General features: G+C 37.8%; 2 protein-coding genes across 2 annotated transcripts; one reads left to right on the top strand and one right to left on the bottom strand.

Moving 5' to 3' along the window:
• Window positions 1-485: 485 nt before the first annotated feature.
• On the top strand, window positions 486-14846 carry LOC147233498 (carboxy-terminal domain RNA polymerase II polypeptide A small phosphatase 1-like). Its single transcript, XM_086148352.1, has 7 exons — window positions 486-1359; window positions 8064-8212; window positions 8355-8450; window positions 8921-8977; window positions 9517-9609; window positions 10851-11036; window positions 12050-14846. The coding sequence occupies exons 1-7, from the start codon at window positions 1287-1289 to the stop codon at window positions 12176-12178; spliced, it is 783 nt and encodes a 260-aa protein (XP_086004478.1). The 5' UTR covers window positions 486-1286; the 3' UTR covers window positions 12179-14846.
• Window positions 12773-31181, bottom strand: obsl1a (obscurin like cytoskeletal adaptor 1a). The gene is made up of 25 exons (XM_086148351.1): window positions 30758-31181; window positions 28697-29932; window positions 28194-28463; window positions 27787-28047; window positions 27117-27422; window positions 25642-25908; window positions 25286-25561; window positions 25040-25154; window positions 24736-24896; window positions 24321-24593; window positions 23939-24214; window positions 23568-23843; window positions 23180-23455; window positions 22822-23097; window positions 22449-22718; window positions 22096-22362; window positions 21752-22021; window positions 21357-21623; window positions 20363-20629; window positions 19688-19800; window positions 19362-19515; window positions 19015-19176; window positions 17758-17862; window positions 17406-17672; window positions 12773-15945 (listed from the first exon to the last, which is right to left on the bottom strand). The coding sequence occupies exons 2-25, from the start codon at window positions 29871-29873 to the stop codon at window positions 15668-15670; spliced, it is 6630 nt and encodes a 2209-aa protein (XP_086004477.1). The 5' UTR covers window positions 29874-29932; window positions 30758-31181; the 3' UTR covers window positions 12773-15667.
• Between the last annotated feature and the right edge of the window lie 29767 nt (window positions 31182-60948).

Below are 60948 nucleotides of genomic sequence, written 5' to 3'. Positions count from 1 at the left end.
TGAGTAAACAGATTCACTTGTATCACTTGTATTCACTTTTATAGCACAACAGATGAATGAAGCATTTCACTGTCACAATTTTTCAAGCTGATGTGAGTAATTTTACATCCCAACATGCACAGCTGTTACACGTAACTTGTTTTTGTCCAGTCACTTTTGGTATGTAGAACCTTTAAACTCAGAAATAAATATTAAGAGTACACTACTGAATAAAAACCAGAATATGCCTCACAGGTGATGTTGTTATTTTTGCTGTATGTAGCAGAAGAATATTGAAATCGGTGTCCAAGTGCTGTATATGCAGATTTTTTTTTAAACTTGTGCAAATACTCAACCACTGTGTGCCAGTATTTGGGAATAAAGAGCTGCAACACAGCACAGCGCACAGAATCCCGTCCACTGCTCTAGAGCGGGCACTTTTGCGACGCTCCCCGGCCCCAAGCAGTTTCAAGGGAACCCGAACTGGGCGTTTCTTTGCGGCAACTCCCACGAAAAGTTTTACAAACGGCGCTCCTCGCCAAAACCCGCTCTCATAACTTGATTCAAAGACTCCGGCAAATAAGTATAAAACAACTCGCAAGGTCGTTCTTGTTGCGGTTCAGTTTTTTCTTTTTTTACTCCCGACAACGCAGTATTTATTCGTCGGTAAATATTAGGCTCTGCCATTAAGTTTCTGCGATAGCAAGCAAGCGAGCGTTACTTCTTGTTTATCGAAGCAGTACGGAAACTTCGGTTTAAAACTAAATTGCTATTTGTTGTAAGCGTTGAGCGCGCCGTAATTTGTATTGGAACTGTATATTAGTGCGATTTTGACGAAAGTCACGTCCGTTGAAGTTCGGTTTGCTAGTTCGGCTAACTACGTTTAGCTTTGAGTAACTTTATTTCAAGTCACCTCAAGGGATCGTCGTGAAACTTGCAGACGCTGGGAGAGGGAACGCTGCGCACTACCATTCCCTCACTGCGCCACTTTAAGTGAAATGGGAAGCCTTGAAACCTCCATGTTTGTATCTTGAAATTGCGAGTGGAGTCGAGCACCATATTGAATCAAAGTTGCCAGCTCCTTGTCAAATGGTTTGCAAGTTTCAGACGTCTAACTTTAGAAAGTATCTCAGCCTACGACACCGACCGACGTGTAATGGGCGAGCTTTAGGCCAATTGTTGCAAGTTTTCCTGGTGCGCCTCCGTTGCGGTCCTGCATGTTAAGTTGGTTTAATGCAGCGCAGAGTCGGCGGACAATCTCTAACTTTAAAGTGTGAGGTCAGCACTCTGGACCAGACCTGGATGTGATGGACAGTCCGTCCTCAATAATCACTCAAGTCAGCCGGGATGAAGAGGGAAATAAAGCCGCGGGAGAGAGGGGTGAGTTTTCTTTTTATTTCGGTGCCGCATCGATTCTGTACTCATATACAAAGAAGCGGGGGAAGTTTCGTGTCACAATTCTCTTGACTTCGATTTCCCAATCTTCAACTGTAGGGGTTTTATCTTCTCATCTTAACCCGGACAAAACTTAACAATCCACCCGGGTACTTTTCTTCAGCGTGAAAATGGAGCAGAAACAAGTTTTCAGCACTAAAGTAAACTGTCACCGTTCGACCGCTCTGTAGAAAGATTGTGGCTGCGGGCCTTTGGTCTGTGATGAAAGTCAAGGAAATGACGCACCAGGCCGCATCAACACTGCCCGCACATTTCACACTGTATTTATGCTGCAAAGTAATAGTCCAGATCTGAAAGTATTTTTAGTAATATTATACATGCATTACCGTGGAAATGCACTCATGATATTAAAAGCAATAATATGAAACGTGTTTTTTTATGTTGGAGTTAATCAATGTGGGCCATCTTTGTGATGATTGGGGTTCTAAATTATAGTATCACATAAGTGTACCTTAACTGTAAACAGTAAATTTCAGAGAAAATCAAATCATGCCAATCGATGTAGTGTAAAATCTGAAAAGTAAACAGATGAATGGAGTGCAGCAGAGGGTCTACTATATATTGTATATCTTGATTCAAGTAGTGCTAAATTGAAAAATTGCAGTACTAGTACTTCAGAAAATACTATTTGAGTTCATATACTTGATATCGTCCATCACCGCAAAAGTAACTTAAAAATGAAATATAGATATACAATGCTGACAGGACGTCAAATAGAAGCTTTATTTTAGTAATAAAAGCATAGGAGAACAACATCGTAATTCCTTTCGACCGTTATAATCCTGATCATTGTATATATTTTACTGAGGGACAGAGAGCCTTTCACTGACAGGACCATGAATCTCTGGGACTGTGACAAATACAGGAGATAACAGCATGTAGTGTAAATGCAGGTTACTGAATAATCAGGTGACCTATCAGTCATCATCCCAGAGAAAAATTCTGCCAGTTGCCCTGAGCAAGGCCAAACCCCACATTCTGTCCTGTTGATATATATATATATATATATATATATACATAGATTTTTATATCTATAAATATGTTAACATATTACTTGAAAAGCAACTGTACACACATTCACACAGTTTACAATTTATGTAGCAGTGATTTGGTTTGAACTGTATTTGCTCTTGTATTTTTTAGTAGTCTAATTTGACATAACAGTGTCAAATCCTTTATTTACTTTATTTGCCTCAAGAAATATATCTGAATATGGTAACATAACTTTAATTTCATATAGCAATTACCTAACTTTTTGTGCGTCTACTTTTTATGTTTCCATGATTATTTTTCACTCTATGCTATCCCCGCAAGCGATGAAAGTTTGAATGTCGGGCTCTCAATGAATCACAGTTTGGAATAGTCTCAGTCTTAAGTACTTTGATAGCATTCAGGTTTTATTTTACTATCGTAGGTTTAGGATAAGATAGGTTCCTTATTCAAGTCTACATCATTGGTTGCATTCACATCAGATTTATGACTTATAATCTAATGCATAAGTTTACATTGTTTCCAAATTAAGGAGTATTCTTTAGTCTTTGATGTCAGGACAAAAGGTCACTTGGCAGAAATGTTTGTATCTGTGGGTCTGAAGTTTGTATCACAATGAGACTTGAGAGCAAACAGATATCTGCAGTATATCTGATATTTGTTTCAATTTTGCCATTCATACTGTAACATTAAAGAAATCAGGAATCAATAAGACGTGGATTGAAATTCCAACTACCTAATTTGTAATCAATGATTTTTCAGGGAACAATTCCGGCTACTCTTTTTGAAGTTTTGATACTCTAACTTTTGTATTTATAGAATGTTCTGTGCTTTAAACTAGATCATCTTTAGAGTTAAATTTCAGAGAGCCATAGTTCACAATGTAAGTTTCAGAGGCTGAGAAAACTGACCAACATAGTTCTTCACATTGTTATGACTGCAGTGTAATGTTGAGAACCTTGATCAAAACGAATGTTCCATGTTGAACTTAAAAAAAAAAGAAATAAACAAGATAGATTGCACAAATGCAAGTTGATGTTTATCATTAGACTGCTAGAGTCAAATCAAACAGCCTGTGCAAATAGCCATACTTTGCTACCACATCACTTTTAGAACGAACAAAGTTTTAATTGTAAGTAATGTGTTTGTTTTTTAATGATGTAACATGTCTCTCTGTGATCAGCCATGACAATTGTCTTGGAGGAATGTGAAGGTCAGATTTCAGTGGACGACGGAAGTAGGAATATACGTAGGGAGCACATTGTGAGGTCACAAGAGACTACTTGGTCAATTTAGTTTCTGTTTATGCGTCTTTGATTGGCACACCAGCTCTTGGTGGCATTTCAGGCATCTTCGTTCTACTTTTTTTTTGGTCTTAAGCCAGCTGCTTTCTTTCCACAAGTGTTTTTTTTAAACTGAGAGATTCAAGCAAACTAGCCATCCAGTGTTGTTCTATCTAAGATAATTTTACTGGGAGTTGTGAAAGCTAAATGAATATGTCATTGTCTCAAACCATTTTTAAGCTGCATATGTCATTTACCCGGAGGTCTTTGAATAGGTCAGCATATCGCAGTTTGCTTGCAGTTCATTTCCAAAATTATCACAGAATTTTGCCCATTAGTCTGTAAAAAAATGTCAGCGATGTTACAAAGGCTCAACTGCCAATGCGTGATGTCATGAAAAGCATACCAGTCCTCTGCAAAAGGCTAAACCTTTGGCAAGTATACAGTGTTTGCTGAATATAAGACATCATTGCTGTTGATTTCAATTATTTAACGAGTGACATCACTAGAAAATTGTTGTATTATTAATTGTTTCCAAACTCATGGGGATTTAAAAATAAATGTCAAGAAATGGTCAGCTATTTGGCATGAAGTAACTTGAACACAGGCAATGCATTAGTAATTAATTGCTAGAAAATGAGCATTTATTCAAATTGTGCATTCTAACATCAGATTGGTGATGCTGTGTCAATTTTTTTTCATTTTTCAAAATGTTTTCAAAATAAATTGTGAATTCTGCTTTAAGAAAAAAATAACCACTAACCTCACTCTTAAATTATCACTAACTTGGAATTTTTGGCATAACTATCATGCTGTTCATTTGACTCAATGTCACCCAGCGCAAAAAGTGACCAAAAATGTTTACTTTCGTTGAGTACAATGTTGGAATTGATTCTTGCATACTTAAGAATTTGACCATGTAATTAAGATAGCTTGATTGAAACCTGCAAGAAAGAGTTCAGAATTTTGGATTTTCTTTCTTATTTTTAAATTTGTATTTTATTTCTTTGTTCATTCACACTGGCTATATTTGCTATATTAGAACTATAGTCCATTTCATTCAAGGGTTTTAATGTCCTATTGCTTTCTCAAGCTTTTTAACAAAGAATTGCTGAAGATGACCCATTGATCGGGGTAAATTTTGTCATTGCCAACAGCAGGCACTGGGGATTCAGCTACTTCCCACATTGATAAAAGTGTGATGTTTTAAGATATTTGGATCAAAATCTGTCCTAGCTGACTTCATAGTATCATCATACTCCCTGTTTTTAAGGCAGGAATGTTGAAAAACATTCAAAGAATAATTACTAGTGAGTACTTCAGTCAGAGCGAATTGTGGACCTGACAATGCCTTGCACGGATAATATTTGAATCAGGAAATCACGTGTCCCAGTAATGTGAAATTAATGGCAACGAAAACATTTGGAGCCGTAAAGCTGTATTTGATAGTTCAGGTTGTTTTCGCAGTTATATTTTCTATTGCTAATGGGCAAGTATTTGCTTAGAGTGTCAGTAGTGATAAACAGGGCATCAAAAATTGATACGCTTTTGAACTTTCCACACCATTTAAAATGTGATGGCATGCAAACTCCTGAGAAGAAATTAAATCCTGACAAAACTGAGTGTGAGGAGAAACTGCGTGGATAATCATATGGCAGGCATTCTCCTACCACACTAAAACAAGCAGCTTCCTCCATTGATACCCGCCTGTTTCCTCTTCCTGTTTTGGCCCTTGCTGAGCAGAGGCCAAAACAGCAGAGGCCACTGGAGGGTCAGACGGGGTCTGAATCCACAAATTGGAGTAGGAGGGAAAAGGGAGAAAATGAAAGAGGCAACAACAGAAGTTTGTGTGTTGGTAATGCGATCACGTCCAGACAGAAAGAGAATGTTGCAGAGAAAGACAGAAACAAAGACAAAAAAGTGAGGAGGAGGGTTCATTTATGATTAGTGGGACTCTTGAGTAGTTCTGACATCACAACGTGGGACGGGCAGGAACGACAGAGGTTAAAATCATAAAGGTCAGCTTATTAAGCTGCTGACCTTCCAAGAGGAAACAGTTTTGATTCACTGGGAATAACTGTGAAAAATATTCATGAAACATTTCACATTTTTTGCCTCTCACCACTTGCATTCTTCCAAACTGTCCACCCACTTTACTTTAGCCTCTGAGGTTTATTATTTTTCGATTATCATCTAAGTAAGTCAATTAGCAAAATCGTTTTCATTATTTAGTTCACAACAGGGGCTAAAAAAAGCTAGAATGAGCACATTTGAAGACATTTTTTGTTAATTTTGTCTTAAAAGTAGTCATCTTATGCTAATAGTGAATGGTGGGGTAAACAGGGTTAACATGTATTTCAAGTAAGAAAATGGATTTTGTAACTTTGCTTGTTTTTTTTTTTTCTGGTGCAGCTGTGACAAGGCCTCATTAGACATGCTTGGTGTCTTTCCCAAGTGAGACAATGGCCATGATGTAACTTGCTATACTTACCAAACAATGACTTACATGCGATTGTTGCCCTGTGACACATGTTGCATTTTAGTTCCCCCTGGTTTTCTTTGACTGCCATCAGAATCCCAGCTAGCTCTCACTTTGATTGGATGTGTAGGCGCATTGTCTGAGGCACTGGTTCGTGATATGGCAGACGTGCTCACAGAGTTAAGACACTAAACATACATCTTTCTTCAGTTTTAAAAATTGATAAGCATACTTATTCCCATTTCAATGTAATTTTTTTCTTGAGTCACAATTGGGATATGCTTGGGAGTGTTATAGGTTCAGCTTTGTTATCTAGACAAATCTAAAATCTTAATGCATGATGTCACTTTGGCTGTTTTTTGCAGTTAAATACAATGTAACACAAAGGAGTTGCGATATTAAGGGGTTTTTAGAAAGATCTGAAATAAACTTTAAGGGGGACCCTCTGCTGGGCCCTTTCTACATTAAATCTAAATGCTTATCCTGTCAGATGGCACCTGGATTAGATCAGTTGGCATGCTCTAACATTAAATGGATAGTTTGGTTCTTGTCCAAACTGAGGTGGAAAATGAATCATGTTTTCTTTTCAATTTTTTCCTTCCAATGATGTATCTTTCACAATGTAAACTAAAACAAGATAAAATGATTATAGTGTCACCTTCTGTGTTGCAACAATCTTGTGACAGAAACAGAACCTTTGTTCAGTGTGAGTGAATGTTTGAAACACTTGAAGATGGAGTTGCAAGACTGCAGTCACTCTCCAGAACCAATGAATAATGCAAATACATAAATTGTAATGTTAGTGTACCTGAAAATATGTGTGAAATCAGGATTACGCTGGCCATTTTCAGTTTTCAAATTGCTTCCATACCGCAAATATATGCATTATAATTATTTCAGCAGTAGTATGTTTATGGAAATCAGTCCAACATGAGGTTCGTTTCCATCGTGAGGTTTTCTAGTTGCTACGTACAATTTTTCCCCCCAGATTGCTAAAATGAAAGAAGTGACATCTAAGGAACTGCTTAAAAATGAAATTCTTGAATGTGTGAAACATTACACAATAAATCTGCATAATTCTGATCCAGGTCTCTAAAAAACAGTGTTTGAACAAATCGCTTGGCAGTGAAAGGTTATACAAAGTGTATTTAAAGTCAAAATGTTCATTGGTGGCGATATAGTCTGTTTCTTATTGACATCAGTGGGAAGGTTATGCAAGCGCCCCGGGCAGACACGTGGGCCTCCAGGATTGTGCATATGACAGAAGTATGAAGAGTGTTCCAAGATATCTTTTTACAGTTTTCATACACTTAATGACAAGATCAGTTTCTTTATACTCAACATGAATTAAGAGTGCAATACAGTCGTGGCTGCTTTCTTATTTTGTTCTGTTTGTTTTTTTTCCCTCAAATCTTTTAAATATTTTAACTCCTCAAAGTAGCTGCTCAAAGTACAGGTTCTAAGTATCTAGCTGTTTGTCACCAAACTGTTGAAAGGCTCAAGTGTATTAACTTTTAAATTGGAAAAAAACAAAAACAAAAAAAAGGCAGGACCTGGACAGAAAAGGGCTGTTTTGTGATCAGTGTCGTTTGCTTTGCTCATTCTGGGATTTACATGTTCATTCACATCAAACATGTATTTCCATGGTAAACATGTACACTTGCTTTTCCATGTTGAGTTTATTGTCAGCTTTTAGCAGACAAAGTTCTATTTTAGCAGATACAAGGAGTTTTATTCATTGTAATAGATAAGGCATTTCAGCAGTGGAATAAGCTCATTAGATGCTCTCCTAGAATACTAAGAGTTGTGATCTGTCATACATAGATGGAATCACAAACATGGACATTCATGACTAACTTTGTTTTTCTTTTGCTTAGGATCTTCACCCTCTCTGTCCTCTAAGAAGCCACGGAGTGGGGGCATCTTCTCCATTTTCTCCTGCTGCCTGTGTAGGGACCAGCCTGAACCTCCACCAGTCAACAATAATGCCCCACTGCTGGTTGAAGAGAATGGAACAGTCTGTAAGGTGTGTTGACCCATGAATAGATTTGCTTCACTTTTTGGTCTTGTTTTAGCAACGATGTCACAATAAGGACCTTTTTTTTTTTTAAATCTATTTTTCTTTAAATCTTATAAAATGGCTGGTAATGTTTATTTGTTGTTTCCAGGTAAAACCACTGCTTCCCCCAGTGAAGTCGAAAGACTCGGGAAAAGTCTGTGTTGTTATAGATCTGGATGAGACGTTAGTTCACAGCTCTTTTAAGGTAAGCAGTATCTCTCTCGAGCACAAGCGGCTGTGTAATGTTGTCTTTATCTACTGTTACAAGTGTTCTCTTTCATTTCCAAAATTTACTATGGATCTTAAAGAAATCCTTACGGCAATGTAGCACATAGTTGTCCTTTGTGATCACATCACATCATAAGATAGTTCTGTGTAATAGTAAGACTGTAAAGTCTGTTTTTCTGTTTTTCTCTTCCATCTAGTTGTTGTTGGCTCTGAGTGACATTTCTGTCAGTGCTGGCAAGTGCCAAACCCAAACTAGCTGGTGCCTAAAGCCCAAATAAACTGCTGTTCCTTCTTGTACACACACTGGAGACTGTTTTTCTCTACCTGTGCCTGTCTGTCCTGCAGTAACCCTGAATGTAAATGTTTTATTACACAAGTGTTGTATTTGATTATGACTGTTTGGTTTTGTTAATTTCTTTTTAAATTCTCTACCCCTTCTTTCAACAGCCTGTGAACAATGCAGATTTCATCATTCCTGTGGAAATAGATGGAACAGTACACCAGGTACTGCTATGTTATTGATCACATGTTATGTGCTTTACTCTAATGTGACTGCACTTCATCGTCCTTTCAGCTGAGTGCTAGCAAGACACTCAAGTTAAAATTGCGATGTGCACACAGCATTGCCAGGATTAAAGGAATCTGAAGCTTCGTGGAGATGACATACCAGGGGTCTGGGCCTGATTCAAGTAATCCAGGATAGGTTTGTTCAGACAAACACAGCCTGTTCCGGATGACTTGTTTCAGGAACGTTGCCCTAAGCAACATCCAGCACATAAAGAAGAAAGTAACTCCTAGATACACTTGGAGCTAAATGTTTATAGCATAAGGTGACCTTAAGTTTTGCAGGGAAATGGCAATTGTTTTGTCTTGTCTAATTATTTAATTCAGATGTAAATGTAAAACCACGAAGACTAAGAAAGTACAGAAAACCTGCGCTGTAGTTTGTAATTTGAAGCAAGAGAAAATGTCATTGGGCCTCGAAAAACATGACTTTTAGAATCTACAAAATACTGTGGTTAAAATGTTTGTGTGTATTACAGGTGTATGTGCTGAAGCGTCCCCATGTGGATGAGTTCCTGAAGAGGATGGGAGAGCTGTTTGAATGCGTACTGTTCACTGCCAGTTTAGCCAAGGTGAAATCTCTTTACTGAGCATGTACACAAACAAAAACTAGCCGTCAATGCATCAACAATGTCACATTTAAAATACAGCATATGTAAACAAAGATTCAGAGTAGAAGCGATTCAGTGGTTTACCTTTCCTTCATAGTTATGATGTCTTCTGATCAAAATATCGTTAGACCTATTTTATGCATAAATATGACCACCGGCGGCTATGTTGATTTTGAGTTAAAATTGGGAAATTTTACGCTATTGAAAGATTTTTTAACAGAAGGGCTCAGCTCATGGCCATAAAAGGGGCTGTACTTAGGGTGTGGGGACTGGGCTGCCTGTCTAAAGTTCTCAAAGTGCTGTTCCCTGGCATACAGCAACCAAATTCAAATACAAAATCTTGATTTGTCCCTTGGGGGCAATTACAAAAGCTTGATATGCAATAATAAAGCTTATATGAAAAAAGTAAGAAGTGAACTATATTAAGGAAAATTTAGTGTTGTCCTGGAGGAAAATGTTTCCATGCATGCTTATATGGATCCCATCAATCTCAAATAGAAATGTAACATTATTGTCACAAATATTTTGAATAGTTTAATTAACATGAAATTCATTCTTGTAAATCATTTCATTGTTCAATCTTTTTTTTCTGTGGTTAATTAATGGAATTATTAGTTAAATATACACGTAAGGCCCACTTAAGTGAGAGCAGCAGAAACTGCAAAGGAAACACAGCCAGTGAATAACATGGCATGAGTGTGTAAGAGGAGGGTGAAAAAGACAAAAAAAATCCTGAAAAGCAAAAAATTAACTATATTTAGAACATGTTCTTAATTGCCATAGTAATTACCTGGCACAATTACATTCTGTAATAGTATTTTATTTAGAGTCGGATAAGACAGTGATAGTGAAATCATCATATGGAGAGATTAACAGCACACAACATGATGAACATCACTACAAAAATGACCTGCGAGATATCACTGAACATCTTATCCTGAATTGTCATATTTCTGTGTGCTGAGATTTCCATAACTCGTAACTTGTACTGTAACACTTCCAAGATCCAATACAAAATATTGAGCTATGGCAAAGACACCCATAGTTTTTATAGATTCTTTTTTTTTTTTCATAGGTTTAATATTCAAGCATTATTTCTAAATGAATTGGCTTGAACACTATGTAACAAAGGACCATTTGAAGAGTGAAATATCTGTGAAAATACGTTTCCAATGTCAGGTTCCCTTATTTTTCCATTTCAGTATGCTGACCCCGTCTCTGATCTTCTCGACAAGTGGGGGGCTTTTCGCTGTCGTCTGTTCAGAGAGTCATGTGTCTTCCACCGAGGAAACTATGTCAAGGATCTGAGTCGCCTAGGTCGTGATCTCAACAAGGTCATCATTGTGGATAACTCCCCTGCCTCCTACTTCTTTCACCCCGACAACGCCGTAAGTACTTCCGGACATTAACATTTGCCATTGCCATGTTTTTCAATACGACACTCATCAAAAGATAATCAAACCTTGGGTTTTCTTCCATCCTCAGTTTTATTAACTGGTCTCTTACTCAGGCCAGTGTTTACTTGGACTTGGACATGATACACTGAACCATCTAGAATTTAGTCAGAGGATATCCATACATTGATTATTATCTATGATACTTAATAATTTCATTCACAGTTAAAATATTGGTAACTGATTTTACTGTTCTATTTGTCTCCAGTAAATGAATATCATTGTTTGCAAATCATATATAAATGACGTGAGTAAACTGATGTTAAGTCGGTTAGTCACCAGTGAGTCGTATCAAAAAAAAACAGACCGATCTTTTATTTTGATGCTATAAAAAGCTGCATGCTTATTGCATATAGCTTAGTGTGCACTGTGTCTGACAATTGATTTCGATTAACTATCTGGATATTATGTCACATATCAGAATCTTACATAAAGCTGTAGTTTTTTTTTTTCGAGGGTTAACAAGCATTCACAAAATGTGTAGAAATATCTACTCCTGTTCTATCAGAACAACAAATTCTTTTTTGAGGGATCCTTTTTTTGTGTCTTCTTAAGTCCTTGTTTCACTACTTCACACAGATATTTAAACCAGTTATGAATCTGTTACGACAAAACCTGTTTTTATTGGTGGATGCATTAAATATTGGTATGGCGACAGCTGTAAGGTACAACTAAACAAACAAACAAAGCAAATGGAAAATAGCAGGCGTCTGTGGCAGGCACAGGTGAGAGAGTCAGTGGCCAACCAACAGGCAGTCCTTTTACGCGTCACCTCAGGAAGCAACTTCATACCGTTAGAGCTGGAAATAGGGACTCAGTCTTGATGTTTTCTCAATTATAATATGATTTGATTAGGCGGTCTATAAAAAAAGAAAAAGATCAGTGCGGTAGCGGAATTTGACCAATGCGTTCTGTTTCCATTGCTGATAGTGTGTAATTTCTTCTAGGTGCCTGTAGCCTCCTGGTTTGATGACATGTCTGACACAGAGCTGCTGGACCTCATCCCATTCTTCGAAAGGCTGAGCAAAGTGGATAATGTCTACACAGTCCTCAAGCATCAAGGGACCGCAAGCTAACAGTGTTGGACTTTTCATCTCACCTCAAAACAAACAGCGTACAAAAACAGTTAACACAGACACCAGTGAGGCTTCAGCTTTCACTGCCCACCTGATCACAGACTGCTTCACAGCTGACAGCCCTCAGCTCCCCAGTATCTAACTCAGATCACTGCAGGGACTATATCGTGACTTTGACCAGTGTCATCCTTGCCTGGTCAGCCTGACAACTGCCTGAAAATTGCCTTTATCCGTGTAAATCGCTATGAACCAGCCAATTGAGTGTGTGGATGGGTGGATATTTGAGGACAGTCCTGCAGGGTCACTTGCAGCCATGAATCCTCTGGATGTAGACTGAGCCAAGCAGGCAGACTCTTCAAACCAGCACAGGATTCAGTTGGAGGAAAAACTGCAGAAAGGTTTACATTCAAATAAATATCAGTTTTGTTGTTGAAGTACCAGATGGTGTATATGCACTCAAGATGCCTTTTAAACTTTATGGAAGAGCAATATGTTTTTCACATAGCCTAATTTTGTCCCACTATTTGTAGGCAAGGCATTTAACGGCAGTGCCATTTTTGTATTTTTAAGAAATTATGATAATCTGGCAGTGCTGTTGACAAGCCAATCAAAAAGGCAAATTCTAATCTAATCAAAAGATGTTAAATACCTAGATTACTACAATTTAATTTGACAGCACTTTACAAGTAATCTATTGTAGGTTTCCCGTTGTAAAAACTGATTATAGTACAATTTGTATACACCTTCAGTGCGATGGTGAACCGTTTTGAAAATCCACTAGTATTTTGCATCACAATAATTACTATACTCAGGAGAGAAACAGAATGTCTGTGAGAGATTAAAAGAATTTTAAAGTAACTCGATTGCTCTAAAAGTTTTTAAAATGTTTTTTAAGAAAAACTGCAAGTACAAATTGACTCACTGTGTTACATCTCCTTCAGCAACGAACCAACGAAGCCCCAAAAACACGGAAAGGACTCAGGATCTCTAAGACCGTTAAAGTGATATTCTCATTCTACAAAAAGACCACTTGACAGGTTAACCTACTTTTTTGAAGCCACACGCACAACTTAAGTTTTATTGACAGGCTGCATCTGAGCAGTGAATGAATGTTGTACGGTGCAAAAAAAAAGTTAATATTTAGCTTGTCAGTGGGGTCCTTATAAAGTACAGCTTTCTGTGTTATTGTTCCTAAGCGGTACACAAATGGTGGAAATAATTTCAGTTCTGTGGAATAAAAGCGTCTGTGTCCGTGGAAACTGCCATGCGGGGTCAAGGATGTGTGAGGTGTTGATGCTTGGTGATTAGGCACACATTTTAACATACAAAGTGGTTTAATTTAGTCCAAAATAAAGGAGAAATCCACCCTGAAATCATCAACACAGTCAGTAATCAACGATTTACTGTATTTTTTTTCTGTGATTTGGCAGATCAGCATAATACTGTTGAGAAGCTGAAAAACAGCTGAATCCAGTATTGCATGTGCTTCATTTTTCATTTAAAGCAATGACAAAGGTGCATAATTTCATCGACAAAATTGAACAATAACACAAGTTAATTCAACCTGCATTTAAACAAGTTAATGTTCTTTGCATCTGCCTGGGTCTTCATGAGAAGTAAACATAAAGCAAACTGATCAGTTCATTTTCATTACTCTGATAAAGGCCAATTAAAACAGGTTAACTAACAATATGAATAACCATTGTCTTTCTGTCATGCTGAACATGATGTGTTGCAGTGCATTCGGGGTGGAATTGCTCTTAAAATAGAGACCAGATGAGTGTGGCACACAGTCTGTATTTTTGTAGCTTTGCATGATGTTTTTGCTCAGTTTCTCCAGCAATGCAATCCTTTTGTGTGGTCAGTTTAATGGAGCTTCTAAAGAGTCTTTTCTCTCTATTATTTCACTTATGCATCGACAATAGTGTGCGTTGACACTGATGAATGAGACGGTGGATTTGACTAAAAGCCTATATGACTGGCTTGCAAAGCAACTTCACCAAGATGGAGCAGGGATGACAAATCTATTACATTAAGAGTTACTACAATATTTGTTCATGTTTAACAGATTCTTGTCAATCAAATTAGCCTTTTTCATTTTTAAATTTCCTTTTTTCTTGTTTCTTGCCAATGAGTGATCATCTGATACAATATTTACTGTTTCCAAATAGGAAACATTGTTTCTTTGCTGTTATCATTCAAAACCTGGTTGTTACCTCATATATTAACAGGTAATACATGGATCAGAAACACCAGCACATGACTAAAAGGATAGTATCTCACTGTTGTAGGCACATAACAGGGTAAATATTTGTAAATGTGTTTCAGTGGAGCCATGTCATGCAGATAACCTGGAAATCATTGGATGAGAGGATGATATTTATAGGAAGCTGTCAGTCATGTGATTACATGAACAAGTGTGTCACTACAGGGCCCATTCGCCGATACTGTACTTCTCACACATTCAGTAGATTTTTTGAGATGAGATTTTGTTTTGCACAGCAATTAAGCAAACAAATGTCATTAATATATGGAATATTCATGTTACTGTACTCGTGATTTGAATAGATGTAACCTAATTTTTGTCCAGTTTTATCAAGTCATATATGGACTTTCACTGTATGTAATAATGCCATTTTCCATAAATGCTAAAAGAATGACAGCACAAGTGTTGCTTGTCTCGTCACTAAGTCTTTGCTCAGACATAATTCATTTTCTGACTTTAATATTCTTGGACAACATTATGATAGCAATCTCAAATTGGGGAAAAAAAAGGAGAAAAATATTCAAACATCTCTGAACTGGGAAAATAATCAAATTACTAAAGACATAGAAAAGGCATTTTTCATAGAAAAACTAAAATGAAAATTTCAGAGGACAAAGTATGAAATGTATACATATTCTTGTATTTAAATGTTTCTAGAAGTCCATGAAAGTGTCATACTAATTACCAAGATTGTTATTTTATCATTTCAGAGAATCAGAGCAAATGTATGAAACTGTCAGACAAGAAAGTTCTGTTTTTTCTACAAAAAAAGGTCAATATTTGTCAGGCTCTCCGACTGTTTGATACTTAAATGCAGTTTAAAAACAAATTACAAAAACTGTTCAAAACATCTGTTGTGCTCCTTTTTAGACTTATTTTTGAATACTTCTTCTAGTTCAGTATTCTAATATAGATATCCAATTTTGATTTTAAATGTATACTCGGACCTGGATTTTGAACAAATGGACATGCACAAGGAGGAAAAAAACAAAGCATATATGAGAAAACCCTTTACTTTTAGGGATTTTAATGACAATAGAAGAACTAGAAAAATTTACCAGGGAAATAAAGATAATCACAGATTTAAAAAGGAATAATTGGCTTAAAATGTTGAATCTGACACATGGCCTTTGAAGTGCAGGCCTGCCAAACACAATATACATTTAAAGTGTTTTAGAGTGTTATTTTTACATTCAACCTTTCTCCATCCCTACTTCATCGGTCTATTCCTCCAGCACAGTGAGCGTGGCGCTGCTCTTGGCCTTGCCAATCGTGAACTTCACCAGCCCGCACATGTCCACACTTGTGTTCTTCAGGGTGAGTTTGTGGACTGTCCCGTGATTTTCAAGGCGAACGGAGGGGCCCTGGACAAGATTCTCTCCATTCAGAGTCCAAACTGGAGGTTTGTTGATGGCGACAGACACCTCGCACTGAAAAGTCACTGGGTCATGCTCCTTCACCTCCTGGTCGTCCAGCTCTGTGATCATCACCAGGGCCTGGGCTGCAGAGCAAGGAGCACACACTTTATATATTTCATAAAATTTCAAAAGCGTTTTCCACATTGAAAAGTGAAACCTTGTCATTTGCGCTGCATGTATACAAAGTGCCTCTGCCTTCCACAGGAAGGAGACCAGGGAACTTTTACTCAGTCAATCAAAAACAACTCAAAGTTGAAAAGCAACTTTGCTGCAGTATAAACCTTGATGTGATAACTGTTGGAATCTGCGTTTCAAGGTTTAAGATTTTCTGCATTTATTTGATTTGATTTTTCATGCACTTTCGAAAGCGTTCAGAGTGCTCCATCTAAGCAAACCCAAACCAAAATCATGGGGCAGATGACGGATGATATTCTGGAAGAAAATACTATTGGAAACACAGCGGGTAATGAGGTCTGATAAGTGACATATTATTACTGCAAAATGATATAGATAGCTATCATTAAGTAGACATGACAAAATTTTATCTTGGTGTATTATAGGTCTTGTTGGTCGTTGTCGTTTTGAAAAAAAAAATGTTTTGATTTTTATGTGTTTGTTTTTTTCTTCATCCCATCACATCCTATTATCAGGGCGAATTGTTACCTGTTCTCGTTACCTATACTCTGGGACAAGGGGTTGGCAGGCGTGGAAAAGTCAGAGACTGAATCCCGTCTCCACTACAGTAATGTAATTTTACTTTAAAAAGTTTATATATAAATATAAATTCAAGACGGGGACATTTCGACGAAAGCAAAGTTGCTTGGTTATGACTGACATCTTCGGACATCGTTGCTAATGTTAGCAAAATATGCTAATGCCGGATATGGTCATGCGGTCAAACTGAACGGCGCTAGAGGACAAATCTGTCCGCTTCTCCGGGAGGTCTGCTGGGAGAAAACTGCGGGACCGTCACCCAGATCACCTCAGGTGACACCTCATACAAAACACATTCAAGCGGAAATATCGAAACACAATCCGCGCAGTGGATGGTTTGGAAAGGTCGACGGTCGCGGAGCAGCTGGTAAGAGTCACAAGTCTGTTCCTTCCACCGGAATCACACAGCTGGTCAGGGTTAACTGCAGGGAACGTTGGGGATACGATTCAACAGGAGTGGGAAATATACTGACTTTGAATGTAGTTTGTGGTTTGCATGTTCTGCTTGGGTTTGCTCCAGGTTTCATGATGTCCTCCAACAATACCACAACACGCAGTGGGTTCATTGGGGACCATACTGTTGTACTTTATGTCTATATGTGGCCTTTCGATCGCCTGGTGTCCAGTCCAAGGTGAACAACCCCATTAATCCAATGAATCCAATGGATAGGGTCCAAAACACTGACTGAGATTAGCTTTCTACATATTGAATGAATGAATGAATGAATGAAAATGAAAATAGTTTTTAAGGTTTGGTCATTTGCTGGTGTCCCTGGTCTTAGTCAGCGCCCAATCTAGATCATCTGTGCCAGTAAAGCCTTATATTTACCTTCCACCATGAGTTTGGCTCTAGATGTGTGCTCCCCAACCTCGATACTGTAGGTGCCCTCATCCTCCACCATCACCTGCTGGATCACCAGCTTGTGGCAACAGCCGTCGACTAGGATGTCCACTCGATCTGAAGGGACCAGCTCCTCCTGGCCCTTGTACCAGTTGGCACTACAGCGAGGAGAGGAAACAGTGCATTCAAGAATGACACGGTGCCTCTCCAGGGCTGTTTTGTCTCGCAGTTGCTTGACAATGGAAACTGGGAGTTCTGAAATGAACAGAATCGACTGCGGTTTATTGACATGAAAAAAAAAAAGAGGACAATTCAACATAAAGAGCAAATCTGACTTTACCTTCGACCTCCAAGTAAGCTGTTGATTCAACGTCCCTGGCTACAAATCGGATTTCTCCAGCATCTTCAGGTTTGATGCTACACATGAGAAGGAAGTGTTTGGTCCCTGACAGAGAAAGAAATTTGAAGTGATACAGAAACGAAAGTGCAGAAGTACAAGAAAATGTATGTTATAGGATGTAAGATCTTTTCAACAATTGGCACCTTCTTTTTTGTCATATATATATATATGTATAAATTGCGTTTTAGTCAGGGAAACACCCGGGTGATGGTAAAACATCTGTTAAATGAGCAATAGCTGATGTTGGCCACAGCCACGCCACGTAAGCCTGCAATACAACTAACTGTTCTCGCTCAATTCCTGGTAAAAAAAAAAAAAAAAATCATTGCACCCCAAACCATACTCATAATTAACAGCAACCCCAAAATCACACAGAAAACACATGTCAACAAAAACCCCAACATTCACTACTATATACACATACATATATATATATATATGTGTGTGTGTGTCTAATGTTTTGGATATTTTGAATTCATTTGTATTTATACAGTCGTGATAGTTATACATTGTTTACACTGGAACACTGTTTATACTGGACTAGCAACATGACCACCATGACTAAGACTTGTGTGTGATGGGTTCTAGATTATTTTCATTTAGTTTCGTCGATAAAACAAAGCAGCTCAATGATGCCTGGTGCATCGGAGATGCTCGGAAAAATAATCAATTTGAATTCATTTGGAGACACAGTATCATAGTATAATTATTGATGGATGTTGGCCACCTTTTAAAGTTAAAGTAGCTTAACTGTCTGAAACAGGAAATGGTATCTCACTATCGTTACAGCGTTAATGAAAACAGAGAACAGTATTTATGATGTTAAAACTTGTATCATCGGTATTGAAAGTAAAGTCTGTTCTTTATTTATGTTATTTCCTTTTGGTTTATATTTAACCACAGTTTTTGATTCCTTGTATCATTGACTTCATGCACTTTTGATTTTTTTCCTTTTTTTGAGGGGGCGTCATTTAGAACTTGCAAGTTCATCTCAGCATTGTTGAAGCTTGATATATTTTCATAAGCGTCACTTGATGAAATTGCGAACAAAATAATACTTTTAATGGCTCCAAAGTCTCTGAAAAATGTGAAATATGTATTTCAAACGATGCTAGTTACTGTGTGGGTGTTACAGACAGCGCCTGGTCCCGGCTCTAAATACCTTTATTTTACAGTCATTCAACCACAGAGTCTGACCTTCAGTGCGAATCTTGATGGTACTAGTGGGACGGATTTTGTGGCCATCCTTAAACCATTCTCCATGCACATCTTCCAGAGAAACCTCACACATGAAGACGGCATTCTGGTCCTCTTTGATATAGAGGTCCTCCAGAGTCTTCACAATCTCTAACTTGTGCTCTGTGGGGTCAGAAAATGAGTGGTTTGGAGACATGGGTACCCTGCTATAACATATCAAAGTACCGCCTTTTTGAACCACCAGGTGGAGTTGTTGTACAAGTTAACTTCATTGCACTCCAGAAGAACAAAATTAATCATTTTGAAGTCTGAACATTCTTTGGGAATAAGCATGTTTAGAATCTTACCATAAACCTCCAGTGAACAGAAAGTGTTAATATCCCTTGCGTCACAGGTGTAGACCCCAGAATCGGACTGGGAGCACTGCAGGATCTGACAATACCGCTTCCGCCCCATTGAGTAGATCCGACAGTTTTTTCCCGGCTTGAGCTCTGTCCCGTTCTGACTCAAAAAAGGTAAGAGTGACAAGTATTTCTAAGGCTTTAGAGTCACAAGTATTTCTCAGGCTTTAGAGTCACAAGTATTTCTCAGGCTTTAGGAGGAGAAAAACGTGATGCTGTCAAATCCTTTGTGACTAACACAGGGTTTTTTACTAAATAGATGATGTGGTTACCTTCAGCCATCTGACTTCAACATTCTGTCTGGAAAATTCACACTCCAGGGTGGCTGGAAATTCTTCCTCTATGCTGACATCAGTCAGTGCTTTTAGGATGGTAACTGGTGTTTCTGTCAAAGAAATCAGCACAAGCATTCAGACTGTTCATTTTGGTTAAAGTACCAAAATGAAAGACATTTCAAATACTCTTGACTTTCTGCTGATGATTTCTAAGTTGATCAGTAAAAGAGCCTTGTTAAGATGGTCGAAAATTGACGTCTAATAGACCAATGATTTCTTCAATGATATATGTTGAAATCGGACATGGGAAGGAGTTGAAGTATAAAAGTATAAAAAGAAAAAAACATATTTGTCAAAATTAAGTGAAGTACATGAAGTACCTCCACTTATAACTAGTGTACTTTCCTTGAATAGTTGAATTTATCATTCAGTGAATAAATGACAGTTTGCCAGAGACAAAATAATCTGTTCAATATTTTCTTTGCTCACCTGAAACCAAAAAAAAATTTTTTTACTTTTCAGAAGAAAATATTTTCCTTTTTTAAATCATCTTTCGTCCTATATCTTAATTATTCTCCTTATGTATACATTATGCATTGGTAGAATACAGTGATCTTAGAAATTCCTTTTTTATGCATTAATAGAAATGTTGAGGTATCTGGCTGTGTTTACCTTTGACCATGAGCCTGGCTGTTGTGCGGACCCCTTCAGCTGAGAAGGTGATGGTTCCCGTGTCTTCAAGGGTTAGGTTGGACAAGGTGAGGCCATGAACTAGTCCGTTGGTGCTCACCCGAAATTGGTTGTTTGGTTTCACTCTTATGCCATCCTTCTGCCATATGCCTTCCACGTCCATATGCGATAGCTCCACCTCAAAGGATGCAGTCTCTCGTTCAAAGGTCTCTTGGTCGATCAGGCCTTTACGGATGGAGATTTTACGGGCTGGATTGAATGAGAAATGTGATTTCAAATTTACATATGTGGAAGATCTTTTTATGAGTCTTATTAGAGGTAAGCAGAGCAGGAGGTTATACAGTTTGAAGTCCTGGCTGACACATTTCCTGCTAAGTGCACAATCAGAGCTTCAAGGTCGAAAAGGTAGTTCAAATTTAGTACCTTTGGATTTTGAAACAAAAATGACACATGTTATCCTGTTAGCCTGTTTTCATATCGATATGTTTCCGAATCTTTTCTCACTATCAGGACAACTATTGGCATCTACTTGACTGTGGCATGAAAAAAATACATGATGGAAAAATGATTTTGGTATGCACAATATTATATACTGTACAGAGAACCTTTTTTATTTGCAAGTCCAATTTAGCACATTTATCTTGAATTTCAAGTGTATGCATATATCTAGGGTGTACCCTGCCTCTTGGCCAATGACAGCAGGAATGGGATCCAGCATCCCTGTGACCCTGTGTGTGTGTGTGTGTGTGTGTGTGTGTGTGTGTGTGTGTGTGTGTGTGTGTGTGTGTGTGTGTTTATATATATATATATATGTATATATATATATATATATATATATATGTATATATATATATACATATACATATACTGTGTTTGTACATGTACAACCAATATGCGCCTATGCTATATGTCATTTTTACAAAGACATGTTACAAAACATAAAACGAAGTCTTTAGGTCCTCTTTGGATCACTTACGCTCTACATTGAGTTTGACCTGGGTCCGATCATGCAGAGTTTCACAGCGGTAGGTTCCTCGGTCTGACAGATTCAGATTATGAATGGTCAGACTTCGTTTACAACCATCCTGGGTCAGTGTGTATCGGGGACCAGGCTGGATGACCACGCCCTGTCTCATCCACTGGACCTCGCCTGTCTCAAAGGTGATCTCTGTCTCCAAGGTGGCGTCACCGAACTCCTCTGCCATAACAACGTCCATTCTTTTACAAAACATTACCTGAGACTCTGCAAATACAATAGTAAACAGAAATAAAGGTCAAAACGTTCAAATTCCATCGCAATTTCTGCTGTGGTCCTAAAGTAAAGGCAAGTCAAGACTGCATACTCTCTTTGCCATCCAACAATATTCCTACCCTGGACTTTAAGGTTGGCTTTGCTCATCGTTCCTTCTGCCTCTGCTGTGATTTTGGAGCAGTCCAACATCTGGCACTTCTTTATAATCAAGGTATGGCATAGGCCATTTTGGGTGGCCTTGAAACGGTCTCCAAAGGTGATGACCTCGTTGTCCATTAGCCAAACCAAGTGAACATCTTCTGGCGAGACCACACATTTAAACACAGCATCTTCTCCTTCGAGCACAGTGGTGTTGTGGAGCTCTGTGAGAAACTCCACTACCCGAGGCACTAAGGACACATAAGAAAATTTATGAGCCGGCTGTCTCATGGAACAAATAACCAAACATTCCAGTCATACTTACTGTCAACTCTTAGCTTTGCCACCGTTCTGTCATCTCTGGACTCACAGGCATACTCCCCAGCATCCTCTCTTGTTAAACGATGAATGGTCAAACTTCGCTCAACTCCATCTGCTCTTACAGAAAACCTTCTGTTTGGAACCACCTCCTCCCCATTCTTCAGCCACTGAACATCAGCTTTGGGCTTGCACACCTCACAGCGAAGGGTCACCATGCCATCAGCATGGGCCACAGTGTCTTGCAACAGCCTCACAAACTTTATTCTCATTTCTGCAATACAAATGTCCCAAAGTTTTTTGACCAAATCACGTTTGCCTAAAATACTGTCAGATGGCAATGAAACAAAAAATATTTACCTTTTACCAGCAGGCTGAAGTGAATTTGGTCAGTGTTGACATCACAGGTGTACTCGCCAGCATCAGAACGCCTCAGAGGTTGGATGGTGAGAGCGCGCTTATGGCCTTCGATGAGTGCCTGGAAGCGCTCACCTTCAACAGGCGTCCAGTCTTTTAGCCAGCGCACCACAGCGCTGTCCTTTGTCACATAGCTTGTCATGGTCACATTTTCACCTTCATAACCAGTCATGACAATGTCCTCCTCCTTGTTGACAAATGTAACTGCAGGCTCTTTTAATTAAAAGAAGAGAACAAAGGGACTTTGTGTGTGCAACGCTAAGTATCACTTCTTTGCACAAGTGCAGATTGTCTTTTATTTTACATCAAGTTTTACCTTTGATTCTAACAATGCTGATCATCTGATCATCCACTGCATCACAAATGTATTTCCCAGAATCTGAAGGCTGAGCATTTGCAATGATAATTTTCCTTAAGGTTCCATAGCACTCAATGCAGGTATGTGAGTCGTTAGCAAGCAACCTGTCATTGCAGTACCAGTGGACCGAGGCATTGGCACGGGAAACCTCACAGGCTAGAATCAGATCATCGCCTGCCTCCAATTCCTGAAAGTCTGTGTCCTTTGAGTTGCCGACAATGGCCACTGGAGGCTCTGAGACAACAGTAGAAAGAAGAAAAGTTATAAGCAACATGTTTATCAAAATATGCATAAAAAAATGTTACAACTACTTTACCTTCCACGGTAACATTGAAGCTGATATTATCATCTACCGCATCCAGGAAATACTCTCCACAGTCCCCAAGTTCAGCATTGAGGATGACAAGTGAGCGGAAAGCACCTTCTTCCTCCTCGCAAAACCTTTCACCTCCCTCAATACGAGAACCATCCTTATACCATTTGGTTTGGGCATTACTTCTGGAGAGCTCACACTCCAGCACAATGTCATCAGACATCAATGATCTAATGTTTGTTTTCATCTCAGACTTCTTTAAGATCTTTACCGGAGGCTCTAAAAGTGCAGAATCACATACCAACATTTATGTCACACACTGTTGTCAAGTATTTCTTAAAAGTAATTTCACTATATGGGTTACAATAATTGGTTTGGCATGGCCTCTCACCTGACACTTCGACCTGGAAATCAAGTCTGTCATCCCCAGCGTCACAAGTATATTTCCCAGAATCCTCAGGAGAGGGAGAGATAATGGTCAGACGACGGATTAACCCGTCTTCTGTGATAGCCATTTTACTACTCTCCTCTATTTCTCTCCCTTCTAGCCACCATTTCACCTCTGCATTGGGCCGAGACACTTTGACCTCCAGAATAATTGGTTTCCCAGCAAAACTCTTCATTTCTTCAACTGTATCTTTGGTATTACTTATAGTCACAGGTGGCTCTGTGTTAAAAAAAAAGGAATGTGTTATCAGAAATCGAGTAACCGTACTACATAGATTCATGGTCATTCGTTACCTTTATGTTCTTCATTCCTACCTTTAATAGTCACTAGGAAAGTGACAGAGTCATCTTCAGTGTCACATACGTACTCTCCTGTGTCGTCAACAGTGGTCATTGGTATAACCAACCGACGCAGGACCCCTTCTTCCTCCAGGATTATGTTCGGACCCTGAACTACAGCCAGGCCATCTTTGTACCACTTAACATCTGCGTTTGACTGGGAGATCTTACAGCTGAGATCCAGCTTTGAGGAAGCCACATGGCTCAGTTCAATTTCTGACTCACTGGGAGATACTATCCGCACTGGTGGCTCTGGTGAGGAAAGGTGATATCTAAATGTAACCTAACATCTATCATATTGATTGTACTTTTTACTACATTTAAAAAAATTCTAAAATTGATTCAGAAGAGACCTCACCAGTGACAGTAAGCTGGAAGAAAACAGAGTCTCCATTTGTTTCACAAATGTACTCTCCACCATCTTCCACTGCACTGTTGAAGATGATCAGCCGCCTGTAAGGACCCTCAGATATCAGCTGGAGTTTGCTGCTCTCCTCTATCTCCTCACCATCTTTGAACCACTGAACTTCTCCACTGGAGCGAGACAACTCACACTGCAGGTGTGTGTCCTCTGAGATGTAACTCTCCATTACAACATCATCTTTAGGCTCTACAATCATCACTGGAGGATCTGTGTTTGTACAGACAGGGTTTAGAATGAAACCAGTGAATGTAAATTGCCAATTTCTCTTAAAAAGTCTTTATGTAGTCATAGTTACTTCCCTTTCTTTGCCCTGGATTCTATCATGCACTAAGGAAAGCAGGCAATGTACCTCTTATATTTATGGTGAAATCCATCCTGTTGCATCCTGCCTGGCAGGTATAGCTGCCAGCGTCCGAGATTTCTGCCGATCGGATAATCAGCCTCCTCATTGTTCCCTCTGCCTGCAGTGTGATGTTGTCACTGGGTTGGATCTCATGGCCATCCTTGTACCTAGGACACAACCAAATCAGACCCGTAATGTTTTATATTAATTCTTAACCAGTAACTATTAAGTTAACATGGGTTCCTGATTAAAACATCACTTAAAACAACATTTTAGAATATCATAATTTGATTTGCATTCCATTCCTTACCACAAAACATCAGCATCCTCCTTGGAGACATGGCAGAGCAGCACCACTGGATCAAACTCCATGCTGCTCTTATGGAGGTCTTCCTCTGAAGCTGGGCTGAACTCCACAGAAGGACCTTAAATAGAATTGAATTCATGTTAGCAGGAACTCTTGGTTCAACTTTAATAGTAAACAGGAATAGTGAAGTAAAGGAGACACGTGTTTTAAAGTTACTTAGACAGGGGATCCAATTTCAATGACTTTTACCTGCAACATCAACATTGAACTTGATGACGTCCCCTGAAGTTTTGCATGTATAAACTCCAGAGTGACATTGTTTAGCTGAATGGATCACAATCCTTCTCATATTCCCATCTGACTGGATGTTTAGTCCATCGGTCACCTCGAGTTCTTCTCCGTTTTGGAACCAGGACACTTTAGCAAAGGGGTGGGAGACCTCACAGTAGAGCACGATGGCATCCCCAGTCTCTACCTTCTTATAGCTGTCTAATTCTGACAGAGGATTGAACTTCACCACTGCAGCTGCAACCATACAATCACATGAATCAGCTGGACTCACTATGAAAACTTTTAATAACCATTTAACTAATGTGTATACGTACAGTTGACCTTCAGAACCGCTGAATCTCGGACACCATTTGCAATGAATGTAATCTCTGCTGTGTCCTCTGTTGTACGAGTTTCGTGAATAACTAAAGAGTGCTTTGTTTGGGACTGTGTGATAGAGAATCGTCCTCCATGCTGTAATTGAGTACTATTTAAAAACCAGGTTCCAACCATCGAAGCTGACAGTTCAATGGAAAAGTGTGCATCCTCTCCTTCAGCGACCTCGCAGCCCTGGAGGTTTCCGTGTATCTTGGGCCCAGGAACTAAAGGAGTAAAATAGAAAGGGGACTTTTCAAAAAGTTATACATTATTCTCACCAATCTTTTTTCATTGCAAATCATTGCAAATATTTTCTGTCTAATAGCATCCTCTTTGAGAGGATGAGGCTTGCTCCTGAAAGGAGAGGAATGAAGGTTAGTCGCAGCAAGACAGAACACACGTGTATGATTTTAAGTACTTTGTGTCAACAGTCCAGAGCAATGCAGAGTGTGGAAAAGAGGTGAGGAATCAAGTTCAAGGAGGTTTGAGCGACTGGAGAAAAATGTCAGCGGCAATGTGTGATAAAAGAGTTTTAGCTGGAATTAAAGAAAAGGCTTTACAAGACAGTGGCGAGACCAGCTTTGTCTGCTGCGTGATTTAGAGAAAATCGCGTTGAGGAAAAGACAGGAGGCAGAGATGGCACTAGCGGAGGTAAAAATGTTGAGGATCGTTTTGGGAGTGTTTCTGTCAAATGGACAGCACATGTTAAATGTTTTGGCGATAAGATCAGAAAGGCCAGACTGAGATAGTTGAGTCACGTGTAGAGGAAGCATGGGGAATATATCGGTTGAACGATGCTTCCAGGCAGCCCGAGAGGAGGACCAAAGAGAAGATTTATGGATGTAGTGAAAGCGAACTGGGAGTTGATGTGAGAGAAGAGGATACAGAGAATATAATTAGATGGAGGAGGTTGATTCACTATGGCAACCCCTGAAGGGACCAGCAAAAACAAAAAGGTTACTGTTTTCTGGAAAGTCAAAACACAGTTCTTTGGAGTTTCCAAGGAAATCTAAAACCCCACAATTTCTCTTTGACAATAATGTAACAGACAAACTGAGCAGGTCCCACTGTTAATCCTGAAGTATTTGCTGACTGATTCTTTAGTGTAGGAATATGAAACACCAAATACCCAGAAAGTGAAGAAATGTTTTTAAGTTTTAAGCATGTGCAAAACAGTCAATCATATCAGTGTTTATGCATGCTAAAAAGTTGAAAACTCTAAATCAGTTGACTCTTGCTCTAGTCTCAAAACAAAGTTTGCAAAAAAACATTCTTCCAGAAACGCAACAAAATCGATTAAAAATATAAGAACTATAGTGATAATATGTTGTTCTGTTGGTATCTATATGTAAAAATACAATCAAATTCTCTTAAGAAATATTGTTCATGTTTGATAGAATTGTGCATTTCCGTATCACAGGTAGTAACTTACCTAGATGGACAACTGTTGGAAACTCTACATGGCCGCTTCGACCATACTTGTTGATGCAGCAGACACGGAATCGGTAGTCACCCTCGCAAGGCACGTTATCACCGGCGACCTCAGCTGATGTTGTGTTCTCTGTGGTGCAACACTTCTGCCACTCCTGTGAGCCCACCTCCTGTCTCTCCACCACAAAGATGGAGCGAGTGCTGGTCTGGCTGTTTGGGGCGGGTACCCAGGTGAGGAGGGCGCTGTTAGGACGATCTACATCCATTTTGACCTCAGTGGGACAGATAGGAGGGCAATGTCTTGCAGCTAAAAGTAGAAATATATGAATAAAGTCTCAAGAAGAAGCTGTAAAATAGAGGTTTAATTTGAAAAGGAGATGGAACCTCCCTATTTATAAACCTTAGGAACTCAGCACTGCCTTACTGTTAACATCTTTGTTAATAGCACTGGAGAAGCCAGTCATAAATGATCAACATGTAATTCACTGAACATTGTGAAGGGTATTGTCAACTATTTTCCATTGTTTCAATTTTAAAGCTTCAACAATATTACTCTTACTATGACTGTACACTTCCTCACATTTGCAAACTCTCAAAACCATCTCAATAATGAAAAGAATAAAACATCTTTAAAATGTTTTAAAACAAATCCTAAAAACAAAAAAACTTACCCTTGACTTTGAGGCGTGACGTGGTCTTGGAGCTCCCAGTGACAAATGTCACCATCCCCGAGTCTTGGTAGGCAACATTAACAAAAACCAGAATGTGGGTTTTGCCAAATGACTTGAGGATTGTCTGATGAGTTTCGTGCAACTTAAAACCATCCTTGAACCAATGGGCATCCATGTCATCGTGCTCCACCTCCACACAGAAAGCTGCATTCTCACCCTCAAGCACCTCCAGCTTACGTGGAAGTTTTCGCACGATAGTGCCTGGGGGAGGAAAAAAAAATTCATGTGTATTGATCTATTTAATGATGGGTCTTCCTGATGTATACCCACAAAATGTGTTATCTGATCCAGCTAATTTTATTAGGACTCGCCAAAGATGTAGACTACAATACTTTCATATGACATACCTTTTACTGTCAACTCAGCAATGCTTTTTGATCCATCTGGAATCTCACAGAGATAGACTCCATCGTCATCGATCCCAACGTCATTGATGGTAAGTCTTTGCCAGGTACCTTTCTGCTCCATTCTGTATTTACTGCTTGGCATCAGTCTCTTGTCCTCCAGGTACCAGGCAGCCGGGACGGACTCATTAGGAACTTCACATTCTAGCACAGCAACGTCTCTCTCTCTGACCTCCACATCCTTAAGTGGACGACGGAATCGCACAGTTGGTCCTGAGGATCAATGTTAACTCAATAAGTATGTCATTTCATCCATAAATAACCCAATATTCAGGAATTAGCCTGGCCTGTTCTATTCTACTTTAAAAAAAAAAAAAAAAAAATGGACATTTCGAAGAAAAAAAAAAAACACTGTCGCGTTGATTTTTATTTTCATTTTTAAAGAGAAATTTTTGTTGCGTTCAGTTATTTTTATTGGTAAGCAGCTTAAGAGAAAAATGTCTTACCTTTGACAGACAGATGAACAGCACTGAGGGTGTTTCCGAGGGCATTTGATGCTGCACACACATATAGCCCTGTATCCTGTACCTTACAGTACAAAACCTTCAATGTGTAGTAGCCTTCTCTGTCCTCAAATATCAGATGACGCCTCCCAGGCTCGAGGGGCACTCCATCTTTCTTCCAGATGATGTCTGGCTTTGGCTTTCCCGTCACAAAACAGCGAAACTTTGCATGTTTCCCCTCAGCCACTGCAAACTTCTTGACTTTGGATGCACTGACTTTTGGCTCATCTGCGAGCCTTGACAAACGTAGCCTACCCCCTAGGTTCTTTGGTGACCACTGGCTGTGACTATTTGAGGATGTTTTACTCTCTCCACACTCTGGTACATGTTCAACAAGGAGGACTGCCCCAGCCAATTCTTCACCATAGGAGTTGATGGCTTTGCACGTGTAGACACCTTTGTCTTGCTTGCGTGTTCTGTAGAGCTTGAGCTGAAACCAGCCACCCTCTTGACTGCTCACACTGTAGTGGGCACTCTCAAAAATGTCATTCAGCTTCTTGCCGTCTTTTTCCCACACCACCTCTGGCAGAGGACTGCCCCAGATCTTGCAGGAGAATGCAGCGTCTTCGCCCCTGTCCACCCTTAGCGAGAGAGGTCGTATGAGGAACCTTGGTTTACCATCAGAAGTTGAATCAATGTCTTCACTGAACTTGAGCCTGTTATCCCCATTTAGTTGCTCCGCATTCTCTTCCTCGTTGTGTTTTCCATTTTGCATTGTGCACTCACCATTCAGTATCATTTCCAGTTCTCTTTTTTCCTTTAGGTGTTGCTTTACACCATTGACATTTAATTGCCTTTGCCCCTCTTCCTGATTTTGGACATTCCCTTCAACTTTGAGGGTGGCTGCTGCGTAGGTTTCACCAATGTTGTTTTTAGCTTTGCAGATGTACTGGCCACCGTCCTGCTCAGTTACTCCAGTAATAGTTAACAAGTAAACTTTTCCCTCAACAGACAGATTGTAGCGTCCTTCAGACGATATCTGGATGTTTTTGCGCTCCCAAATCACATCTGGACTAGGATGTCCATCAATTTGGCACTTTAATGTGGCATCGGTGCCACACTGTGCCAGCACAGGCCGGGGATAGCCCAAAACACGAGGAGCTCCACCAAAAATATCCATGATGACGCCCCCTTTTCTCTATGGTTTGATGTTGAGAAAGGATATCTTCTTGAAATAATCTTGAAATAAACAAATGTACATATCAGTATACATGACCTTACGTAACCTCAATTAACAAATTAAATGCTAAAGTACTATATTATATTAGTTGAAGTACAGGTTGGTTAAAGTGATACGTTATCCTCTGTACATTCTAGCCTTGTCAATAATCATGCTCAATTTGGAAATGTTTTCAAAACAAAGTTACAAATTTAGAAGTATGCCCTAGATTAATCAAATGGTGTTGAAATTGAGTTACTTACGCATTTTATGATTATTTAAGGATATTCAGTGGTTTAGTAAATTGGAGTTTAAACAAACATAAACCACTTTCAGTTGTCTCACAGTTGGTGCTGTTAGTCATTGAAGGGTGTATTTATAAAGTGGTCCATCCAAAAAAAGACACTGGCCAGCATGTGGCAGATAGCAAATCACACCTGAAGCCATTAAGATTGAAGTGACCCATCGATGTGAGCATGATTATGTACGTTACACGTATGACTGGCTGAGACCTTCTTCAAAATGCAAGGGGGGCTGTGTAAATGCCCAGGATATATAGGAACCCAAATTACACATAACCTACATTTAAGTTCTTCTGTCTTGACAAAGAGCAGGGAATTGACAAATATTGGTTTGATTCTCTTGCATCTTATGTGAGTCCAACAATAGTTTTCCCCTATGTTTCCATTCATTTATTTATTCATCTATTTGTTCTCATTGAGCAAGTGTTCCCTCAAAGACAATATTTTCTTTCAGCTGAAAGAAACATTAGAATAAGGAAATACACATTTTTAATTTAATCTACAGATATAAAAAATGTTTAATAACATTAAAGTTAAACTTACCTTTGTACTTTGTTGCCCTCTTCAATCATTTAAGCCTGCATTATTTCAAATTCATTGGTCCTTTGGAAAAATTCTTCAACCAGTAGAGTACAGAGCGTCATTTAAATGTTCTTTGCAAATGAGCCTCAGCAAGATGTTTCAGCTTTTTTTTTTTTTGTAGTTGATTTTTTTTTCTCTACCTTTGGTTTTTATTTGCTGATTCTTGTTATTTGCGCCTCCTCTTCCTTACTGGCTGGTGTTTTGAAAATTCACATTCCAATTTGGTGGCCGATCGTCAGATCCTGTTTGTAACTCCTTGGTTTGGGAGATGGAGGTGGTTCAGAGAAAAATGAGTGCAGTCTGTCGGCGAAAAAGATTCAGGAGGGCAGCCCAGATACTGTCACTGTCCGGCAGCTTAAGAGAAAGAGAGAGAGCGAGCTAGAGGTGGAGTGGGGCCTGGAAAGCCTTAAATGCTTTCACAGCTGCTGCCATTGCATGTGCCCCCCTAAAAATACCAGCAGCTTCGATGACACTGGGGCAGATAAAGTTAGGCCCTCCATTCACAGAGCGTGGCTCACTAAAGATAGAGGGAGTCTGAGCGCTGCCATGGATCACTCAGCTCAACAGATTCCCTGAGTTAAGCTTCAGATAAGGAAGGACACCCCACAAGTCAGAGGCACTTGAGTCATGAGTATTGTTGACCCACATGGACACTTCAATTATTGATGCATCAGTACTATGAAAGCACCTTGAAAATCATATATAATTCATAGAATAAATAGGAGGATTAGAACACTTCATTTTCTAATATTATTAGGCAAATTAACGAAAAGGGAAGGTGCTTCTTTTTACACACACACAAATATATGTAAATATATATCCCAGAACTTGTGTTTGTTGCTGCTGGGCCAATGAAATAGAAGTATTTCTGTAGTTTTTCTTGACTGTCAGATAATATGTTCAATATTCTTTGGTTCTCATTACTGTATCTTTGTGCATCACATTGAGATGCATGGCACAACGGAAATAACGTCTGTACCTTAAATTACTTCAAAATATAACAGTAGTAACTTTGAAATATCATGACAGGTTCATGAGAAAACATCTGAAAATAAGACAAAGACAAATTTATTTTACTTACAATAGTTATATTTCATGTATTTATTACTAGAATATTTAAAAGGTTATTGGAAAACCAACACTGCCTTAAAAATTATCTTTAACTTTGTGTAAATAAATAAAAAAATAAAAATAAAAATACAAAATACAAAAATAAATACTTGAAAATCTTCATCCAAACACAAACGTTCTGACACTGTGAAAAATTTTTTATGGAGTAGAAACTCAAAGAAACAGACAATTTACGAGGAATAGGAAGGAATCAATGAAAAGTTTGGGATGTTTCATTTGTTTTGATGTTGTTTTTTTTTATTTTTTTGAATAATACAATATGTGTAACTCAGATTGTGAACCTAGTATCATTTTTCTTTTCAAATTCTCAACTCAATTCTCAAATCTGAATAGGTAACTGTGAGTCAGTTGTTGCTACTTAGATTACATTTTACTCAGTACCTCATGCAAGTCCTCTTGTCATATAACAAAATCCACAATCCAAGAGCTGGATTGGCTGTTGATGGTGTTTTATTTACATGATGATGATTGAATTGAACAGGGTAAATTTGATATGTGGAGGGAAAAAAAAAAGCATTTGCCAAATGATTTCCATATCTTCTTGGCAATGTGGCACATTTCTATGTTATGAAAGGAGCAATAAGGTGCATGAAGTGTGATAAACAATATGTTGTCATCATGTATAAACCCAGTATTCATCCAGCCCCCCTGAATTCTCAGACGGTAGCTCTCAAGGCTATCTCTTCCAGCAGAGTGGTTTGTACAGCCCAAGCTTTCAACTCACTAATTCCTACGCTCACAGATATTTAACCTTTCGTATAGGTTTCATTGTTTTGATCTCTTTGTGAAATCACCTAACACACCATCACTTGACATGCCATCTCTTCTGAATCTGTGCTCTAAAACTTTGTGTGATTGGCTTGCTAAAAACAGATATCGAAGGTTTTACCTTCATTAAAATCATAAGCAACTTAATGATTTGCTAAATGAATAGTGGAGTCAGTTGGAGGACCCGTGCTACTGTAGCGGTTCCTTTTAGGGATGTTGGTACCTCTGACATTCCCCGCTGTGTGGTCATCCCTTCAGCTGTTAGGTGATATGATTACACAAGGAATCAAAAGCCTTGTTGTGCTTGGTCCTGACACTGGAATGTCAAAATGAAGGGCAGGTCATTACCAACGGGTCTTAACTGAGTGTCTGTCAAGTCAGTTATAAATCTTTTTTGTCTCAACTGTTTGACAATACAATGTACCCACATACAATATTTAGATTGTGTGTATCATATAGATACAGTAATATATCTGGATGATGTAGGAGTCATTTTAACATTGTAGCTGCCACACAGTACAACGAGAAATGGCAGTTGTTATTTTATTTACTTTAGCTGGTTTGCAGTCTGGTGTGATAAAAGAAATAGCCAGGTAGTATCTATTTTGCATGTCAAATAAATGTTTAATCATATTACAGTGGGAACTGATGATTGTAGTATATTGTGCTTTAAAAAAACAAAAAGAACACATTGGAATCACAATAGACAGGAATGTTATGAAAAATGTGTGAATATAATTGTTCAAATTAATCAAATGAAATGAATTTGAAAATATATTCATAACTCAATATTTAATTAATAAAGTTTAATGGAGGGGGTGCAGCATAATAACCCATTCATATAATATTAGTAGTACAGATAATGTCCTTTAGATGGCGCAAGAGATGTACTTATTGAGGGGGAAAAAAAATCACTGGACTGCTCGAATACCCAAATACCCATGAATAATGGTGGGAATTCGTTATTTTTCTTAAAGAAAAAATGTAAATGATCTTTGAAGCACACATTTTACATTTAAATATTATTATATACCCTTTTAAAACAGAGCAGGTGCTGCCTTACTTATTGTTGTTTCTTACTATTTTTGAAAGAATATTAAATGAAAAATATTAGTGAAATAATGTAGGAGAAGGCTTAAAAGTTTATTTTTAAATCACTATTATTTTAGCTCCACCATGTGCAATTTGTGTCATGCCCCCCCCCCCCCCCCCCCCCCCCCCCCCCCCAGGAACTAAATAAAGGGACTTTGGTTTAATTTAAACACTAAGGCCCTCCTCATTAAAGTGATTGCTGTTTAGGAGAAGACAAGATAATGTATGCAGGGAATCAAAGGGGTGGCAGATGATAAGGAGACCCGCAGAGGGAGTAGCACGAACAAAAATTTTTGTCAGGTGACCTTTCACATTTTAACTCCTCTCTCTTCTCCCTGCAACCTGCAAACATGCTGGGAGAAAAAACAAGGGATTCTGGGAAAGACAGGAGGAGGGCCTTTTTTTTATAATATAAACAACATCTGTGTGTAAGTGTACAAAGCAGAAAGAGGAACACACATATCTGCACTCCAGTTGTTTTTATATGTATTATTATGATATTTCATATCAATTTTCTAGCATTTGTGTCTCAGAAATAGGTTTAACTGATGAGACAAGTGTTTGCTTCGATAGCTGACTGAAATATTTAGCCTGAGTTTTCCTGATATTTTAATTCTGAATAAGAATGATAAGAGCAGTTGATATTCTTCATCTTCATCTTTTGGAAACTGACCAATCCTAGCATTTTATATGGACACACTGTGTTTGTGATGACAATGAGGTGACTTTGATTAGATTAGGTAAGTGCTTTATTCATTCTCAAGGCAAATTTACAGTTCCAGCAGAATCCACAAAACATCAGGTAAATAACACCATTGAAGTGAAGAAGGGAAGCAATAAATAATTTGGTGTTTGTTACATTGTTCTGTTTGTGTTGTAGATTTAAGATTATTCTGAGATTACCATGTCAGTAAAATGTTGAAAATCTCCAAGACTCATTGAATATAAAAAACTGCTCTTTTTTGTAAATCTGTGCGAATCTATTTTAAAAGGAAATTTTCTCACAGCAGAAAAAAAAAACTATTCCATGCATTTTAGGTGTAAGAAGGAAGAAGTGTATGACTTCAATCCCATAAATTGCGTGGAGTTAGAATAGTTTCAGTCATGAATCTATAAAATTTATAAATCTGTAAAATCTGTAAATTTACCTATAAATCAGTTTTTTTCTACCACATACTTTCTACATTGGTGTTGAAAAATGTTCAGCAGCTTTGACTTCAAACATAATTACAACATAAACGTATTTACAAAATAAAAAAAGCAATTTGCTTAAAAAAGCAATTTGTATAGTATTTTATAATCAGATGATAAAATTTGTCGACAGGACCAGCAGTAATAAGATTCAATAGATGTCTATAGTAGTATGTAGAAATAAATTGTACTATGCATCCACAATAGTTTCATCCTGTCCACAAAAATGGAAGTGACAGTGTATTTTTTAACTAATTAAACAAAAACCAAAAACCCGAATACATGGCCAGATTTGATGTTTTTTTTATTCAAAAAAGTATGAGAGTATCTAAATTTTTTAGCAATTGAACGTAACACATTTACTAAGTAAGAAGGATAACGAGAAATTGGGAGGGAGCTGCTTGTATTGTGTGTAAGCTCAGATCTATATTATGTGCACTCTGCATTCAGCTGATATTTTACAATACTGGATTTCACTTTTGATCTGCTTTGTATGATTTAAATCTAAATTATGGCAGGCGGTTGTAGTAATGTGTGAGTATCGCAAGCTAATATGGTCCAAAACAACATTCACACTGAGAGAGCAGAGAGCAATGTCCCCTGCATTCACAACAGTTTGTGTATTCAACTACATTGACTATCCAAGATATGTTGTCAGAAAAGTAAAGCTAGGCCTTTCTCCATACTTTCCTTTTCAAGTATTAATTGGTGCTGGCAAACAGTGGGATGAAACTAAAGCAATTAGATAAAGAGATGTGAAAGATCACTTTTCTTTGCATGACCTTTGACACTTTCTTGGTGTCATGTCACTCCAAATTCCTTACAGTAGCTGCTGTACACATCTGATTTCAGTGATGTTTTAAGCCGGATGTGTTGTAAAGTATCATGTTGTAAATGACAGTCAGCTGACCTGGATACAGTAGAGATGACAATGGTTTACTGTGCACTAACATTTGCACTAGTGCAATCACATAATGTACAAAGGGCTTTAGCAGCAGATGTGCATGTCAGTTGCATATGATAGCAGACACACACACACACACACGCAGAGCTGTTCTGGCAGATGTGGCGAGATGGTCGATGCCATCACATCACTGCTGTTACCAACCATCTGCCATCCTTACTGACCCTCCACTCAGCTGATCTGTTGTTGACTCTTTCACACTCTTACTTCCTATCTTGTGCAATAACTACTTTTCCTGCCGTGACCCTCTTTTTGCTTTTTGAAGCAGGTAATTGCAAACATTTTTAGAAGATATTTTGTGATTAAAATAAACAGAAAAAGTCCCAAGTTTAAATTTCATAAATAACATTTTTGTCTATATGATAAAGTGATTATGAGCATGTGTTGTGCCCCTTGGCAGCCCTCATCACATCAGTCATTTACTCCCAAACACACACAATACCAGCTGCTCATTGTGAAGACCGTGCTGTTAGTTAGCATTAAGTTACTCATGTCTCTAATTAGTGGCACATCCTCTGCGTCTAACTTAGGAAGAGTGATTTATATACAAGCAGAAAACAATTTGTATGTGTGCGTGCCCATTTCTGTACATAACTGAAATGTTTTTGTTTTTTTTTAATTTTAAAAGTGAAATACACTTTTGCCTCCGTCTGATTTGAGGTCTCGGAAAGTGAGAGGTGTGCAATAATATGCATTTGAAAATAACACTTAAAATACTATTCATTCTGGATGAAACAAAGCCAAGTGTAGGGGGTATGAAAAGCATAATTGTTGCTTCATTGGCATGAAAATGTTAACCTTTATAATAACAAAAACACCAATAATGATCATGATGGTAATAAGAAAAAACAATGATGATATTAATGATAAAGTGAATATGCGTACATCAAGGAAATGTGAAAAAAGGTTTTTTAGATCCAGCCAGATACAATCCATAAATCAAAAACTCCTATAATTTACCTAACAGATGGGACACATGGCAGGCCAAGACTATTTGAGAGTTACTTTTAGATGGATTAAAATATTTTGAAAAATTGTGCAGAAAAGAGGCAAAAAGATATATAACCATTCAAATGAATGGATGTCACTTGAAAATGGAAATAGCAAATTTTAGTTTCTCTCGCTCCTGTTTTTCAAAGGCTCCTGAAGCGAGTAGAAAGTGTTATAGTAGACTGCACACACATTACTAGAATATGCATTAAATAATGCATGAAAATCTTCTTCTCCGTTTGGCTTTCCCCTTCAGGGGTCGCCACAGCGAGTCAACCCTTTCCATCTAACCCTATTCTCTGCATCCTCCACTCTCACACCAACCAACTTCATAGCCTCTCTCACTATGTAATAAATACATAAATCTTCTCTTTGGTCCTCCTCTAGTCTTCCTGCCTGGCAGCTCCAATTCAAGCATCCGCCAACCGATATACTCACTATCCCTTCTCTGTTTATGACCGAACCATCTCAGTCTGGCTTCTCTGACCTTCTCTCTGAAACATCTAACATATGCTTTTCCTCTGATTGACTCATTCCTGATCTTATCCGTCCTCGTCACTCCCAAAGTGAACCTTAGCATCTTCATCTCTGGGACCTCCAGCTCTGCCTACTGTCTTTTCATCTCGAGACCATACAGCATTGATGGTCTCACCACTGTTTTGTTCAACTTTCCTTTAATTCTGGCTGATATCTGTCTTCTATCGCATTGTATCGCTTTACCTCTTTTCCACACTCTGTTGCTCTAAACTGTTGACCCTAATCCTCCTACTTGAAATCCTCCAACTTCTTGATCTTCACTCCCTCTAGCTTCACCATTCCGCCCGGGCTCCTCTCATTCACACACATATGTTCTGTCTTGCTGCGACTAACCTTCATTCCTCTCCTTTCTAGAGCATACCTTTGCCTTTCTAGATTTTCCCAAACCTGTTGCCTGCTCTCATCACAGATCACAATGTCATCTGCAAACATCATGGTCCATGGACATTCCTGTCTAACATCATCTGTCAGCCTGTCCATCACCACTGCAAACAAGAGAGGGCTCAGAGCTGAACCCTGATGGAGTCCCACCTCCACCTTGAACTTCTCTGTCACAATACCAGAGTTCCTCTCTCGCCACTGTATCATATGCTTTTTCTAGTTCTACAAAAGTGCAATGCAGCTCCCTCTGACCTTCTCTGTACTTCTGTATTAGCATTCTCAAAGCAAATACGGCATCTGTAGTACTGTTTCTAGGCATGAAGCCATACTGCTGCTCACAAATGCTGACTTCTCTTCTCAATCTAGTTTCCACTACTCTTTCCCATGACTTAATTGTCAATTAATTCATCAACTTTATCCCTCTATAGTTACCGCAATTCTGCACATCCCCCTTATACTTAAAAATGGGCACCATCACACTTCTTCATACGTCACACATTCCACTACCAAGTCTCCTTATCTACTTTCCTTCCAGAAGATACACCAAGTAGTCTCCTACCTGCCCCCCTGATAACCACCCAGAACCTTTCTCAACTCCCTGAAAACCATACAACACTCCTCCCTTTTCAGCTTCCACCACTTTGTTTACTGCTCTGCCTTTGTCCTCTTGAGCTTCCTTGTCACCAGAGTCATCCAACAAACCACCATCCTATGCTGTCTGGCTACACTCTCACCTACCATTATTTTGTAGTCACTGATCTCTTTCAGGTTACCTCCTCTACACAAGTTGTAGTCTACCCGCGTGCTCCAACATCCGCTCTTATAAATCACCCTATGTTCCTGTCTTTTGTGGAAAAAGTGTTCACTACAGCCTTTTTCATCCTTTTTCTTTTAACTCTACCACCATCCGTCCCTTTGCGTTTCTATCCCGGACACCAAATCGGCTCATCCCCTCTATTGCCTGCACAAACATGTCCATTGAAGTCTGCACCAATTACCATTCTCTCGTCTCTGGGTGCATTCTGCATCACTTCATGATTGTTTACAGCATCACATTGCCTCACAACCTGTATCAGAAAAGGTAACCTTCTCCTGTGGCTCCATGGTCCATCTGCGATGCTCGTGCAGAATGTAGTTGCTTTCAATGCTGGACCAACAACAGCATGGAATGCCTGACCAGGCTGCAGGTTTGCAGTACAATACATAAACTATGGTTCGCTGTGTGTTCAGATCGGTACGTCATAACCAGCATTAACATTTTCAACAATTCAGTTGCTCCTCTGATGAATCGGCCCACACTGCCTTTGCTCCCCAGGTGCATGATTGAGTATTTCTCACCCACTTACTACCTTGTCACAGGTCAATTGTTTTTCCTGCACATTGTAAAGCCTTAATATTAGCTACACTGACAGAATATGATTCTAGTTGCATCAGCTCCCTTTCAGCTTGAAGTTTAAATCATTAAGGACATTCAGACCTCTATTGCTGTTAATCTCTGTTAAACATGCTGAAGTTACAAGTCTTGTCAAATGCTAAACTTTCACAACAGAAGCAACCTTGTTGTGTGACAGCAAAACTCTTATGTCGGAAAAGAAAGACGAACAGTGATAAAGGTTATTTGAGGCAAATGCCTGTGCTCTGGTGTTACCATGGCAACAAGTTTGGGTGTGGACACGAGCATGGAAGAGACACTTTTGTCTGAGGATGCTGATCAGAGAGGCATAGCTTGATGCTCTCAGCTAACTTGTTTCTTTTCTTTTATGAGTCAAATTACAAGCTCTTGTTTCCACATAATTGGCTGTTTTACTCTCAAGCCTCTGTTGTCTCAGAATAATAAAACACTTCATGATCAGGTGCACTTGTAAACTATTCATACTATTTTGTGAGTCTAGTAAAAGACAAAACATTGATGGGAAATAAAGCCTCTTTATTGCTAGTTGAATTTTAGATGGAAAATATATATTTATATAGATATGTGTGTTTGTACATTTTAATCATTCGCAGGTCAGTATGAGGGGAAGAGCAACCAGATCACCAACATTAAGAATATATTTTGTAAAGTACAAGACACTTCATGTGTAGCAGTTCAACTTGTGAAATGAACAGTTGTTATTGAATTACTTGATTATAGTGTTTGTAATAAGCATCATCTTGCATATATTGAATGCTTTGAGGGATATTTAAGACCTGTTTAAGACCTTCGTTATTCTGCTAAGCAAAATATCTTAAAAATCATCATTATATTTCTGTGAACTGCAGATGGGTAAGCAATGGGCCATGAAACCAATGATCATTTGTTGAATGTAAAACCCCAGATTTAACAAAACATTTTTATGAAATATTACTGCATATCATTAGCAAAAGTACTGTTGTAGAAAAATAATGTATCTGACAATGAGTATCTCACTTTACAATGGGGTAAACAAACACAGCTTCAGCTGAACTTTATAGATGACCATCATTAGCCTTGGCTTATTTTGTGTAACCTCATTATGTTGGGTGACAGATTTTATATTATCTCACACATCAGCAGAATATTCAATTTTTCTTTCCCCTCCCCTCTCCCTCCCGGCTGTTGCACGAGAGATGTTGTTGGCCCACTTATCAGGTACTTGCAGCTTCGATGAGAAGAGATAATAATAGCATGCATCCCCAAGGCAATGTTGCACACACAAATGTGCATGGCACACATGGTATCTCTAGCCCTTAGCAACACCCAGCGGAAAACACCAAACCATGCACACAGTAAGAAGATGATTTACTGTTTCAAAAAATGAAAAAAAAAAAAGAAGTATAAAGAGAGAGGAAGTTTTATCTTAACAATACATGTTAAGATTCCTGCAGGCCCTCCTTTTGGAAAGTATTTTCATATGCAAAATAAAAGTATAATCTTTTAGTTTTTCCCTTTTCAGCTGTGAAGTTGAATTTCAGACTCATTAACATTAAATTAATTATGCCAATTCTTGTTTACATTTCAAAATTTCTGGTAATTTGTTGGTCATTTTCTGATCTTTTTTCGACAAATTATCCTGGAATGTTATTTCCCTCGTAATTTATTTTGAAATTGTTAAGTAAAGGCTCATCAAGAAAAACAATCTGCGATCCATTTTCATATTTGATACAACATACTACTATTTTGCAGTAGTATTGCTCTGTTGCATTTTCGGAATCATGTATTCCCGAGTTTTTGGTGACAGAAATTGAACAATTCCTGCCGTACAGCTACCATGGTTACTGTAGAATATTGGCTGTGGACACAGTAATATTGAACAGTTAACCATATATGTTTACTTGCAATCTGCACATGTGCAGACTCTCTGTAGGCGGGCTCATGTCTATTGGTACGAATTGCTATCATCACCTGTGCTCTGCTCTTCAGTAAAGTAACTAAGTGCTACTCTAATATCTCCGGTCGCCTTTTTATGCAAAACACAACAGTTACCTTTACACTTGCCACTTGCAGAGACACTCAATAACAAATTATCGACTTCCCTGGTAGAAAAATTCGCAGCAGCAATTCGTCTGTCTTTCAACAAAGATCTTAGATCAAAGTAATGCACATAGCCATGCTGATGCTAAATAAAGACAAGGGTAAGAAGATATTGTCAGTCCTCCTATATCAAAAAAACTGATCAACATTTTTTTAAAAAGTCAAACACTTTCATCCCATCATCATCTTATTTAAGCTGATTGACCAAAAGATTATTTTTGTGTTACACAAACACGGGTCAACAGCACATATTGGGCACGGCGTGCCACAGAAGGCAGAGCAATTGTTGTTGAAACCGAACATTTCTGGTTCGATTCCCGGCTCCTCCTAGTGTGTCGAAGTGTTGTTGAGCAAGACACTGAGCCCCTAACTGTTCCCCTGATGCTGGTGGATGGCATGCCTGCTGCTCATGGTTCATCCATGATGAGTTAATTGCAGAGAACAAATTTCCCCATGGGGATTAATGAAAGATAAATTATAATTATTATTATTGCAGTAGCATGTTTCATTGTTTTGAGTTCAATTGAATGTGAAATGAAAGTGGATGAGATAAGACCATTGAAGTGAACCAGCATCTTTCTCTTTAATCAGAAACTATGGCTGGAGCCATAAAGGAATGAAATAATATTCCTGACATCGCCTTCACTAATCTGAAGTAAATCCTCTCAAAGTTTGTAAAAATTAGGATACATTCAGAAGCACATTTTAGCTGATAGTATCAAAGAATGTAATTCATTTGTCGCAGCAATATGTACTTTTACATAGAACCATACTTTATATTTTTTGCTTATCTTACCCATCACAAAGCTTTGCATTTGGATGCAGATACTCTTCCATTCTGAATCCACAATAGCCAAATTGGATTTATCAAGGGATACAGAACCACCATCACAAAGATCATATTATTTCACTGCTTAGCAAAAAGAAAAACATTGCAAAGAGTGTTTCATTCTCTAAGGACTAGGTTGTTGAATTTTCAGAAAAATGATTTAACCATTTAATTAATAATTACATTATATCAAACAATGGCATTTTGGTACAGTAATTGGTTTATATACCTACTAATTAAGAGGCTTATTTATCTGCAATGCATACTATGGTTGCTTGTTCATTTTAGGGTGATTTCTGGTAATGCATAATTAATCCACCTTTAAAATGCTGGCTGCAGCTGAAAGAAATATATGAATTGCTAAAGGAAAAATGAAACTTATTATGTGTATATTTTACCATCATAAACAATGACTAATTTAGAAAATGGTCACATCAAATTAATCATCATCAATCACTGTTTATAATTAGAATATTTCACACATCATAACTGACAAGTGTGAACACAGTTTAGAGGTTTATTAGCGTCTGCTTCCAGAAAACAATGACAATGACGATGATTAGATTGTTACATGAAATGCTGTATGTGCTTGCCGCCGCTGTACTCTAGACCGTTGCAGTTTGATGCAGCACATGGATAGCGAAATGGCAGAAAGTCAAAGCAGGGAATGAAACGTTATGTAATCTGAATCCAGAGCTCATGAGTGCTCAATTGAGTAAACCATGCTGTAGAAAAATCCCTCATCACTGACTAGATTTACATGCATGAGTGTGTGTAATAGTGTGTTTTTGCATGAGTGCAGCCAACTCTGCCTGGCAGATTGCAGTCAAATGTCATCTGCCCTCACCACGCAGTCTGTTAGGATGCTGCTTTCCATGTATACTTATCCATCTGTGCGTGCATGTGTTTGTGTGTGTGAGTGTGTGCATGTGTGTGTGTGCGTGTGTGTGCGCTTCATTGTTTTGTTCACAAGAGTCCAAAAATGACAGGGAAAACAGGCAGACAGACAGATGGATGAGAGCTGAGAGACAGCAGTGTGAGTGAGAAATCAATAGAGCAAAATGTCACAAGACGTTCATTTTTCATCATGTTACACTGACTGACACAGTTTGAGTGATATTTGACAAACCCAAGAGGCGACTGCAAATATGTTCATTGAAGCTAATGACTGAAAATCTGCAGCTTCAGAATATTAGAGCTTCCAATGAACCCTGTAATGATCAGCTTGAATGAGTTTCCAAAATGGGGCTTTTCGAAAAGCTGACCTGATTGCAATCCACAATATTCTCATGTTCTTTTTCTCATTTTCAAGCTGCCCTGAACAGATTAAAATGAATGGATATATATATAGCACAATAACCAAAGTATCAACACAGTTTATAAACCATGTAAAATGTTTTCTGTAAAAATATGACTTGATGTATGGAATATATTAATGGAATTATAATGGAAAAAGATATATGGCCGATACAGATTACATTGTTGATCAGCTTTGCTAAATTTACAATCGCATGGATACAACTAATCCTGCCCACACACACTGGCATTCACACACACAACAGATGAACTCTCTCACATGTACATGATCAAAATCTCATTTGCTAAAACACACTTTTTAATACATTGTTAAGTACATGTGATCATGTGTAGAAGGGTTACTGCAGGCTATGATGGTAGAAAGTTTGTGGCATGTTATAGCAATTTAGTAATGAGACCTTATGTGTGTGTGTTCTGATGCAGTGACTCTTGATGTGTACTACAGCAATATTTCTCTATACATAGCTTTGTGCATGTGCGCGTGCGTGTATGTGTAGCATACATGTCTATGTGTCTGTGTGTGTGCGTGTTTGCTAAGATGAATAGCAGAGCGTATGGATAATCTGACAGAAGACTATGATTTTCTGAGCCTAAGAAAAGACTATTGATTATTTCTAACGATCATCCAATTCTGGTGACTGTGTGCATGTGTGTGTGTTTGTAGTTAGTGAAAGTGCCATATGAAGTTGGACTCCCTGCTGGCCTCTGTCGGCCTCCCTATTGCACTTAAGTCTTACTGTGCCATGATTAAAAGGGTAAGAGCCGCCCACAATTCTAAGACAAATCTTCCTTTGCATGTGTTTTGTTTCCAGCATGCATGTATTATTGTATAATTTAAATCCATCGTCATATTGGTTCATGTGTCTGTCAATCTAATTTTTTTTTTTTTTTAAAGCAGGACCACAGGGTATTTGGGAACATCTAATTTCAGCATCATATTGGCCCCTAGAGATTGACATTTGAAATGTATTTTGAACATTTTGTATATGAGTGAGTGGTTTGGGATGGATCCATAGCCTCTTGTCTTGCAAAGATAATACCCTGTGGGTACTCATCAATACAAATCCATCCCTGTCTTTTCTTACATTTTTTGACCAATTCTCAGAAAGGCAGCAGTTCAGATGATCTCATTTTCTGTTGGCTAAATATAGATTTTCATTGATTGAATTATATTATACTGAAATGCATTTGATATAATCTCTGTTCAGTCAGATAACTGCTTCCAAGAAGGTTCTTCTGAAATTCAGAGCCAAAGTCCAATATAAGTGAATATGATTGCAATTCCTTGATTGATACATTTCAAAAAATCATGCCCTGAAAACAGTACGTCTCCTTCTTTCTTCTGTACCCTGTAAGGAAAAAAATGACACAAGGTAGAAAATGTTCCACAGGTTCGAGGGCAAAATGAGCCAATGATAAATTGTATTCTCACTTTGGTGTAAATCGTTGTGGTTTGGGTCAGGACATTCCTCAGGTTCCATTTTTCTGTCTTGAAAGCTGTTTGCAATTACAAGTAACTTAAGATGTCCTATCTCTTTACCAGAAGCAACGAGAAAAGCACAAAAGAACAAGAGGATCGGTCTCTCTCTCTCTCTCTCACTCTGTCACTCTCTCACACACACACACACACTCACACACACACTTTGCATGCAGTCTCTGGCAATGTATTGGAACCTTTTGGGGACCAGTGATCGAAACTTCACACTGTTGCACTCAGTATTCAACCATTTTTCCCAACTTTATTTAGTCATGGTTACAACTTTTTTCCATCATCATGCAGACAAAGTAGTCTGACTGTGTCAGACATTTGGACAGTACACCTCTAGAAGCTCTTAGTGAGACTTTGTTGCTTAGTAACAATGACCTGTGTCAGAATGTCCCTGCATAAAAGATAAGTTTCTTGTGGTGTGTGAGTGTGTGTGTGTTATAAATCACAATGGTATCCTGAACTTGGGTAGAGTGGTTTGATTACTGATGAGCTGAAGAGATATATTGAGGGAGATGAGGACAGCTGTGTGTGCTGCCGTCACTAATCTCTATACAGTAGCTTAGTGCATTGTTTGTGTGTGTGTGTGTGTGTGTGTGTGTGTGTGTGTGTGTGTGTGTGTGTGTGTGTGTGTGTGTGTGTGTGTGTGTGTGTTTGTAAGCTATAAAGAGTATGCACTGGGGCTGTGCCCAACACAGGATATTCACGGCTGACTGTGGGGCTTATGAGGGAGAAAAAAATGTTGAAACATTTTTGTCCCAAAGACCATATGATTCTGTGGAATATTTATTTCCCACTTCTGCCCAGCTGCAAGAAATACCTCTTCACCCATTAATTGTAAAACAGTTAAGAATGACAATTTGAACTGAACATAGTGCCTTCTATCAAAACAATAGAAAATCAAGTGCATATCATTGACCATTGAAGTACTGCAAGGTAAGATAGAACAATACATAAAGTAAAAAAATTACCTCCTCCTTAAATCCTACACCACATATTTGCTTTGTGTTACTGTCATATATGTGTTAATTTGGTATTTTAAGTCATTGCCCTCAAGTACATCCATTTTTAAACTTTTTCCATTGTACATTGCAATGGAAAATTTTCAGAGGGCTGGATAAACACTGGATAAACAGCAGGTATCTGAGTCATGCTGTGAGATGGTAAAAATAATATAATATGAATAATATGATATAAATAAATAATATAATAATATGCTTATAGTCCACAGTAAGAAAAAAAAAATCATAATTTTCTACTGATCTTCAGGGTGTCCAGGAGACATAACAGGTGCCGTCACATGCAATTATTAGTATTTGGCTAAAATGTGTCGATATTCCAATGAGCTGGCAGAAAAATGCCAAAAAAATAATATGGGGAGACTGACTGAGGTCAAATAAATGATGTCATCACAATGGATTCTAAGAGTAAAAAAAGGAAGAAGAAACATGAGCATCAATGTTGCAGTGGTTAGGGTTTATCTGTGCATGAGTATGACATGTAGTGGGGTGAGGCGTTGCGCGTTCTGGTGCTCCGCCTCTGAATCCGACAGCTCTTTTTCTCTTCGGTCATTCTCCCTGTGACCTCATCCATGCATGTTTCTTTGTTTGCTGCCAGACTAAATCTCATTCTCATGCACACATGCACCCTCACCACTGACTCTACTGCTGCTCAGAACTCAATGACATTTATTTACACACTATGTATATTGTTAGTTATTTTAGGACCAAAAGAATAAATTTGGACATTATATGAAATATAATAAATAATTAAACTGAAAGAGAAATATAAATTTAGTTCCTAAAATAAAAAGGAATTTTGTAAAATTAAGCAACAGAAGAATTTGCTAAATTAACAGGAAATACATGAAGAAATATTGAGAAATCATCTGAAAAATCAGAAACATTTGAAACCAATTACAAGGAAGAATAAAGCGCAGACATACTCATATTTTTTTCCAAATATCCCAGACAGAGTTTGTCTTGTTAGATGTTTATATTGTTTTCTTGAGTCTTTTTTGTTTTGCAAATGTGAATGTAGGTTGCTTTTGATCACTCTCATTGCTGCCAGAATAACAACTTGTCTGGCTTGCAAACATTATCTGTGAGGCTCTCGTTTTATACATCATCCCAGACACAATGATGCAAGATTTCCCGAGTCAGACAATAACTTTCAGCAAGTAAGTAAAGCTGGACAAAGCTGGACAAAGTGTCACCCCATTGATCATAACACAATCTAAATATTAAAATTTGGTCTTTGTATTTTGGATATGGTGTTTTGAGACATGCTGTCAAACAGGCATTGTGTTGCATTGCTTTTAAGTTTTGTTCTTCGTTTGTGCTGCTTTGCACCAGAGATTTGGTCTCCTTTAGGAGAAAATGTCTAAGGGATTTTCTCTCAAATTGTTTAATTTCCTTATAAATTATGTCAGGTAACAATCCTAAACAATCCTAAACAATATACATAAAAATAGAATTAAACACAACACCTTGCTTAATGTTGCAGTCAAACCACCAACTGTCTGCAAATCTGGATAAATTGTATAAAACAATATCTCTTTAGAAAGAGAAAGTCCCTCTAGGCAAAAGAATTAGAGTAATAAATTATAAATATAAATTTGAATACATACCTAATCTTATGTCGATGTATTTCTATTGTGACCCTCTAAATGGCATTGACATTATTTATTTATTTAATATCAGAATGTCTATAATTCTCACCAGCCATCTATATTTTTTTATTAATTCATTAATAATTAATGTAGCAGTCACACCTTATAGAGAGATACTGGAGATACTGCTCACAAGCAGTTTGGCTCTATTGCTGGTTATGATGTTTTCATATGGAAACCATTCCATCAAACTGAAGCTCTGATAGTCCATTTTGCAGACCAATCAAATAATTTTGCAGCATTTTTCATAAATAGTGTTTAAAAGCTGACTCTCAACCTGGATTTTACAATTGTGGTTTAAATTTTTTAATAGTGTTCTTTACAGTAATATTAGTATTCCAATACTTGCAGTGAATAGAAAAAACACTACAGGATAGTTCAATGGCATGTTTACTGAATCAGAAATTTAAAAAGATAATGTGAGAAAATCATTCTGAGATAAGATGATAGTCATCAAACCCTCTTTCATTTTACTGCTGTACTTTCTTCAGGGATAGTTAAGGTCTAAAGGCACCTCAATAAACACAGGATGTGGTCCATAAAGTGGCCTGTTTCATTTTTTCCATAAATCTTATGTACTGTAAGAGCATCAAGTGTTTTGTTACAGGTTCACCAATTGGAGCATGAAATCACTCATCATCACTCATCTAAAAACCATGGGGATAAAAAATATATATATATAACTTAAAATTACATCCAAATGATCAAGATCATTTGATATATATATATATTTTTTATAACGTATCCACCTTTTTGTGCGCCTGCATGATAATAATAGTAGATTTTTTTTTAATGTTTATACTGTTTATACAATTTTCTAGGATTATTTATTATTGTTATGTTTTTCTTGTAACTATGGCACAACAATTTACTTTGGGATAAATAAAGTTGTTCTTATTCTTATTCTTATGATCACAATGTTTGCAGATGGCTCCAGTTGTAGAATATACTGGTGAAACTTCGCAGGGGGGGAACTGACGTGGTTTTTTTGTTTAATTCTTTGTGGCACAACGGTTGAGATTAAAATCAACAAAGATTAGAGTAGTTGTAGTCCTGCTGCCTCATTTGAATGAAATGCAGAAAGATCAAGAAATTCCAAAACATCAGAGTTTGCGATCACTCGTTGTGTTGTGCCGCTGCGAAAAATTGCTAGATGTTTCTTATTTAAGTTATGAGGCGAAAGGTCACAGAAACAAGTTATTAAATGCCTTATATTTTCATAGACTTTGAAAAAAGATCAGTACATGCTTAGTTAATACAGCAGAGCACCTGCCAGCGATAGTTGGTCAAGTGGAGATTTTTCCAGTGGGAGGTGGTGTTGCTTCAGAAGGAGCATAGTATGATCTTCTACTTATTCTGTCGAGAACAACCAGTGGGATATAAGAGGAGGAGCTTTCTTGACTCTATCTATCACTCTCAGGCTGATTTCAGTTCAAAAAATTGTGTTTCTAAGGGTTTTTTGTGTCACTCAAAACTGTTTAGTTATTTCTGATTGAATTTTCATTGGTATTCTCAGGGAAGAACTCTCTGCTCTCTTCAACTCTCATTTCCTGGAATATGCTGTCCACTGTAGATTTGTCTGTGTGTGTGTGTGTGTGTGTGTGTGTGTGTGTGTGTGTGTGTGTGTGTGTGTGTGTGTGTGTGTGTGTGTGTGTGTGTGTGTGTGTGTGTGTGTGCGCGCGTGTGTGCGTGTGTGTGTGCAAGTGTGTGTATGTGTGTACTAGTAGTTTTCCATGAGGGAAGGCTGTGAGGGTGTAAGGGTAGTCTTCATCGAGGGGAGGAGTCACCAAAGGAATTCCATGTGCGCGTGTGTGCGCGTGTGTGCGTATGTGTGCGTGCGTGTGTGTGTGTGTGTGTGTGTGTTCATGTGCGTATGTGTGTGTGTGTGTGAAAGAAAGCCCATTATGCAATAACAGCTATAAAGCAGAAACAGGAAAACTCCAAACTACAAGTTGCTTTTGTGTTTTGCGTGCATGTTGACGGTACGTAAAGCTCTATTGTGAATTGTGCATTTACTCATCTGTGTGATGTGCAAATCTACAATGAGAGCAGTGGAAAGGTCCTTCTGTAACCTTGGTTGAAAACTTTTCAGCTATGGAACTTTGTGCAAAAGAAAGAACATGTCACAGAGATAAGAATACGGGGAGGAGAGTGAACAAGAGAGGGCGTGTGAGGAATATGCAGATACACAAAGATGATAGACACACAAAAAGAATTTTGCCATGAGATGCTTGATGTCCTTCCCAAGGGCAAGCAGTCAGGACACCAGTGCCATGTGAGAAGATCCCTCCTTCTATAGGTCTCCTCCTCTATCTGTCAAACTCCTCCCTCTCTGACCTCCACTTCTCCTTTGTCTGTCTTCAAGTTCCTCTCAGCTTCTTACATCCCTTTAAAATGTGTCAGCTTAAGATTAATTAAAGAGTGTCAAAGTTATATTTTTGTTGGCAGCAGTGAGGAAGATTAAATAACAGTTTGATACTGAAGGGCGGTGTGGCACAGGAAGAAGAGCAATCATCTTCAGAACTGAATGTTACTGGATCGTTTCCTGGCTCCTCCTAGTGTGTCGAAGAGTTATTAAGCAAGACACTGAAGCCCAAACTGCTCACCTGGTGCTGGTGGATGGCACCCTGGTGTTCATGGTTTATCCATTGATGGGTTAATTGCAGAGAACAAATTTCCCCATGGGTATTAATAAAGAATATATTATTATTATTATTGTTGTTGTTGTTGTTATTGTTACATGCCTGCAGTGACTACCACACAATAAAAGTATTGCAACATACAAAGCATAACAATTCACATCTCATTCCAATACAACTTATTCACTCCCAGTGTCTCATAAAAAAAAAAAACTTGCCAAGCATTTGTTTCTGATTGCTTTCGAGGACCTTCAGAGCATTCAGTATCAATTGCTCCACAGTATAATTTCCTCCGAAAACATAATATGCTAGCCCCTAGAAACTTTTTTCTTTCAAGAAAGAATAAAAGATTATTTGAATTAAATCTAAACATGAAAATAAATGCAATTTTGTCAATTTCAAACCCATTTTTCAGATTCATATTTGTACTACTATGTTCATTAACACAAGAGCTATGGGCTAATGGTATGAATGGCATCAATGTTCTACCATCATCAGAACAGACAAGCTATATTATCTATATTTTTACAAAAAAACACATTTTGATTCAAATTAGATAAGGATCCAAGGTCATTTATGGACATTACTGGTCCAAGGTCATTCATGGAAATTACTCTGAGATGTGTGTTGAACAGTTCCAGGTTATCGCCCTGAGGGTGTAGGACAGATGGACATCAAACCATTAATTTCATTTCATTTATTTTTGTTTTGAACAACAAGATGGTGTCAAGCCTGGATATCAGTTTGAGGTTCTCTTGCAGAAGAACATTCAATAATCTTGGCATTGCCTTTCTTTCTCTCAGCATTCTTTCCACAGCCATCAATCTTCTCTTTACTGGCCTGAAGTCAGGAAGAAAGACTGCTGACCTTGGTTTCCGGTGAGCAACTTCACTTTAGGTCCTGTTTTTGATTAGAGACCGGTTTGGAGAGGCTTTCTTTCAAATTGTCTCTGAATATTTAAACACAAGTGAGAATTTTTTTATGTTTTCTGTTAAACTAGGTACTGCGGTTGGAATTATTCCCACCATCAAAAAAGAAAAATGAGATGACGTCTTTTGTGCAGAAGTATGAATTAATCAAACATCTGGTGGTATAGAATTAATCCTAAAGAGTAAATCACACATGTTTAGTTCTATTTCCCTTTGGCGCTCATTGGTGTTTTAGTTATAGTTTTCCTCAAAAAAAAACTGATTTACATTAAATCCTGCCAGCACTGTCGACTACACAGTACACTTTTACATATTTTGGTCCATTTGGTGAAACCATGGTTTGTCTAAAACATACGCATTTCCCCAAAGATCATTTTCCTCTGTCTGCATAAGCAAAATGATACCAAATACCTGTTTTCAGGAATGAAGAAAATACCACCGGCATAAATATTTCCAACACTCAATCTGATTTTCATGAATTGTTCTTTGCAGTGTGTCCTCCTCTGCTATAATGAGACTGCAAATGCCTCTATTTCAATATTTTATCTCAAAGCTGCCTGGGTTCATGTTGTACAGTACCTGTTTCCACACTGTGCTTCCCCCCTTTGGGGAATCATATGTTGGTTAACTACTTCTCCAGCTTTTTGACCACTTTTTCTACTTTGGTTTTCAGTGCTGCCAGAGTGTGCTGAGATCCAATTTAAGGTGGTATTTCCCATGCTGGACTACAGCTACAGAGGTAAGCAATACCTTGGGAAAGTATTTTCCCTAAACATGTTCAGATATTGGCTGTGTTGGCAGAGCAATCTTCATCTGGTATATTATTTGCTTCAATGATGGGGGAAAGTGAAAATCTGTAACTGCAATTACTACACGTTTTAAACATAACAATACATATTTTAATACTGGTGTATGGCCTGCTCCGTGGATATCATTATACACAATGAGTCCTGCTTATTTTAAGTATTCATAAATGGAATGGTTTTACGGGACCACGATAGTAATGTTACTAACAATCTTTAGAAAAAAATTAACCATTTGTAAATCAAATGGCATAGACTGTTCATACACTATTATATACCACTATGAGGAGAAAAAGACCATAAAGTTACAGATAATGGCAGGAATCTAACCGCATGCCCAACATGACACATTTTGGAGAAATGTTTACAAAGAGATATCAAAATATCTAGATTTAACGGAGTTGTGAAATTCTTGTGTTTTTCTATTGCATTCAGGGTCAATAAAGAGCTGGTATGTAAGCAGAACTGTCAAAGTGACCAGACATTGTGAAATACGCTGATGTAGAAACTCAAAAGCCTTTTCAGACACATTTTGGTCTTTATAAGCAAATATCTATTTACCCCCTCTTTCACCTCTTCTGAAAAGTTATCGGTGACGAAATGACCTATGACCTGTTTGGAGTGCAGAGGTCTTGCTGCTTCTATCTTTCAGGGAAGTGAAAAACTATTTGGTTTGAGCTTTTATTCTGAAATCCTCATTTTTCTGGAGTGAAATGAGTCATTGTTCCATTTTGCTGTTGCATGTCAAAATGAACCTAACTTTTCTGACTGTTTTCCTGTGTGACAGTTGAACATTTTTTGTTTTGAGTCAAGAAAGTGGTCATCACTCTAGCTTTTTGTGCAATTCTTTCTTTATTTTTATTCATTTATTTTTTTGGTTTAGCTCAAGTCTACTTGTTGGATAAATACGCAGAGCTTTTGTCGATGCAACATCTGAAATTGACATAATGATGGTTTTGGGACAGCAATTGTTATGTGAGTAAGTTTTGGTAAGGGAACCACACTATGTAAACACTAGGCTCATAAGAAGTGAAAGTCATGATAAGTCATGATCTTGATTTTGCAGTCAAGAGAAACAGTTTCAGCATTGACAGTTAAGCTACAGCTTTACCATATCATAATATAAACTTCTTATCTTTTAACAGTTTTGTTCATTCAAAAACATCTGCTTACAGGAATATCTTGAGTTTTCCCTGTCTGTCTGCCAGATAAACTAGTGCTGAGGTGATTCAGGTATCACTGGTGTTTGAAGTTGGAAGGGGAAAACTTCACGGCAGTGCAGAGCTTTCAGTTTTTTTTTTTCCATTTCGGTCACATTCATGTCAGTATTTTCAGGTAATAGTGAAAAAAATGATTTTTTTGAGTAGAGATTAACATTTGCATCAAGCTAGAACTGTATGTACAATTCAAATACATTTAAATGTTGGTTTCATATTACTAGACAGAGCATCAAAATGTAAGTTTGTGTAAAAAAAAATAAAGTTAAAACAGTCAATAAGTAAATAGACATTAAAAATGAATGCATAAATAAAACTGTTCAGGGAATTTATTATGTATTTACATTTTTTTATACACAAAATATCACAAAATGTTTACATTCAGTATTCCATCAAATGACGTATAGGATTAAAAGAATCAGTACTATTATTAATATTCAGATACAGGCCTGAAATAAGAATTAATTTTTAGAACTGAACATTCATACAGGAGGGTCTCCTGGACTGCACAAACACACCATTTGCCATTTTGGTGTATGTTTTGCAGCAAGCTTGCTTCTGCACTTGGGTGTGCACTGTAAAGTCTCCATGCATGAGTTTGTGAAAGACAGAGTGAGCAAAGACAGTAGCTCTTTGTTGCTGTTGCCAAGGTTTTAGATCAGCCAAGCTGGCAGTGCCTACAGTGACTCTTTTCTTTCATTACCCTCTCATTCACTCTTTCACCACTTTTCTGTGTTTCAGTTTGTTCTTTGTGTTATTTTATTTTTCATACCTATAATAACATTAAATCATCAAAGAAGTAATGACAGACATTATTCATGTTGTGCTGGATAATAAACAATAATTGTTTTGGATAAAGTTGAGGTTACGGTATTGATCCAGTATTTCAGTTTTCTCTATTTTCCTTTTCATTTGTAGAATATTTGCTTAAAAATATAAGATGTTATTTTAGCATATCGTAGAGACAAACATTCTCAAGTTATAAATGGCTTGCTGCTGAACCTCGGTGTGCACCACCGGATTTCCTTTGAGGTAAAGATGAAATACAGTACACACTCAAAAAGGGTAAATAAACCAGCAAGTGAGCTTATTAGGCAATTATTTTTGTTGATATGTGAGACATTAAAAGACATTGAAAACAACACTAACCTTCTCTGGGAAATATAACGACATACATATGTCATACATCTTCAAAAAATATCTAGTTTACAGGGTTACTCAGAGACAACAGCAGCCTATACTGTTTGATATAATGCTAGCACAATAACAGAGCATTTGTAATTATTAATATTATCATTATTATTAATATGATTATGAATTTCTGAAACTGAAAACTACTGTCTTCTTTTGGGGGCTGTAGTTTGACAGGAATGTTCAAGTACAATGTGAGCAAAAAGGAGACTTGTTAAATCAAAGTCCAAGGTCAAAGTACCAGAGCATGTGATTGAAATAATCACACACTTCAGCTTTTTAAACTACCTCTTTAAATTAACTTTGGCCAATTACAATAAAACTGGCAGTACCAAATATGATAATAATTACAATTACAAAAAAACATCTCTCACCCTCTCTTTCTGTTTCTCATTCTTTGCCATCTCTATTTCTCATTCCTCTAATTGCAGCTGTAATCCTCAACCAGATTAAAGGGGGTTTACTTGTGTGTGTGTGTGTGTGTGTGTGTGTGTGTGTGTGTGTGTGTGTGTGTGTGTGTGTGTGTGTGTGTGACTCAACAATGCATAGATCTCTCCAATTATTTGATCCCTGTCATCATCAAGTTCCAAACTGTCAAGAGTCCAAATCCAATTTTCTCTCAACCCCCGATTACTTAAATGAAGAATGTGATTTAGCAGTTTGCAAAGCAGCTAAAACAGATCTTCCTTTTGCGTGCAATGCTTTGATTTTTCTTGTTGTGGCCTAGTTTGATTAAAACATAACCCATCACCTCTCAGAAATGGGATATTAGTTTGAATTCTGGATATTTGCATGATGGAATAAGACATCTGCAAAAGAATGATTGAATATTTTCTTCATTTAATAATGCACAGCAATAGAGGCAGCTTTTATTGACAATATATGATATATGATTTATTTCAAAGTTGTATTAATGCCAGTGTTAAAGCTGTTTCAAACCAGTTTACCACAAAATCCACCAAGAAGATAAGTATACAAGCAGGACATACATTGTAAGATTTTTAGTTCACATTTGCATCTTCAGATTGTGATGCTGGGCAAGATTCTCTTTGATTTATGTAAGGATAGCAAAGGTGGTGTTTGTTGTACAGAGTTGAGTGTTTAGTTTTTCAGAGTGTGCTATCTATCTCTGGGCCTTGAGCTAGTAAGGCGATATTGTAAACAAAAGATTTAATTGGCCAAAGGTATTTTTCCATGGCAACAATTTTACTGAATGCCCAGTCTTTCCAAGATGCCCTTGTGTAAATGTTATGCGGTCACATGCAAAAATAGTACTTTTTGGTTTAAAATGGGAAATTCAAGTTATATTAACTATAGAAATTTTGGTGCACTGGCAACTCAGAAAAAGCTGATTGTGAATTAGCTCTGATATCAAATAAAGTGTGCTTCCTTGTGTGTGTGCGCGCGCGCGCGCGTGTGTGTGTGTGTGTGTGTGTGTGTGTGCGTGTGTGTGTGTGTGTGTGTGTGTGTGTGTGTGTGTGTGTGTGTGACAGGGACAAGTGAACAAATAAAAGAACGAGACGGTAACTTGACTCCAAATGCCAAACATCATAGACCTGCACCAACAATCCACCAAACCCCCCGTCTTCATCAGGCACACAGATACGGACACAGATTTTGCTGACTTTAGAGAGATTTTTTCATCGAGCTTGAGCATATTGCCTTGTCAACTTGTCAATATTACATACTCCTGTTGGTTAGTCAAATCACTTATTTTAAAACTCTTCATTGTTATAAGCAAAAATGTAAAAATAAGTTAGAAGATTTTTCAAAAGTGACATAGGGTAGCTTAGTAGCATCCAGTAACATCTTATCTTTTATCTCACCACCTCTTGTTGATGCAGTGTGAGAAGACAGATGGGAGAACAAGATGTTTTGTGGCTTTTGTGTCACTATCAGTCATTGCAACACAGTTGTAGTGCCGTCACTTTTATCTTTGTTTTAAATTATTTCCTTGGCAAATGTCTCTGGACCTTGAAAATGTTAACAATTAGTGGGGTAAACTGGGTTTGATTAATTCATACTTCTGCACAAAAGACGTCATCTCATTTTTCTTTTTTGATTTTAATATCCAAATCAACCCACATTGTTACTAAGGGGAAAACATTTCAAACTTTATATGTAGACTAGCACCAAGGTCAACTGAGACATTCCATTACTTTTCCTTTTTGTGAGGTTTGAGTCTGCCTAAGACACCTGGGTTGGGAATTTGGAACACTCGTGTGAAAGCTCTTTTGGGGAGTTCTTAAGCCATGTTGAAGAAAACTGTGTGGTAGATTTACTGAAACAAGCCACTAACCACGTTGCCAGGCAATATTTATTTACACAATTGGCTGCTTCAGGTTCTAGCCTTGGAAATATAACTAGGTTGTTGATCTGTAGAGCTACAACATACTGCATAAAGAAGTTGAGTTTGTTTCTTGGATTAATACTGTATTTAAAAGATAAAGGTTGTGTTTTAGATGACACAAACAGGACAGACATTGCATTAAAATGGCTTCATAACAAATGGAGTCTCCTTTGGCCGCTTGACCACATGTCATCTCCGCTTTAAATGAAAATGAACCACCGCATAGTTTCTATTGCAAAGGCAAATGTGCTCTGAAAGCAAGCAACCCATTTGCATCTGCTATTAATATTTATAACCTGCAGTACATGCTGTTTAGCAGTACATTGTGTTAAAATCTTCTTCTCAGTGGAGGATTTATTTTCAATTAAGTCAGACCATAGTGTGTGCCCTGAACAGGTCTTCTGCAAGAGACAATAATATATCTGCAAGATATATTGTGATATATGTATCTGCATGAAATTCAGAGCGTCCACTGGGTCAAGGAAGCCTGATCCTCCAACAAACGATATAAGACAGAACATCTAGCTTATGTTATGGAAGAGACTATGTTTCACTTCCAAAAACTGGCTGTTTTTCTGAAATAGCTGGCAAGCATACTTGGCAGAGAAAGGGGAGAGAGAAATGGCATAATATTGAAGCCTCTAAATCCTGAAAGAATGTTGCTGTTGAGAATAGCTTACATTTCATGAAAAACTAATCTTAGGATTCGACTGTGACTGCTGCTCTCGATATTGACAGACACACATCTGTTACTATACAACATAACTATGGCGTAAAATACATTGTGCTGCTAATCACAGCAATTCTCTGCTTTCAGATGTTTTAGAAGGACGTGTAGTTTGCTAATACATAATTGGCTGAGGGATAATCATGAAATTGGTTTTGACTCAATTTACTAATGATAGACCAAATTGCGAGTTTACCTGACAGTGTGTGAAAGAATACCCCCAGTGAAGGAGGGTTGGTATGTGAGCAATTAGGAAGGATTACTGCCTGTGAATAAAAGCGACTTTACCTTTTCAAGGTTCATTCAAAGTGCAAAGGAGGTCTTAGATTGAAAGTCTGAGTTCTAAAAATATGCTTGTTCATGTAGGTTTCTATTCTGAATTTCATTATGGGAATCCTACTGGCTATTTGTATGTTCAAAATATACTGTTCTCAGAATGTGTTGGGGCTGGAATTTGTCTCATGCAATTTACTTCTCTGCTTTTTTCATGTTTTTAGTTTATCCAGACATGTTGCAGTTACCATGTCAAGGTTATATTACCAATTAATTTGATTTGAATCATAACACGGCCAGCTTATGAAGGCTCTTTTCTTCTCTTCCTTCTTTTTTTATTAGAATTCATGAGAATACATTGTTAATTTAGGAAGAGGACGAGTAGTGTTTCAAATGTTGATGGAGGAGACAATTGATCTTTGTCCAGACTCCTCTGAAGGTGGAATACTGACTTGATGCAAATTCTCTCCCCACACAAACTGTTTGATTCATGTGATTGCATAGCAATGGAACGCAGGAAGAAAAGTGTTATCCACAGTTACAGGAGATTTAAAGTTTTGGAGAAACTTGTGCTGATTATTCTCGTAAAACAGGATTATCAGCCAAACTCCTGGATCAACTGTATGATGGTGTTTCCTCAGCAGTAAGCCTGTTTTCAGGAAATGTCAGGAAAAGTTACGATGCCTTTTTATTTCAAATCATGATTTCATAATAATGTCAATATACAAAGTTCAAAGTGATTTAGGCATGTTTCGGTGGGCTTAAAGTGTATATATTTGTTCACTTTTGGTTTGACATAGACTACTTACACACTTTGCCAAACTATGAATGGCCTGTCTCTAGCTTCCTACTACACAAACAGAAAACTATTCTTGAATCGCTCAATAGGGATCATTGTCATTTGGTGAAATGTCTAAAAAGTTGGAACTGTATGTTCCTGGGAATGACTTCCACTCATAGGTAATGTATTCTTGAAGATAACAGTTCCAAAAGATCAGGTCTTAATTCTATACATTTTAAACATTTAAGCAATAATATTTGAAAGCAAGATTTCAGTTTTAAATTGCAAAACTATCTCTATATATTACATGCAACTTGTTAGTTTTAATGGTAATTTGTGAGGGTTATTTAGCAATGTAAAGCTCAGTGAATACATGGTTATTACACTGACAGACTACTTGTTAATCAGTTATCAATGAGATGGTTGAATCTTAGTGGTGTTGGAATTATCTTTTTTGTATTTTTATAATGGCGGTTCCCCGTCTGTGAGTATAGATGTCACTGAGTGCCCAGCGTCTATCAAAGAGTAGCAGTTGTAACACATAGTAGCTGTCGGTTTGATTATTAAACATTTTAGAATACCTTTACCACTCTTGGTCCAAAGGTCACACTAGTTTAAGTCCTGCAAGTTAGACCTGCTTCGGGGTAAAACATTTACACCATGCAGAAGGTGGTGGAGCTCATACAACTTTTTTTTTGGAGTTATGAGAATATCATTTAACTCTTGTAAATTTTGTTAAAGTAACATTACAATAAAAGAGAGAATACCTCAATGAGAGTGTTTACCCAGATGATGACAAAACATGAACATAAATATGTTATTAAAACATCTCAAACCAGTTTTATCTACTACCGTTTTGTTCAAGCTTAACCATACATTTCTATATCATAGATAACCCTCACAAAATCTTGGATCTCAACCAAACCTTCTGCATATTTACATATGTTTTCTCAATCCACCAAACTGACCCTTTGACATATATTTCTTAATGTTATCCAGACCTTTAGACTCAAAGAATGGACTGTTTAGTGTGAAACAACAGTTACTTTGGCATTGTTTAAATGTCTACCAACAAGGCAATTCAGTGTTCTTCTTTGTTTGGTAAGGTTTCCACAACAATATTGCCATTGTTCCTTGTATTTCGTACCACAATATCTTTGGAAGGTCACATATTGTGATGTTTACTCCCTGTATTTTATGTGTTACCCATTTGTTTTGGTTTAAACAAGAATGTAAGCTATCTGAATCCCCATCAGCTTTGGTTAAAAAAAAAGAAAAAAGAAATCAGAGGGAACCATTTAGGCTTAATTATGGTTTGCAGTTTGGGTTCCAGGATTCAAGAGGGATGGCTTTTCCGAGTGGGTGGTAAGTTTCCCAACAGCTTCAACACTATAGCAAATTGAAATCTATGTGTATTTCAGTGGGGAGTGTGGTTATTTGTCAATATGATATGTGTGAACCACATGTAGTTAATTAACACACCAGTGAATTAGAAAACATCAGTTGGACCACAAAATGTCTCATATGGCATTGTGAATGAATAGACATCATGTCTGAATTGATTAATGATATATATATACAATTTCTAGTATCTGATGTTGGCATGTTTGGGTCATGATAGGCGGGGGGGAAAATGGATCCAGATTGAATGTGGAAAATCCCTGACATTTATTGGTCTCAAATTAAGATTTGGAGGGTAAAGTTGAATATTCTCATAAATCATTCATATATGAACATGTAGACCATAAAATGGATGTACAAAATAAAACATGCATGCAGAGAAAAAGTTTTACCATCTCAGAAAAAGTCATACATGTCTGTTATTAAAGGGACAAATGTATGGCAAAAGAACTAACAAACAGACAAATTACTAGAAAAGATTTTATTTTTTTACTCTGTTTTTTTTTATCTGAGAACCCCATCACTTTGGTTTAGATCAGACACCAATGCCTGTGTTACTAATATTAACTGATAAATATAATACGTCTTCAATTTGTATTTTGCAAAATTATTACTCTAACTTTGAAATTAAGAGATTTTTTTCACTTTCACAACAGATCCATAATTTAGTTTTGAAGCATTGAAATAATACTACTAATAGCTTTCCAATAAAATTTCAGAAAAAGCCACCACAGCTCATTTTGACTTTTTGTGCTTTGTTTTTTGGCATCTAAATTTGCGATGCATTTTTCTGCAGTATTCTCTCTACTGGTCTGTCCTCTTCTTTCACTATTACCCATTCCATTCCTTTGTCCTGCTAATTGTCAGATCACCATTCCGCTCCTTCCTGCTCCCTCCACTGACTATAAACAGTTTGATGTTTACTACAAACAATCTGCACCCCCACCCACCTGTCTGCCATCAAGGACAGTCCCTCCTCCCAATGATTTTCCAA

Source organism: Fistularia commersonii, chromosome 6 (genome assembly GCF_037954325.1).
Source record: "Fistularia commersonii isolate RoL2024-O1a breed Wild chromosome 6, RoL_Fcom_v1.0, whole genome shotgun sequence".
Taxonomy (NCBI): domain Eukaryota; kingdom Metazoa; phylum Chordata; class Actinopteri; order Syngnathiformes; family Fistulariidae; genus Fistularia; species Fistularia commersonii.
Note: the sequence above shows the minus strand (reverse complement) of the source record. Positions and strands in the feature narration are given on the sequence as shown.

Excerpts from the sequence above, each read along its gene's own strand:
- obsl1a (XM_086148351.1), bottom strand. The coding sequence starts at position 29,873 with ATGGATATTTTTGGTGGAGCTCCTCGTGTTTTGGGCTATCCCCGGCCT. Across the intron at positions 24,897-25,039 it reads GAGGATGCTGATGTTTTGTG|GTACAAGGATGGCCATGAGA; the intron begins GTAAGGAATGGA and ends GTTGTGTCCTAG. Across the intron at positions 22,719-22,821 it reads CAGCATTGTTAGAATCAAAG|AGCCTGCAGTTACATTTGTC; the intron begins GTAAAACTTGAT and ends TTTAATTAAAAG.
- LOC147233498 (XM_086148352.1), top strand. The coding sequence starts at position 1,287 with ATGGACAGTCCGTCCTCAATAATCACTCAAGTCAGCCGGGATGAAGAG. Across the intron at positions 8,213-8,354 it reads AGAATGGAACAGTCTGTAAG|GTAAAACCACTGCTTCCCCC; the intron begins GTGTGTTGACCC and ends TGTTGTTTCCAG. Across the intron at positions 9,610-10,850 it reads TCACTGCCAGTTTAGCCAAG|TATGCTGACCCCGTCTCTGA; the intron begins GTGAAATCTCTT and ends TTTCCATTTCAG.